A 71,628-nucleotide genomic window follows, 5' to 3' on the forward strand; every position below is an offset into this window, starting at 1 on the left:
CCAACTGTTCTTGGGAGCTTGAGGCCCATGTCTTCAGGCAGGAGATGTGGTGCTACTTGGCCCAAAGGTGCTGGGGTCACCAAGATCACAATGGAATGAAGACTGGGGGGGTTGTTACCAGAACTACATCCAGGCTTTTGTATATGCAAGGCATGCATTCCAGGTCTTTAAACTACCTCTTTGTCCCTTTATTCTGCCTTTTGATAACAGGGTCCTTGTAGAACTCAGAAAGAGCTCCCTGGGGAAGCCCCACAGAGTTCTCTGTCAGAAAGGCTATTCACATTGAACATCTTTCCATGTATTTGTTGGCCACTTGTTTCTCTTTACAAAGGTAAATCCATTCACCTTCTTCACGTGTTTAAAATTAAGTTGACAAGTACCTGCTGTTGAATTTTAAAAATTTAGAAATATATTCTGGATATCAATCTCATATCAGATTTGTGATAAACAAATATTTTCTCCCTTTCCATGGGTTGTCTTTTCACTGTAATATTTGAAATTAGAAAATGTAAGCCTTTCAACTTAATTTTATTTTATTTCAAGATTGTTTTGGTTATTCAGGATTGCCTGATACAATCTTTGTAACTTTTAGATGGATTTTTTCCTGCAAAAAATATTTTTGAGATTTTGTAGATTGAATGCAGTATAAATCACTTTAAATAGTACTAAATTCATTTTTTCTTCCCAATTGAAATCAAATTGAAAGCTCAGAGAGAGATTCTCAGGTATATAGTTAGTTAATTTTGTTGTTGTTGTCTTGTTTTTTTGCTTTTTGGGTCACACCTGGCAATGCACAAGGGTTACTTTTGGCTCTGCACTCAGGAATTACTCCTGGGGGTGCTCAGGGGACCATATATATGAAGTGCTGAGATTTGAACCTGGGTCAGCTGTGTGCAAGGCAAATGCCCTACCCCATATGCTATCACTCCAGCTCCTATATAGTTAATTTTTAACAAAGGAGCTAAGGGCATAAAGTAGAGCAAGCAAAGTCTCTTCAACAAATGATGCTGGGAAAACTGGTCAATCACATGTTTAAAAAATGAACCTAGATCTCTATCTCAAAGTCAATTCAAAATTGGTTAAAAGCCTTGATATTAGGGGCTGGAGTGATAGCACAGCGGGTAGGGCGCTTGCCTTGCACGCAGCCAACCCGGGTTCAATTCCCAGCATCCCATATGGTCCCCTGAGCACGGCCAGGGGTAATTCCTGAGTGCATGAGCCAGGTGTGACCCCTGTGCATCGCCAGGTGTGACCCAAAAAAAACAAAAAAAAAAACCCTTGATGTTAAAACTGAATCCATAATTTATATAGAGGGAAACATAGGCAGCATCCTTCATACCACTAAATATAGAGGCATCTTCAGTGGTTTGATGCCTAAAACAAATGGAAGCAAAGATAAATAAATGGAACTACATCAAATTAAGAAGCATCTGCACTACAAAAGAAATGGTGACAAATAAAAAGACAGACTGGAAGGAAGTAAACTGAAAGAAAATATTGCATGATTTCTTTTTTTCTTATAGCAGAGTAGTCTACTCTACATGTACACCACAGCTTCTTTATTCAGTCATCTGTCCTTGGACACTTGGGTGGTTTCCAGACTTTGGCTATTGTGAATAGTGATGCAGTGAACACAGGAGTACAATCAACATGCAGAAATTCGTGGCATTTCTATACTCAAACAATGAAACAGAAAAGAGAGGGAAAAAATCTCATTCACAACTGCACCTCAAAAAAATCAAGTATTTGAGAGTCAGCTTAACAGAAGAGGTGAAAGATATATGAAAAGAAACTATAAATCACTCAACTACCAAGAGAAATAGAAGAAGACACAAGGAAATGGAAACACATCCCTGTTCATGAATTGGAAGGATTAATGTCATCAAAATGACAGCCCTACCCAAAGCATGTGCAGAGTCAATGCAGTTCCTATAAAAATATTCATGACTTTTTCACAGATGATTTTATTATGTTGAGACAGTTTCCTTCTATTTCTAGGTTTTTCTTTTAGTGACTTTTTTGATCACAAAAGGGTATTGAAGTTTGTCAAATGCTTTTCCCCTTCATTCTCTTAAGATGGTATATTATACTGATTGATTTTTGTATGTTGAACCATTTTTGATGTGTGTATTTAAGGAATAAATTCTGTTTGATGTGTAATCCTTTAATAGTATGATACTTAATTTATTTTGCTGATATTCTATTGATGAATTCTGCATCAATGTTTATAAGGGATGCTGGTTCTGTGAAGTTTTTGTGGGGGTGTGAAGCACTCAACTTTGATAGTAGTACAGCAACAGTGGCCTTATATGATGAATTAGCAAGTGTTCCCTTCTCTTCAATTTTAGTGAGAATGATAGAGAGATGTATCCAATTATTATTGAAATGTTTGGCAAAATCAACAGGAAAGTCATCAGGCTCAGGCTCAGACTTTTTCTTGATTGAGGAATTTTTGGTTATTAATTCAACCACCTTTTTAGTAAGGCTCTTTTCAGGTAGGTCTTTCTTCCTGGTTCAGTCTTGGCAAGCTTTGTGCCTTTATGAATCTGTCCATTTCACATAGGCTATTCAATTTGATGGTGTACAATGATTTATCAGACCTTATTACCCTTTTCTACTTTCGTAGAATCAGTGGTAATATTATCACTTCTGATTTTAGTCATTTGAGCATACAGTGATAGAGTCAAGCTAGGTAAGTTTGTCAATATTGTGACTTTCAAGGAACCAATATTTTGTTTATATATTTTTTTCTAGTCTTTGTTTCATTTATCTCTGCTTTAATTTTCAGTTTGATAATGTATTTTTTGGATCACAACAGTGGTTGTCCTTTCTCTGTGCAAGGAAGTTGCTCAGGCTACCGTATAGTTCCAGGGACTACCAGGGGACAACCCAGTGATGCTACGAGGCCCCCAGTACTGCTACCCCCAGAGGACTCTGGCGGGACATATAGTACTGAGATTTTAACTTAGGTCCTTATAGGTCCCTGACCATTGAGCTGAGCTGTCTTCTCTGTCCCAAACGTTTTCATTTTCTTCAGATAAATACCCAGAAATAGAACTGCTGTTTTCTATAGAAGTTTATATTTAGGTTGTTTTATTTGGGGTCCATACCTTGTTGTACTCAAGATTTACTCCTGGCTCTGCACGCAGGGATTACTCTTGTGATGCTTAGAGGACCATATATAGTGCCACAGATTGAATGAAGGTCAGTTATGTGCAAGGCAAGTGCCTTAACCACTGCACTAACTCTCTGGCAATATATTTAACTTTTGAGGAAGCTCTATACTGTTTTCTACAGTTGTTATACCAATTTATATTTCTCCTAAGAGTGCACAAAGGTTCCCATTTCTCCCATCCTCACCAGCACTTGCTATTTGTGTTTTAAAAATGTCAGGTGTGAGGTTATATCTTACTCTATTACCTGTATGTATTGTGATGCCAAATATTTTTTATGTGCCTGCCTACCACCTTTATATACTCTTAGAGCAAATGTCTTTATTTTTTTAAGAAAATTCATTATTATTATTATTATTATCATTATTATTATTGTTACTTTTGGCTTTTTGGCGATGCTCAGGGGTTACTCCTGGCTCTGTACTCAGGACTTACTCCTGGTGGTGATCAGAAGATCATATGAGATGCTGGAGATCAAACCCGGGTCTACATGTGCAAGGCAAATGCCCTACCCTCTATCCTACTGTCCTGGCCTCAAAAATGTCTTTCTATTGCCTCTCTTCACCCTTTCCCCATTGAATTATTTGCTTTAATGCTACTGTATCACTTCCTTATATAATTGGATATTACCCATTTATAAGATCCAGGATCAACCAACTTTTTCTCCCATTCAGTACACTATCCTTTAATTTTGTCGATGATTTCTTTTCCTGTGCAGAAACTTTTCAGTTTGATATGCTTCTACTTCCTTATTTTCTTTTTCATTGCCTTTGCTTTTGCAGTCAGATCCAAAATACCACTGCCAAAACCAACATCAAGTAGTTTTCCATTTGTCTTCTTCTAGGCATTCTATGGTTTTAGTGTCTTACACTCGTTTTGTTTTCTGTTTTTATTCTGTTTCCCTTTTCTTTTTGTTATTGTGATCACTGGAGATCACACACACTTGATTGCAGTGCTCACACACTGGCAGTGATGCTAGCACACATGCTTACTAGGGATCATTTACTTTGGGGACTTGCACACACTACATTGCGGCACAAGAAATCCTAAACAGCCATGCTGCCTGAATGTTCTTTGGTGAAGTCAGACAGGTCCAGAGTTTGATCTCATGTTGAACTCCATCCCTCTCGGAGAGCCCGGCAAGCTACTGAGAGTATCTCACCCACACTGCATAGCCTGTCAAGCTACCCATGGCGTATTCAGTATGCCCAAAACAGTAACAAGTCTCATGATGGAGATGTCACTGGTGCCAGCTCGAGCAAATCGATGAGCAACAGGTTAACAGTGACAGTGATATTTTGATTCATTAATAATAATGTAATCAAAATTTACTATTTTGACTACGAAGTCACTGCCTTCACCACCCCAAAAAATTGTCTGAGATGCTCATCACTGTATTTGTATTGTCTCCACTTTTTTGTTTGTCTCTGAAGGGGGCCATTCAGTACCATGGGGATAGAATCCACAGCAGTCACATACAAAGCATGTGTTCCAGCCCTCTGAACCATCTCCCCTGCCACTCCACTTTATTTTAAACATTCCTGATAGCTTTATATATATATATTTTGTGTGTGTGGGGGGGGGTCTCTCTATCCCTCATGAGACACTTTTTTTGTATTTAGCTGATTATTAATAGGGAATTGTTTCAATTCCTTCATTTCTTTGGGTGTATATTCTATAAATATATTCTTTATGGTTTATCATAGGAATCACACTTGGCACCTTAATTTAATTTCTAATTTGAATTTATAACCATCTAATTACAAAAATATACAAAACGCTTGGTCCTTTGTATTCTGTTTGCAGCCAATCTTCACCATTAAAAGCATAATCTCCACTTATTTTTGAGGTTATGCAGCTGAGCATCTTCCTTCCTGCCTCCCTCCTTTAGTGACATTTCTAAATTATTATTATTATCATTATTTTTTGCTTTTTGGGTCATACCCGGTGATGCACAGGGGTTACTCCTGGCTCACACACTCAGGAATTACTCTTGGCGGTGCTTGGGGGATCATATGGGATGCTGGGAATCGAAGGGTCGGCCGCATACAAGGCAAACGCACTACCTGTTGTGCTATCGCTCCAGTCCCTTTAGTGACATTTCATGCATCCGCAATACTCAGATTCTCTTGTCACTTTAATTTTCAAGGACACTTTACTTTCTGAGATCCCCCAACTTCCAAAGTGTCCTTGAAAATTTTCTATATATTAAGGACTTCTCTTTTTTTTTTTGCTTTTTGGGTCACACCCAGCAATGCACAGGGGTCACTCCTGGCTCATGCACTCAGGAATCACCCCTGGCGGTGCTCAGGGGACCATATGGGATGCTGGGATTTGAACTCAGGTCGGCCGCGTGCAAGGCAAACGCCCTACCCACTGTGCTATCACTCCAGCCCAAGGACTTCTCTTTGTGTCATAAAGTTCCATGAGTTCTGATCAACCCCTATTATAAATCACTACTACAGTAACATGGAGAAATTCACCACCTAAAACTTCTCTGTGCCTCACCTATTCTTTCACCTTTCCTCCGAATTCCTGACAATTGCAGATGTTTTTACTGTTTTTTGACTTTGTTTTTCCTAGAATGACTTCTAATCAGAATCATATAGTATGCCGCCCTTTGATACTGGTCTTTCATTTAGCGATACATGTTTAAGTTTTCTTCTTGTCTTATCGTGGCTTATTAGCTTACTTTTCTTTACCATTGAGCAATATTCCATTGTATGAATTGACCACTGTTTAGTTAAACTTACATTTTCAAGTTTAGGGTAAATACCTATGGTACGATTGCGGATCCTATAGTAAGACCCTGGCTAGCTCTCTAAGAAACTTCTACACTGAGTCCCAAAGTGTTTGCACAATTTTATATTCCCACCAGCAATGAATGAGTACTGCACATCTTTGACAGCATTTGGCATTTGCAATTTGGAGATTTTAGCAATTCAAATAGATACCTTGCCGTTTTAATTTGTAACTCTAATGACAAATAATATTTAACATCTTAAGTTTTGTTTTGTATTTTTTGTTTTGGGGTCACAGCAAGCAATACTTAGGACTTAGTCTTAGCTCTGTGCCCAGGAATTACTCCTGGCAGGCTTGGGAGACATATGCGGTGCAAGGGATCAAATATGGGTTGGCTGCATGCAAGGCAAGTGCTCTACCCACTGTGCCTTTGTCTGGCCCCAACCTTCAGCATCTTTTAATAGACTTCCCATTTATATAGCTTTGTGAGGTACTAGTTTTATTTCCTTCCTTCCTTCCTTCCTTCCTTCCTTCCTTCCTCTCTTTCTTTCTTTCTTTCTTTCTTTCTTTCTTTCTTTCTTTCTTTCTTTCTTTCTTTCTTTCTTTCTCTCTTTCTTTCTCTCTTTCTTTCTCTCTCTTTCTCTCCTTCCTTCCTCTCTTTCTCTCTTTCTCTCTTTCTCTCTTTCTCTCTTTCTTTCTTTCTTTCTTTCTTTCTTTCTTTCTTTCTTTCTTTCTTTCTTTCTTTCTTTCTTTCTTTCTTTCTTTCTTTCTCTCTTTCTCTCTTTCTCTCTTTCTCTCTCTTTCTTTCTTTCTTTCTTTCTTTCTTTCTTTCTTTCTTTCTTTCTTTCTTTCTTTCTTTCTTTCTTTCTTTCTTTCTTTCTCTTTTTCTCTTTCTTTCTTTCTTTCTCTCTTTCTCTCTCTCTTTCTCTCTCTTTCTCTCTCTTTCTTTCTCTCTTTCTCTCTTTCTTTCTCCCTTTTTCTCCTTCCTTCCTCTTCTCTTTCTCTCTTTCTTTCTCTCTTTCTCTCTTTCTTTCTCTCTTTCTCTCTCTTTCTCTTTCTCTCTCTCTTTCTCTCTCTTCTCTCTTTCTTTCTCCCTTTCTCTCCTTCCTTCCTTCCTCTCTTTCTCTCTTTCCTTCTCTCTTTCTCTCTTTCTCTCTCTTTCTCTTTCTTTCTTTCTTTCTTTCTTTCTTTCTTTCTTTCTTTCTTTCTTTCTTTCTTTCTTTCTTTCTTTCTTTCTTTCTTTCATCTTTTTTTGATTAAGGAGGACATACCTGGCACTGTTCAAAGCTTACTCCAGGCTCTGCACTCAGGAATCTCTCCTGACAGTTCTCAGGGGATCATATGTGATGCCAAGTATTGAACCTGGGTAGATTACATGCAAGGCAAGCACCTTACCCACTGTACTATAGCTCCTGTTCTTATTTTGTTAATATCTGAGCTGAGTTGTTGTTTTCTTATTGTTAAATTTTAAGGATTCTTTATAAATTTTGGATACATTTATCAAATATAAGTTGCAAGTACTTTCTCCATGTTCCTAGTCTTTTTGTTCTCTTAACAGTATCTTTTACAGGGCACACATTTTATTTTTTTTTAATTTAACACATTGTAAATTTAAATAAATTTTAACATCTTTTTTTTTCTTTCATTTATTTTGTTGTAGTCATGCTGTAAAAATCTCATAGAAATTCCGAGGTCATGTAGATTTACTCCTTCCCTGCTCCCCTCAGGTTTTATCATATTGCATTTATATTTACATCTATGATCAATTTTGAGCTTTTTAAAATACATTTGACTACTTTTAAAGAAAAAGGTGTTTTTTTTTTATTATTTTGGGTGACACATGGTAATGTTCAGGGTTACTCGTGGCCTGCACTCAGGAATCACTCCTGGCAGTGCTCAGAGAACCATATGGATGACAGGAATCGAATCTGGATTACCCACATACAAAGCAAGCACTTACTTCTGTACTAGCTCTCCATCCCCTGAGTTCATTTTTGAGAAAAACATAAAGAGCCTTAATTAATTTGTTTTTTATATATATATATTTAACATCTAATTATTTCAGCATTATTTGTTGGAACAATCATTCTTTCACTTTGAATTTACCTTTTGATCCTTTGTCAAAGATCAGTTGCTTTTACTTGTGTGGATCTATTTATAAGTTCTCCACTCTATTTCACTGATCTGTGTTTCAATTCTTCTTCTAATTTCACAGTCTTGATTATTTGTGGTTTTATAGAAACAGTCTTGATTTTTTGATTATTTGTAGCTTTATTAAAAGTTTTTTTTCTCTCCCCCCTCTCCGTTTTATAAAAAGTTTCGAGGACAGGTAACATAAGTTTTTCATTTTTGTTCTTTGGCAGTGTGATGTTGGTCACACTGGGTCTTTGCCTTCAGATTGTGCTTAAACTATCTTTGCTTCAAAGTTTTGATTTAAAACATTTTATAATCATTTTTCTAATTTATTTTTTTGCAATTTTTTATTGCTAAATACATCTGAGGTCACTTAATATTGTTTAAAATGAACTTTTTCTATTGAAAGTTTTTCCTTCACTAAAAATTTTATATTCAATACAAATTAACTGTTGTTGCCACTTTCCACAGCTTTATCATCAGACTAGGAGAAAATACAATTGTTTGAAAAAATATCTTCATTAAATACTTGAGAAGAAAATAGATACATGAGGGCATAAGTCAAGGCAAAAAAAATGGTGGTAACATGTCCTGGTTGGAACATGAAGAGGCTCTTTAAGGGGGAGGATCCCAAGAGGGGACAAAAGATGAAAGGAATTCTTAGACAAAATAAGACTGAGGTTCACCTTTGACAGTGAAAAACAGGCAGTAGAAATTTCACAATTTAAGAGTAGGGACTTCCAATGTCTAATTGGAAATTTTTCCCATTTTTGGAGTAGAACACTCAATTGTGTGCATTGTCACAATTCATTTTCAGTAAAATCTACACACTTAAAAGTGCTTTGTGTGAAAGTTTAGTTTTGCTTTAGGAATTCAAGAACTTGAGTTTCACTTTTGTCGAAAAGAGCAGATAGCACCTGGGGAGACTAAGAGCAAAGTGAGCCCAATAGGGATTAACAATCATCTTGTTCAGGTTTATATCTTGACAGGACATAAATGGGGGTTTGAATTAAGCTTACTGTGTTCTCAAGGGGCCAAGAGACCCCAGCTAAGCTAACATGAGCATTATACAGATTCCGGTAAGGACTCATCCATAGTTCTCACCTTACTCTGATAGCATTATTTACTTTGAATTTATTAAGTAAATCTCTTTAGATTGTGCAAATTTCTCTCAACCAATTATATATTGTTACAAAATACAGGAAAAATTCTTGTACGGGATATTAATGCAAACCTAATTAATTTTTTTTCAAATTTATATAGCAATTTTGACAGCTCCAAGATAGAAGAAAAATTATTGCACACAGACTAATAGACCTGGAATAAAATTATGTATGTGAGGAGCTAATGTACAGGGAAATGGATAACTTTGCTAAAGTGGAATCGGTGATTTGCTGAGTAATTTTCCCTGCTAGAGGAATTTCTTTCTTCTCTTCTTCTCATTTTCTCTCTCTCTTTCCCTTTATCTCTTCTTTCTCTTTCTTCCTTCCTTCCTTTCTTTCTTTCTTTCTTTCTTTCTTTCTTTCTTTCTTTTTTCTTTCTTTCTTTCTCTCTTTCTTTCTCTCTTTCTTTCTCTCTTTCTCTCTTTCTTTCTCTCTTTCTTTCTTTCTTTCTTTCTTTCTTTCTTTCTTTCTTTCTTTCTTTCTTTCTTTCTTTCTTTCTTTCTTTCTTTCTTTCCTTCTTTCTTTCCTTCTTTCTTTCCTTCTTTCTTTCCTTCTTTCTTTCCTTCTTTCTTTCCTTCTTTCTTTCTTTCTTTCTTTCTTTCTTTCTTTCTTTCTTTCTTTCTTTCTTTCTTTCTTTCTTTCTTTCTTTCTCTCTCTCTTTCTTTCTTTCTTTCCTTCTTTCATTCTTTCTTTCTCTCTCCTTTCTTCCTTTCTCTCTCCTTTCTCTCTTTCTCTCTCCTTTCTCTTTCTTTCTTTCTTTCTTTCTTTCTTTCTTTCTTTCTTTCTTTCTTTCTTTCTTTCTTTCTTTCTTTCTTTCTTTCTTTCTTTCTTCCTTCCTTCCTTCCTTCCTTCCTTCCTTCCTTCCTTCCTTCCTTCCTTCCTCACACCTAGCACACCTAGCAATGTTCGTGGCTTACTCTTGACTTTCTGCTCAGAAATCAATTCTGGCATTTTTCAGGAGACTATATATAATGCCAGGGATCAAACCTGGATCAGCTGGGTGCATAGCAATACCTTGCCTGCTCTACCATCTCTCTCTTCCTTTTAATTTTTGTTTCCTTCTTTTGTTTTGAACCACACCCAGTGATGTTTGGAGCTTACATATGATTCTGTGCTCAGGGGAACTCCCAGTAGGGATCACGGAACCATATGCAAGTGGGATTCAAGTCAGAGTTAGAAAGAAAGAAGGAAAGAAGGAAAGAAGGAAGGAAAGAAGGAAGGGAAGGAAGGAAGGAAGGAAGGAAGGAAGGAAGGAAGGAAGGAAGGAAGGAAGGAAGGAAGGAAGGAAGGAAGGAAGGAAGGAGAAAAATGAGAGAAGGAAAGGAAAGAAAAATAAGAAAGGAAAAAATGAGAGAAGAAGAGAGGAGAGACGAACCTGACCAACTCACGAATGACTATGTCTTTAGATCATTCCTCTTTTTATAAGAGAGGAATGCTGGTGACATAGTACAGAGGTTAACAGCTGCAGTAATGAGAACTTTTAGGTGTGGTCAGAGAGCCAGGAGTGTCTCCCCACCATCCCCACCCCCACCCCCATTCTCAAAAAAAAAAAAGAGAAGAAGAAAGAAGCTGACTATGGAGAAAATACCTATGTGGTTGGAAAGCATTGGAATTCAGCTTACTCTGACTCTTTCCCTCTACAAACCAAGCTTTGCTAACTTCAGTGGTGATTAAGTGTGCTTATTCCCACTTAAGGCTTCTCCCAGGGCTGGAGCTAGTCAAATACAAATCAATCAATACATGTTTCATTTTTGTTTTCTGTATAAATAGTTGTCTTATCTGAAATGACCTTTTTCCAAGAGCTAATAGTCATAAATTTTTTCATCTGGGCATGTTTAGAAATGCCTCCTAGCTATTTTTGTTGATTTATTTTCTTTGTCTGTATTTATGCAATCCAGTTTTGGGCATGGAAGCAAGCAGCCCTTGTCACTAGTCCTCCACCTCCAGTGATTTAAACTCAGAAGACACAGTCCTTCTACTGTGGGAAAGACCCCACATCTGAATCTGTTCTAAAAATCTGTGAGTCTACGTATATATGTATGTCTATATGCACAACTCCAATTCCAATAATACCATGGCTATATGTGTACAGAGGATTAACTTTATGGTTTATCAAAAGACCACAAAATGCAAGTGCCAAGGCCATTTGTTATATAGCTTCATGGAAAAGTACATATGAATTATGTAAAGTAACCTTTGCATATGTTTAATTATAGTATGCTAATTTTATGCATACCCTCAAGTAAGGTTTAGATATTTTCTCAAAAAGAGGAAAAGGAACTGAGAATTCCTGACAACCTAATATATGCTGGATTTTTTTTCACATAATTCTTAGAACAACACTATAAATAAGGCATTATTCTATTTAAAGAAGAATTTCATAGAGCTACTGTGAAGGTGAAGCCAAGGATACTGGTCGCCCATAGAACTAAACTCCCTGCTAATTTTATTTTACCATGATGCGTTTAGAGTAAATGAAGCAATTGTCAATTTAGGTAAAAGTCTTAGAGCTACAAGTTAAAATTAAATGAATATTTTTGGAGAGGGCCACCCCTGGTTTTGCTCAGGGTTTACTCCTGGCTCTGTGTTCAGGAATAATTCCTGGAGGGCTCAGGGGAGCATATGGAGTGTCGGGGATCAAACCTGGGTATTGGGGCTGGACTGAGCTACCAGGATGAGTCCATGTGAACTGCTCCACACAAGGGCAGGAACATAAGGGACCCACGAATATGGGTGAGAGTTCTCATGTGTCCTGACTGGTTTGGATGAGACGGAACATCTTCTTCTTTTGGCTTCCTTAGTAAAACTTCTAAATTATACCGAAATTGCCCATCTTCCTTTTCTCACAGATCCCTGGTTCTGTTTAGCTTGTTTGTCGTCAGTATGCAGATCCTAGGTACTTAGCCTGTTTGTCGTCAGTATGCAGATCCTACATTGTTTTCAGTTTGCAGGAGAACTTTGCATGATCTTCCTGTCACTCCTTTGTTGGTGACCTCACTGTATTGAGCCCTATGAACTGTAGGATGATAATAAAAGGAGATTTCTATTTCTGTCACAGAGTCAGAGAGAACCTGGACCCTCCATGACATAAATTTCTTTCACATTCCTTGTCTCAGCGCCTCCGACTGCACAAATATTCACTCAACACATGGGTTGGCTTCATGCAACGCAGGTGCCCTACCCACTATACTATCTCTCTGGCCCCAGATAGAATTTTCCATAGTCATGTACTATGAATTAAAGAGAAAGTACAATAGAAGGAACTATCAGTGTTTTGATTCTCTGTCCATTTGATTCTAGGACAATGTTGTTATCTCTCTCTGAATACTTGCTTTCCAGGAAACAACATATATGTCAAGGGTTCTGTTAAAAGAATGTGCAAGGGGCTAGAGCGATAGCACAGCAGGTGGGGCATTTGCCTTGAACACGGCCGACCCGGGTTTGATTCCCAGCATCCCATATGGCCCCCTGAGCACCGCCAGGGGTAATTCCTGAGTGCAGAGCCAGGAATAACCCCTGTGCATCGCTGAGTGTGACCCAAAAAGAAAAAAAATGCAATACTTAAAAAATTTTTTTAGGGGCCGGAGTGATAGCACAGCGGGTAGGGCGTTTGCCTTGCACGTGGCCGACCCGGGTTCGATCCCCGGCATCCCATATGGTCCCCCAAGCACTGCCAGGAGTAATTCCTGAGTGCAAAGCCAGGAGTAACTCCTGAGCATCGCTGGGTGTGACTCAAAAAGCCAAAAAAAAAAATTTTTTTTTAAATGTTAATCTATGCCACAGGGCTGGAGAGGTAGGTAGGTAGAACATAGGTAGGATGTTTGCCTTGTATGTGACTGACCAGGTTTGATCCCCAGAACACCATATGGTCCCCTGAGCCTGCCAGGAGTGACCCTGAGCATAGAGCCAGGAATAAGGCCTGCACACCACTAGGTATTACCCCCAACCCCCACCCCCCACAAAGCTGCTAATTTAATGTTGAATAAATGTTGATGTTTAATACATAATAATTAAACATAGACATATTCCATACTCAATAGAATGTGATAGCTAACATGCAGAATAGAATACAAAGCATGGGGTTGGAGAAATAAAACAATGGGTATAGTGCTTGCCTTGCATGAGGCCATCTTGGGTGTCATCCCTGGCATCCCGTATGATGGCCTGATGCCTTTCCAGGAGTGATCACAGAGCACAGAGGCAGGAGTAAGCCCCTCCCACCGCCGCCCGCAGTGTGGTCCAAATACTCCCCCATCCCCCAAAGAACAAAAGGCAAAGTAGTAAAGTATTGATTCAAGCAAAGTTAAACTTAGGAGGTGAAATTTAGAAGTAGAAGTCAATTTTTTTTCCTTTTAGCCCCCAGCAGTATTCCTGTGTTATTTTCTCCCTTATTTCAATGACCACTTTTTAGCATTGCGTGCTGTCTCTGTTAAAATTTAATAAACATTCATGAACAAAATTTAATTAAATAAATGTATTTATATATGTATATTTTGCTTTTTTTGGGTCACACCTGGCGATGCACAGGGGTTACTCCTGGTTCATGCACTCAGGAACCACTCCTGGCGGTGCTCAGGGGGGGACCATATGGGATGCTGGAAATCGAACCTGGGTCGGCCGCATGCAAGGCAAACTCCCTACCCGCTGTGCTATTGCTCCAGCCCCAATAAATTTATTTATATTTTGACATTAATACTTTATCCCTTTAAATTCACTTATTTTCCCAAGAATTAATTTTTTTGAAAAAAAATTTTTTTGGTGAGGATTTGAGCTACACATGCTAGTGTTTGTGGGTTACTCCTGGCTCTGTGCTCAGGAGATCTTATGCAGTGCTGGGATTGAATCAGGGTCAGCCACATGCAAGGCAAGCATCATACTTCCTGTCCTATCTCAAGTCCCTGAGGATAGATTCTTTTGGGGGACATCTTAAGCAATGTTTATGGGGTCTGGGGGCCCCACTGGTAGCTCTAGATGAACCTGACCAATGATTTAGGGTAAAGGCTGGAGAATGCAGTGCTGTTCCACCTCTGTGTTGCTGGGGGCCTCCAGTTCTGCAACCAACAATGTTTGGGGGACCGTGTGGCACTGGAAATTCAGCTCCAGCTCATGAAAGAAGTCTGCACCCTAATCACTGTGGTAACTCGTAGCCCCAGGGGCAGATTCTTCAGGTCCCAAAATGCATGTCAGAGGCCCTGGGATAGCTCAGTGATAGAGATCCTGCCTAGAAGGCATGGAGCTATGAATTCAACCCCTGGCAACACCCCACATGCCAAATGCAAGCCTGGAGACTGCTGTTTGTGATCCAGGCACTGCAATGAAGTGTAGGGTCCCTGATGAGGCACAACCAAATGTGTGTCAGCACCCTAAGCAAGTTTGTGTCCTCCTGCGAACACTGCAGTCAAAGTGTGCTTTGAACACAAACCACAAACCCAACAAAAGGAGTGGAATAGGGAACACAAAAACTGAAATTTGAGTTAGTCGATGGAAAAGCTCACGAGATGTAAAAAGGAACAACTCTCTAAGGGTGGGAATCATCTTTGAAGTTGCGTGATCATTTCATTCTTGTATGGGAACTGGGGCCTGTGGGGCTGATGCGATTCAACCTCCACCATAGGGCTTAATTCTGGCGTCTAAGAGAAGAAGAACTGAAACCAGAGGAGATGACATTTGTCTTTCTTCTCAGTCAGCTGATGTTAGATAGTATTTCTCACTGGAATCAGAACCAGAAGGACTGTCAAGAACTTAAGAGTTACCGACTGTGTCATCACTTTTCTGACCTCACCACCGAAAAAGCAATCGGCTCTCCAGTGACAGAATTCTCCACCAGTAAAACTGTGTTGAAAATTGCTAATCTGTACTCGATAGTGCATTGACAACAACTACATGTAAAATCTAATTCTTCTCTACCTCCTTTACTCTTCTCTTTTTCAGATAAATATCCTTTGTTTCACTAATTCTTTTTTTTTTTTTTTTTTTTTTTTGCTTTTTGGGTCACCCCTGGCAATGCACAGGGGTTACTCCTGGCTCTGCACTCAGGAATTACTCCTGGCATTGCTCAGGGGACCATATGGGATGCTGGGAATCGAACCCGGGTCATCCTCGTGCAAGACAAACGCCCTACCTGCTGTGCAATTGCTCCAGCCCCTTGTTTAACTTCTTTTTATTCTTTTTTTTTCTTTTTGCACCACAAGGGTTACTCGTGGCTCATGCACTCAGGAATAACTCCTGGCGGTGCTTGGGGAACCATATGGGATGCAGAGGGTCAAGCCCTCTGCATGCAAGGCAAACGCCCTACTCACTGTACTGTCACTCCAGCCCTCATTAATTTTTCTTCATGTGGCTATTTAAAACCTTTGCATTTATCCCAATTATTATTTTTCAAATTTATAACAGTTTTTTTTTTATCAGAGTGTGGTGCACATAACCAAACTCAGTTCTCCAGACAAGGTCGTAGACTTTCATTTTTATCTTTCACTCATTCACTTACAGGCATAAATATAACAAGTGTCCAACTTTGATTCATGCAGTGTAGAGGAGGAATGTACTAGCTCTGTATTCAGAACACAATACGTTTTCAAGCTTCCCAACATGAAGTTAATATTTTGGTATTTAGGGGCTTATAGTCAACTAGTTCTCCCTTTTGGAAAAAGAAGGTTTTAAATCTGCCATTTTCCTAGCAGGATACCTGGGGGTCTGAGTAGCGATTTTCAACTTCTCTGGCTCTAGGGTGCTGGGATTTATCCTTGAGGGTACATAGGAACCTCTTGGGCTTACCCAGTGATACCTGGGGGGGGCCAAGTAGAACTGAGTCGCCTCCTGCCAGGAATGCACTTTAGCCCTGGTACTAGCTCTCTGGCCTCCTAGTTCTCTTAAGGTCTTTCCCTTGGGACGGAATGATAACTCTAAGAGCTAACTGCATGTTTTGCATGAAAAGTCCTGGGTTTGATCCATAGCACCCTGAGCTCTGTTGAAGTTGATCCCTAAGCATAGAGCTGGGAGTAGCCCTATAGCAAAAACAAAAATAAAAACAAAAAAGGTAGGTGGAGAGGGATACAGAGGTTAAGCTGCTTGTCATTCACTCATTCAGCCCTGATTTGATCCCAAGCAATGTCATGAGCAACTGCTTTGCACAGACCCAGGCAGAGTCCCTAAGCATGGACAAGGTCTGCCAAATACCAGCCCCAGCCACCCCCACCACCCCCCTACCCCCATCCAGGGCTTTCCAATGGCCTCCTGTTATAGCTGTGCTTCATTCTCTCCCAAACTGTTCTTCTAGGTGGGAAGCTGACCCTCTGTTTGAGAAAACACTCTGGCCTTCTGAAAATGTGTATCTACTCTATGCAGGCTTTTATAAACTTCAGGGGTGGGCATCGTAATACGAACACCTTTCCTTAGATCCACTTCCGGCCTTTGTTCCTCCCTATGCCAAAGTTGACATGCCCACAGTAAGTCTCTGTCATAAAATCTGATGTTTGTGAGATGGAGCCATCTCTCCACTCAGGGGTTGATCAGGAGCCATCCAGATGGGTGGAGGCTCCACCCCCTCCACCCCCTGAGATGCTCCCTCAGGTGTGAGCAACTACCCAGCCGGCTTTTGCCATGCTCTGCACTCTTTGTTGTCTTTCCTTCCTCAGCTTGGCTTTCCACATGTAGCTGAATTGACTCAGAGGAAACAAAAGCAACCAGGAATAGGGTCCACCATTCAAATAACATCAACGTCTATGAGCCGTTCCATGAGGGGCCTCTGGAAAAAGAAGACTTCAGGACTTTAGTCTTCCTGCATTTTCCCTCATCGGTTCCCTTTCTTTTGTCCACTGGAATAACTCCTTCCAGTGGAATTTCTTAATCTACTTGGCACATTTATGGAGAGTCTCACTGACTCCTTTAAAAAAGGAAGGAAAAAATTTTAAATGCGGAGAAGTAGTCTGTGTGAGTCACAGAAAACTCTGGAAAACTTTGTCTAAAACTTTCAGAAACCTTTGTCTAAAACTTACATCATCAAATCACCCTGCCAATGGGTACGGGGAAGTCTGCAGCCTCTGTGAATTCTCAGGCCCAGCTCACATGCTTCTCATGCTGATAGCTTCATGGCATCGTTTTCTGTCACAGAGGAGATGTGCACCTGCGAGTTAGGGCTCTGTAGAACTCAGCAAAGCATCTCTTGGGTGTCTTTTACCCACACAATCCATGGAACCCCCACTCCACACTTAGTTTGCTCCGCACAGAAGCTGCATGTATCGGTCTTTGATGAGTCAGATCTTCCGTGTAAGAGAGGTAAGTGTGGAAAGCATCGAGGAGCTAAGAATCAATGAACTCACAGCATGAAGTCAGGGAGAGATTCTGAACTTCTCCATGAGAGAAGCTCCTCCCCTCCGCAACCCTCAAAGTTCACGCTGCGAGTATTCCCTGCCTTCTTCATAAAGAAACTGGACAGGTCTAGGTCATTTCTGTCATCATCTTCAGAGGCAGTTTAGGTCATATCTAAACTTTTCTGGCTTTTTGCTAGAGTTCTGATGCCAGCTTCGTATTTATTGCATGAAAATTTTGTTTGAAAACCATGTTGCCACAGGTACTTTCTTCCCTCATCCTGGGAACCATCTACCTTACCCATCTCTATACACACATTTGTTAAAAAGTTTAGGGGCTGGAGCAATAGCACAGTGGGTAGGGCATTTGCCTTGCACGCGGCTGACCTGGGTTCGATTCCCAGCATTCCATATGGTCCCAGCAATGCCAGGAGTAATTCCTGAGTGCAGAGCCAGGAGTAACCCCTGTGCATTGCCAGGGGTGACCCAAAAAGTAAAAAAAAAAAAAAAAAAGTTTGATATTACTGATTTGGTAGAAGGAAGTGCCAATGTTATGCCAGTGTTAAGACTACTTAATCCTGATAGATGAGTTGCCGGGGAAGCATGACGCTAATTGACAAATGTTAAATGACTCCTGCAGTTCAGTGCCACTGTTGTGCATAAAAATGATTCCGCAGTGCCAGGGAACTCCTGGGTAAGAGCAAGTATGGGAAGCTTCTTTTCTGCCATTTCCTGACCAAAGTGTGTGGGGCCTATATGGATGTGTCTGTATTGGAAATAGGCAAGAGAAGATTCAAGTTAGTCAAACATCCAGAAAGGCTGGTCCCTTTCTCACTAAGGGAGGGGTGAAATGGACTGAGCAGGGGTTTCCCAGAGAACAGAGGGCATTTGATGGTGTCAGAAATTCCAAGAGGAGGCTTAAGAAGTAAGAAAAGCTGAACATCTGTTCTCTTAAAAAAAAAAAAAAAAAAAAGCAACTAAACCAAACCAATTGATCCCCTCACTCTGCCCTGGCCAGTCTCTCCAGGTCATGCTGTTATTCTGGTCCCTGTGGGTTGACAAGGGAAACCAGTTGAAAAGAGGTTGAGCAGGAGGTTCTCAACCTTGGTTATTAGGATCTAAAAATAAAACAAAACAAAACAAAACAAAAAAACAAAACAGAACTACTTATGGCTGAGCCTTACTTCCAGAGCTATTAACAATTAATGTTAACAATTGGTGTGATTAGAACTAGGTCTTTCTGTGTTTGTTTTAAAGACTCCTGGGATACTGTTCAGTGGGACATTCTTTAACTGCCACTCAGAATGTGAGGGTGACCAGCTTTTGACATTGAATGCTACTGGATTTCCATCTTCAAGAGAGCACAATTAGTTCCATGTTCCCTTACATCATGGGTTTGTAGGCCTTTAAAAAATGTTTTGTGGGGCTGGAGCAATAGTACAGCAGGTAGGTCATTTGCCTTGCACACGGCCAACCCAGGTTCAATTCCCAACATCACATATGGTCCCCTAAGCATCTCCAGGAGTAATTCCTGCATGCAAAGCCAGGAGTAACCCCTGGGCATCCCCAGGTGTGACCCCAAAAAATAATAATAAAAAAAATGTTTTGTGGAGTTCATGCCTGTTTCAGTCAGCTTAATCAGTGGCTGAATAAATAGCAGTATTCCTACATTTAAAAAAATGTTTTATCAGGATCCAGAGAGAAAGTGCAGTAGTTAAGTCTTAAGGCATTTGCCTTGAACACATCTGACCCTAGTTTGATTCCTGGCCCCATATACAATTCTGTGAGCAGCACCAGGAGAGATCTCTGAGCACCACCAACTGTGCCCCCCCCCAAAAAAAATCTTTAAGTAGGCTGGGGAGGAAGTTCAAAGGTCTGGAGCACATGCTTCATACACAGAGTCTCCAGGTTCAATCCATGGAGCTTTAATGGTTTCAAGCAATGGAATGGTTCCCCAAGCACCGCCCGTAGCCGCCCCTGAGCACTGAGCTGGGAGTAGACCCTAATCACCACCTGAGCCCCACGTGAGTACCACAAAAGCCAAACAAACAGAATTACATGTAAAAAAACTGAGGAGGCAGCAGTGGTCGAGTACATGTTTTGGTGTAAGAGACGCTGGGCTGGACCCCAGGCATCCAGGCCTTTCCCACCCCCAAACCCAAACCCAAAAGCTGTAAGCTTCCTCAAGTTAAGCCAATGAGAAAAAAAAGGGACTTTCTCTGTGTGCCACCATCCCTCTCTACCATTGCCACCCTGACCGGTTTGGGGTCATGATCCCATTGCTTGTCCATCACTGGGCTGGTGGGGACATGGAGTCTTCCCACTTGGAGAGGCCCAGGGGAACGTATCCTGAACCTCCATCGGAATCTCTCCGAAACCTGCCAGGACATAAGTCCAGTTCACATCTGGAGCGCCTGCATAGAGAAGGGGCAGACAGACCCTGGAAGCTGAGAGTCTTCATTCCCTGCAGATTTTGGGTAATGTTCCCTCATCCCTTTTTTTAATGGGGCAGCCTGTCTGGGGAAAGTTGGCAGCAAGGCCCAGCCTATGGCTAAACTAGGAGCACTTCATGTCCCAAGACTGTGGTTCCTGCCCCTTTCCTGGGGCAGTAAATAACTCTGCTTTGAAAAACAAGGCCCAGTGACAAGTTCCTGATGGTTGTGGGAGACGCCGTCTGAATGTCTGAGCGCAGAACTCAGGGCGACCAGTCGGCTCACACTCTCAACTCAGGTCTCTCTGCAGACTTGGGTGCTACCCATGGGTTTTGGGAGAGGAGACATCATAGTGAATTTCCTGTGCCTCACTGAGTCCCCTCTGGAAGGGTGACATCCCCTGTTACTGTTGAGCTCTGAGTCCCAGCAGTGTTCTCCAGTGGCCAGCGCCGTGTCCAGAAGGACACTGCATTGCCCAAGGCTGCTCCCACTTTCAGGTGACTGATGGGGGGATGGAGCAACAGTGCAGTGTGTAGGGCATCCGCCTTGCACGCAGTCGACCGATGTTTGATTCCTCCATCCCTCTCAGAGAGCCCGGCAAACTACCAAGAGTATCTCGCCCACATGGCAGAGCCTGGCAAGCTACTCATGGTGTATTCAATATGACAAAAACAGTAACAAGTCTCACAATGGAGATGTTACTGGTGCCCACTCAAGCAAATCGATGAGCAACGGGATGACAGTGACAGTGACAGTGATGCTGGGACTCAAGCTGCTACCCTTTTTCCTCAGTCTGAGCTTCACTGGAGTTGGCTTTGGATTTCTTCAGGTATTGTGTGAAGCATCAGATGCAACTGTCCAGTACAGGTGTAGGGGTCACAGTCCTGCTCCTCACCACTGTCCTCACTTCCTCCCAGACACATCTCAGGAAACCAGCACACCCTCTGTCACCAGGTGCTTGAGTGGAGTGGCTTTCTCTTCGTGGCGCCCTTTAATAGTTGGGAGGAAACACTTTTGTCATCAGTGAATTCCAAATGGTCTGCTGGCAGCTCTGGCGTTCTTTTTTGGGGTGTGGGGGGGTCACACCTGGCGCTGCACAGGGGTTACTCTTGGCTTTGCACTCAGGAATTACTCCTGGCAGTGCCCAGGGGACCATATGCGATGCTGGGAATCGAACCCGGGTCGGCCGCGTGCAAGGCAAACACCTTACTTGCTGTGCTATCATTCCAGCCTCCAACTCTGGCATTCTTAAGGAGGTCTGGGAAATACCCATTGGGCCACCAGGACAAAAATACAGTGGCTGGGGCAGATAGTTCAGTGGGCAAGGCTCTTGCCTTGCATGCGGCTGACCTGGGTTTGATCCCTGGCACCTCATATGGGGTCTTCTGACTGCTGCCAGTGTTGATTCCTGAGCACAGACCTAGGAGTAAGCTCTGAGGGCCTCTGGGTGTGACCCCCAAACAAACCACATACAGTGACTTTGAACTTGCAGCAAAAGTAATTTTTGTTTGTTTTTGAGCCACACCTGGAGATGCTTAGGGTTTACTCCTGGCTCTGCACTTAGGAACTACTCCTAGTGGTGCTGAGGGGACCATATGGGATGCCAGGAATCAAACCTGGGTCAGTTGCATGCAAGGCAAGCACACTACCCACTGTGCTATCACACCCACCCTTGCACCAGAAGTAATTTAAGAGACAAACTGAAAGGATATCCAAATACCACCATGTGCTGTGCCAAGGATAGCTCTGGGGGTGGGGGAGGGTGTCGGAGAGGCAGGGAGTGGGGGAGGGAAATTAGAATCCACATTGAAGAAATGTTGGAAAAGGGACAAAGAAGAGACAGAGATTACGCTTTATAGAGAGAGCTTTGTTTTGGTGGTTTTCTTTTTTTTTGGTTTGTTTCATTTCCTGGATTAGTTACTTTTAATGGTTAAAAAGAAATCCACATCTGTTAATTTGCTGCCAGGGCCTTTGTAATTTGAGAGCTCACAGCCTTCCAGAGGAGGAGAGGGTGGCTATAGAGTTGTGCAAAGAGTTAAATCTCATGATGTGAACACGCTACAAGAGGCCCCACCTGTGTGTACAATGTACTTAAAGGATTAGAGTCAACTTTGAAATGATTTTGTGTTTTCCCTCGAGTAAGCACCTTCCCCTTTAAGCCTCTATTTCCTTGAGTGAGGGGGAAGCATCAACTCTCTCAGGTAATCGGGGCCATGAGACACTCCACTGCGGGCATCTCAGGAAGATTCAGGCGCAGGCAGGGCAAGGATGTGTTACTTCTAGCTCTTATTTTAAACCTATTTTCAATACTTGTGATTCCAATTGAAAGGTGTTGCTTGCCAGAGGTCTCTCTGCCCTGGGTGAAGGTGACATTTTTGGAGAAGCAGGTGTCAAGGGGAGCAGTGGTCCTGTGAGGTGGGGGCCAAGGAGGTCCCGAGAGCTGGTGTGCCCCCTTCAGACTCCGCAAGGAGCCTACACAACAGTCTGGGGATCTGTTTAAACAGAAGGCATGCTGGCGCCGAAGCACGTGATCACTGGAGACAGAAGGCCATTTCCCTCCACGTGATTCATCCAGAAGACAGGCCAGCGCGTTTGTTTGTAAGAGAATCACCACCATCCACTATGGGTGAAGCCACCACTTAATGATCATCTCCCTAGATTGGCCAGTCTAAAAAGGTGAGAGGACATGATGACATGATGAGCAGAAATGTCAGCTGGAATCCTGCCATCTTTAGGAAAAAAGAAAGTCACACACACGTCATGTCTAATAAAGACACAGCGCTTTATTTTAAAAACACTCAGATGTTGCAAAAAATACATAGAAAAATAAAGTTTGGCTGGGGTGCTTTTACTAAAACTTCAAGTCATGGGCTTTTATGCAGAGCAGAGCCAATTATGGTGCACACAGAGAACCCAGATTAATTGATCAAAATAGGATCAAAACAGCTATCTAGAGGAAGTAATCCTGGGCACCTCCCATCCGTGAGGTACAATACACTTCTTCAGATATTGTCCTACAGTTCAGATATGGGTGAGTGACTCCTTCCAGTGGGGGATGGAGGGGGAGCAAGATGGTTTCTAAAACCAAATGATTTTTACCAAAGATTTTGTTTTTGCAACACAATATCCATACCAGTAAAATATTTCTTACTTGCAGAATTGCAAATTGGAAGAATTAAATTCACAGAGTGTGCAGAGAAGGGCAGCAAGAAGGAAGACACAAAATGTTTATCTTGAAAGACATGTGAGGGGGAGAAAGCCAGTTAGCGTCCTCTGCCTCCCGTGGTTGAATCCACAAGTGGCATTTACCACTTCCACGTGGAGTCCAAACGAGAGAATATGAGGCGAAATGAGTTTTGTCACTGGCAATAAATTGACCCTTTTACTAGGTAGACATGGAAAAGTTTCCTAAGAGGTTTCCAGTCCTCAGGGTACTTCATTAAGAACTTGATTTTGTGTGAGTTTTATTCTGAGCTCTCAGCCCTAGCAGGTCACCCAGAGGTCTGGCTAATTCTCTCTAAGGTCATTAGGGGCCTTGTTCTGGGGGCCCAGTTTTATAGACATTGAACATAGCTCCCCAAGTATTTGAGCAATATTTGTTTGCTGATGGAATCCATAAGCATTTAGTTTGAGAACAGTTTCCACTCTCAGAGGTGCTTCCTGTAAAGTGCTGGCAGCCCCTTAGCCTTGTCAGGGAACTAGGCTCTGAGGCCAACCCTCCAACACTGGACAGGCACCCCTGGTGTCACATGATCAGACTATCTCCCTGTGGGGTAGGCTCATGTGTGCCCACCAGATGCCTCCTGCAGGGATCAAAGGGGGGTGGGGGGGCTTCAGAGCCGATCGGGAGAGCGAACAAGCCTAAGAGGCAGCAGCGGCCTTTCAGAGCGGTCACATTTCGAACCAGGATTTGGAACTGAATGCTGTATATTTTTAAAGGGAAGAATTAGGAATTTGTTGTTTTAATGCCTGTCTTTTGGCCAGCTCAAAAGCTGCCACACCGCCCTCCTCTCCGCTTCCACCCCTACACCCCCAACATACACATTTGTTTTTTAACTGCTAGAGATAAATCTTTGGGGGAAAAAATAGACCAGATCTCGGGCTAAATAAGGAAGGCATATTAGGTGCGGCCAGCCTAAAAGTCTAGACTGAAAAAGAAGCCCTCTGGGCATGGGGGGGTAAGTTGGGGGGGGGTTGCTGGAGAAAAGGAACACACATTTTAAAAAAGAAGGGAACTTGAAGTAAAAATTATGCCAACAGCCATAACGCGGCATTATAGAGTGCAAAACTCTATTCTCGAATTCTACATTCTCTGACCTGGGGTGGAGGGGTCGGGGGCAATGGTGCAAATGGCCCTGAAGACATTCTAATGAAAAATGAGAAATGGCTAATGAAAAATACAGCGCTTCTCTCCCGCCGCCACGTCTCTAAAAGCTCCTGTCTTAGACATGGGGAAAGCCCCGTGGCAGGGGCCCACCCCTTTGGTGAATGTCTGTTTATTCAGCTTGTCTTAAAATCACAGTGAGAGCATCTTGGGCCACCCTGTAAATACTTACACTTGCGCTCATTTAAAATGTAACAGGAAGCTTCTTTTTCATCTCTTTCTACTCTTCTATTAGTGCTACGCACAATGGGTTTCTCTGTAATACCCCAATGCCCCTCTTTCTCCTAGGGTCAGGGAGAAACATTAGTCGCATTTCCAGGCACCAAGAGGCTTAGGTTGAATTCCATAGATGATCTCCTCCTCTTGGCTGTCTGTAAACCCCTTCTGGTTTGCTCTTCCTGACTCCCTGACTAAAGTTACACAGGAGGATGGATTGCGGGGACCTTCGGAAGTGACATGGACAGCGCACACAAAATCACACAAAGTGCTGGCAACAGCTCTTGACTTTATCCCTTTGCACATTAAGCAGGTCCCCAAGGCCAAAATGACCAGCCCTGTCTCTTTGGGGGAACCATTCAGGGATCACCTCATCACCAAACAGATTGGTTGGTGGGCCACAGGCGAAACTCCAAGCTCTCTCTGCAAACCTCAAGTTCTCTTTTGTTTTGTTTGGGGGGCCACACCTGGAAATGCTCAGTGGTTACTCCTGACTCTGCACTCAGGAATCACTCCTGGCAGTGCTTGGGCAACCCTATGGGATGCTGGGGATCAAATATGGGTCAGCTGCAAGGCAAACACCTTAGCCCTGGTACTATCTCTCCAGCCCTGCACAAACCTCAAGTTTTGGTCTCCATGCCTAAGGCTGCCCATCTTCCCTGACCATGACCCCTTCGGCCTGTCAGAGACAGAAGCTGGGGAAGGCAGTTGTGATGCCACGCGTCGTCTATCATCAAGCACTACCAAAGAGCTGGGCTCCAGCTCCCCAGGTAGTACAGGTAGGGGTAGTAAGGGTAGCGGCTGTAGGTGGTGAGGACGGAGGCGTGTGAGAAGCCATCCTCCTTCAGAACAGGCAGCGGGGCGTGCTTCTCCAGGTCTCCCAGGTCTGTGGCCAGCTGCTTCCGCTTGGTCTTATAGCGTCTGTTCTGGAACCAGATTTTCACTTGCGTCTCGGTGAGTTTGAGGTTCTTGGCCAGATGAGCCCTCTCGGGCGCTGACAGGTACTTCTGGTGGCTGAACTTCCTCTCTAACTCAATGACCTGCGTGTGGGAGAAGGCGGCTCGGGAGCGCTTCTGGGGCTGCTTGGCAGTGGAAGGGAAGCTGGGGAGGGCCTCTGAAGTGTGTTCACAGTCCAGCACGTAAGTCTCCAAGGGGGTGGCTGGAAAGGAGGGAGGAGGGGAAGGAGGAGGTGGAGGAGGAGGAGGGATGGAAAGCAAACGTTACATGTTAGCGAGGAAGAGAACAGAATTCAAGCCTCCCTTCCTTATCACTCAAGGGAGGGAACAAACAGCCCACTGTCACCTTGGATACATTTGGATACATTTCCCTCTTTTCACACGACTAAGGAACTCTCTAAGGCAGCCGAGGAGGGAATCAGTACCTGTATGATGCATTCGTTTTCTAATTGTCACGGAGAATGGAGACAGAAATGGCTATGGGAGGACTTCCTGGCATGTGTCAAGAGGAACTAGGGCTTGTGGAGATGTGTAGGGCAGGGAAATGTATCCAATTTGTATGCATGGAAGACGGTGAGGAGAATACTATTCCCGGTGGGACAAGACCCAAAGACATCCCGTGTTCACATCCGTCAGCCAGAGTAGCTCAGTGTCCAGAGAGCAGCAAGGACTAAGGGCAAACTCATCTCTGGACTTTAAATACTCCCTCTCCCTTTCTCCTCTAAAATCAGACGTTAGTTAGGATGTCTCAGCAGTCCCGTCACACCGCTATTAGACTTTCTGAAAACCACAAGGGAAATCTTATTGCCTGTGGGATTGGGAAGCGAATGGGGAGATTTTGCTGGACGGAGCTTAATTTATGAATATAAGTAAGTCATTGCCCATGATTTGTCGGTAGCTGTTGCCACGTGAGCGTAGGCTGGTGCGGGGGGCGCGGTATCTGGGCGTGGGGCGGGGGGCAGTCGCTGAGCAGCGCTCGCTTTGGGTGGCGGGGCGGTGGAGCTTGGGCGTCAAGCTCGGGTTTAAATCCGGCGCCCCCAGACGCTGCAGCTCGGGGTTCCTCTCGGAGGGAGGCGCTAATGGCCTGCGCCCAAGGCGCCCCGCATCTCTGCAGCCCGAGCTCTGCGGGATGACCGCAGGGCAGCCCCGCAGCCGGCCGCCCCCCTCCAGTGGCGGGACCTCCCGCTTACCTTGCTCTGTCCTCGCGGGCGCCTCGGCCAGCTCATTGTCGGGCGCCCCGCAGCGGCCTCCTCCTCCTCCTCCTCCTCCTTCTGATCCTCCTCTTGATCCCCCTCCTCCTCCTTGCTCCGGCTCGGGCTGGGGCTCCGGGTCTCGCCTCGGGTCGGGCTGGCTCGAGGGCTGCAGGCTGGCTGCGTGGCCGCTGCGCCGCCCCGCGCCGTCCCGCAGGATGTCCTGAATGAGGAAGGAGGTGAGCGGCTTGGACGGAGGCGGCGGCGCGGCCGCTGGGCTCCGGCCGGCCGCCCCCGCCTCCCCGGGCCGCGGCTCGGGGACTCGGAGCATCTGGCTGCCTCTGCCCGGGCTGCTCCCGCCGCGCCGCACCACTTTCGCTTTCAGCCGCCCCCGCGCACTTATAGCCCCGGGGCGCGGCGCGCCGCCTTCCAATTGGCCGCCGCGGCCCCCAGCGCGCCGCCCATTGGCCGCCAGCGCTTCCAGGTGTGAGGGGCGGCGCCGCCTCCCGCCCGCCGCGCCGCGGGATTCTTTGCTGCACTCCATCCTCCGATCGCCCCTATTCCGGCTCCCGCACCTCTTGGTCTTCCTTCCAAGCTCGGAAGCGACCGCCGAAGCCGCTCTTCCGTGTCCCCAGACCCACGACAAACCCACGACAGACGATCGGGTGCTTCTAGCGAAGACGGACTTTGAGGAGAGACCCCCGGCTCAGCCCCTGTTGACTGTCGCAGCGCCTGGCTCGCGGGCAGGTGGGTGGCGCAGTCGCTCCGACAGAGCCCACTTTGCGCGTGGGACTTCTGGGTGCCGTGAGCATTAACACGGTGGCCAAGAGGGATCCTCCTGAGCCCATCAAAGAAGCGTGACGGCTGCTCTGATCGATCTCGGGCTGAACTGGTACTCGACGCTGCTGGGGCAACTGGTGTTTTGTTTGTTTGTTTGTTTTTTAATTAAATCACTGTGATGAAGGTGGGTGGGGGCAACTGTTTTTGGAAATGGAATAAGAAGGATCGATTCAGGCTGTCGAGTCCGTGTGGCTCGCCGTTCTGTGGTTGACAGGCAAAGTGTTAACATATGCAGGGGCACAGAGCCACGCTGTCTGCAACCTTTATGGCTTTTTCTTAAGTATGGTGCATCAGATCCCACGTGATAACGTGAATGGGTTAAATTCTTAACATTCGAGAATCTGGAAAAATAGGTTATGCATCTCAAAACATCGTTTGAGATGTTTCCATGTATGCAGCCCTTCTGTGCAATTTGGCCTAAGGCACCTACATTGCATTAGAAACTTTAAACGGTTGGTTGGGTTGGTTGGTCGATTGTGTCAGGGAGGAGGGACAGGGAGGAGCTTACTGTGAAATAAGCAGCACTGAATGTGTGCAAAGGATGAAGTGTGCAAAGTCACAGGTTTTCTTTGCTTCTTTTCCCATTCTCTAAAAGGTGAATTCTCATATTTCATTTTGTTATAATGCAGTCATATTGCGTTTTTAATTTATTTATAAATTCACAGAAAGTTACAAAGTTAGTAAACCCACTTCCCACTGTAACAGTATATTATATAACTGTAGTGCAATGTGAAAGGAAACTAGTGTTGGTATGTTACTACCGACTAGATAGACTAAGAGATTTAATTTAATCTTTTTTTGGGGGGGAATTACTGGGGGATTCACACTGTCTCTGCACTCAGAAATCACTTTGGTGGTGTCCAGGGGGCCATGTGGGATGTTGGGGAGCAAACTGTAGTCAGCTGCGTGAAAGGCAAGTGCCTTATCTGCTGTATTCTTTCTCTTGTCCCTAATTTCATTATTTTAAGTCTGCATTCATTTGTGTGCCTGTCTGTGTGTCTGTATGTGTATGGTTCTCCACAAGTCTATCACACACACACACACACACACACACACACACAGATTCTTGTCATATCTCTTATCAAGATGCAGGATATTCCATGGCTACTAAAACCTACCTGTGCTCTCTCTCTTTGTATTTGTTTACCCAAGTTCCTTCTCTCTATCCCTGACTCCCCTGGTAACTAATAATCTGTTCCCCATCTCTGCCCTCTTACCATTTTCAGGATATTAGAAATGAATCAAATAGCATGCATACCATGTACAACCTTTTGGAAATTGTTTTTCCCACTAAGTGTAAAGTCTCTGAGGATCCTTCAAGTTGTTTCATGTTTTACAACAAGTAAAACAGCTAGTCTACTTTTGTTGTTTTTGTTATTGTTGCTGCTGAGTACTATTACATTGTATAATTCTACCCAAGCTATTTAATTATCTAACCACTGAAGGACAACTTAGTGGCTTCCAGCTCTTTGTTACTTTGAAAGAAAGTGGTATGAACATTGTGTACAGATTTTTCTGTGAACAAGTTTTCATTTATCTGTTGAAAATATCCAGCATGCAATTGCTGGACAAAATTGTACCTGATACTCAGTTTTGTAAGAAACTGCCAAAAGAATTTCTAATTTTAGGTTTTCATTTCAAAGCAATTCAGATGTTCATCAGTAATGTAGAAAATTTCTAGTTTCTGCATATCCTGATCACTTGAAGTTATTATATTTTATTTAATAATCCCTATATATAATATGATCTTATTATAGTTTTGATTTTGATTTGCATTTCCTAAATGGCTAATATAGTGCAATGTACAAAAAATTGATGCTGGTAATAGAATATCTTCTCACATATTCCTGTATTACTCCTCTTTAGTGAAATATCTGTTCCAACTATTTTTTTCATGTTATAAATGAATTATTTGGACTTTTGGAATTAAGCTCTGATTGTTTCTTAAATATTCTATGCATAAGCCTTTGGTGAATATGTGGTTTGCAAATATTTTCTTTTGGTCTGTAGCAAATGGTGCCTTCTTGTTAAAAGGATATTTCTTGGCACAAATAAGTTTTATTTTGAAGTCTAATTATTATTTTTATTTTATATCTTTTTTTCTGATACTATGCCATGAGAACTTTTTGCTTTGCTAAAAAAGAAAAAGCTATCTTCTAAAAGTTGTTTATTTGGGGGGACTGGAGCAATAGTACAGCGGGTAGGGCGTTTGCCTTGCACGCGGCCAACCTGGGTTCGATTCCCAGCATCCCATATGGTCCCCTGAGCACTGCCAGGGGTGATTCCTGAGTTCAGAGCCAGGAGTAACCCCTGTGCATAGCTGGGTGTGACCCAAAAAGAAAAAAAAAATTTACCTTTATATCTATTAATGTTAGATACTTATACCTTTAATAGAAAATATTATATTTTTAACTTTAGATTTAATAAAATCTGTATTTTATTAAGCTATTAATTTTTTAATTTAACCTTTATGTCTATTTTGACTTAATATTTGTACATGGTGTGATGTTTATGCTGATGTGACCTCATTTCATTTTTAAAATTTGGAGCTGGATGACATTTTAAATCAGTGGGGAAATGTAAATTATTTAATAACTAGTACTGCCATTTGGAAAAAATAAAGTTCTATTCTTATAACAGAATAAATCCCAGATGACTCAAAGATTTAAAACATAAGCAGGCACATAAAAATGTTTAACCACACTCACCATTAGAGAAATGCAAATTAAAACCACATTGAGATATCCTTTTTCCACCTATCTGAATGGCAGAGGTTAAAAAGATGGATAATGTCCAAGTAGGTGGGGGTGTGAAGGAACAGTCCTTCCCACGCTGTTAGAAAGCGTGCATTTGAGCTTTGGAAATTTGGATGATGACCTGGCAAAATTTGTCAAAATTTAAACCGAGGTATTCTCTGACACAGACATTCCACTCTTAGAGACTTATTCTAAAAATATACAAATACACAATGTAGGAACATATTCTCCCTTTGTAAGTGACATTTGGCTATATAAGATAGCCAAATGGGAGAGAAGGAAAGAAGGGTGGAGAAAAGAACATTTTGACATACATAGTTTGGGGGCCACACCTTGCAGTGCTCATGGCTTACTCCTGGCTCCGTACTCCGCATCACACCTGGAAATGCCTGTGGGGACCCTATGTGTGTCAAGGATTGAACCCCAGTTACTGTGTGCAAGGCAAGTCACTACCTGTTGCACTCTCCCCTTGGACCTCAATTTATATTTTTAATTAAAAATTTAGAACAAGAGTTGAGCCTGGACTCCTCTCATTCTTTCTCATCTCCTCAGACTTCAGATACCCTTCAGAGTAGAGACGGTCATGGCGCTTTCTGTTCTTCGCTCCCCATGTCTTCTATTATACTTTGTATTGGGGTGATTCGTGTGGGTAAGTGGTCTCCCCGAGCTAGGACTGTACCATCCTCATGTGCATGTCATCCCTAACACCTGGTTGAAGTCTTGGTACACGGAAGGTGCACCATCAATGTTTGATGACTGCACAACTTTAGGAATCTCAGTGGTGGGCAGCATTATCCCCTCAGGCCAATCACAGTGTAAGATCTATTCTTTTCCCTTGACTTGTTTGTGCAGATTAAATTGGGTTAAAGTAATTAAGGCCCAGGCTGGAGACACAGTACAATGAGTAGGGCGATTTGCCTTGCATGCAGATAACCTGGGTTTGGTCCCCAGTACCACATATGGTCCCCTGCACTCTGTGATCCCTGAATGCAGTGCCAAAAATAAGCCCTGAGCACTGCCATAAGTACCCCCTAAACTAAACATTAATGATCAAACGCTATCAGAAGACATAAAGGGACGGTGGTAAGACCCTATAGATGAAATAAAAGAGAATTCAAATAAATAGTGCCCCACCCCACCCCACCATGCAAAGATGTTCACCTCCTAATCTCTGGAATTTGTGAAGATGGTACTCAGATGCAAAGGCAAGTTCAGTGCGCAGAAGGAATTAAAATTGTCAATCAACCGACTGACCTTGAGATGGGAAGACAATTCCGAACAATCTAGGTAGCCCAATGTAATCAGAAGGGTCAGAGGAAATGTCAACAAGAGCCACAGAGGGCTGGGACACATGCCTGGCATACTCAGCACTCCAGATTTGCTCCTCAGTGCCACATGACCTTTCTACCAATGCTGGGTAAAACCATGGTGGTCCTCAGCATAGTTTGGGAAGCATTGCTCCCCACCCTCCCACAGAAGAAGGGGATTTAAGCTGAGGATGATATTGCTCAGTGATAGAGCACATGCTTTATATGTTTGAGGCCCTGGGTCATATTCTTGGCACCACAAAAGTGAATAAATGAAATAAGTAGTAATAGTTTATTTTGCCCAGGGGTGTAACTCAGTGGTAGAGCTCTTGTGTGTGTGTGATACCCTGGGTTTGACTCTCAGCATTGCAAGAAAACAAGAGGTAGATGAGGCAAATGCCTAGAGTGATGGAGGGGACACAAACCCAACTGCCCTTTGCTGACATTAAAGATGGACTGAGGGGATGGAGCAGGTGAGCTCTCCCTGCCTACTCCAGGTGGAATCCTGACCAAGAGCTTCCAAAAGCAAGACTCCCCCTCCCCCACATTCTGGTTCCAGGACTGAATCTCTAGACCGCACAGTGGCAGAGGACCCAGGCTGCCCCTTCCCAGGTCCCCGCCTGCCCAATAGACTGGCTGTCACACCCACAATTTGCCTCTGGGTGCCATCTTAGAGCACCAACAGCCCTGGTGCAGAGACTTCCAAGTGAATCTCAAAATGGGTTAGTGCCATACAGAGATGTCTCTGGAACTCAATCATTTACAATCTAGAAATTGACATTCACAGTCGTGGTCATGCAAGCTCTCATGATATTGAAAATGAGCAATGGAAAATAAATGATCTAGTGTCTGCCCCTGGTAGGTAGGCTTAAGGTGGTGGGAAATTTCAAGCAAAAAATTATGCCCAAAATTAGAGAGAGAGTATTGGGGAAATTGTCTGCCATAGAGGCAAGGTTAGGACTGGGATGTGGGTGGTGGAAAATGTGCACTCGTGGAGAGATGGGTGTTCCATCATTGTATGGCTGAGTCTCAAACATGAAAGCTTCGTAACTCTATCTCACGGTGATACAATTAAACAAATTAAGATAGAGTTCATGCCCAATTCAGTCAGCTTAATCAATGCTGAACAAATAGCAGTACTCCTACATCATTAAAAAAAGTGGACCGAGGGAAGGTCATGGGGCAGGGAATATGGGTGGCTTCTAGAATCTGGAAAAGTCAACAAGTGGATTCCCGTAGAATCTCTAGAAGTAACATAGCCCTTGGGCTTAGCCCAACAAGACCCATTTGGGGTTTCTGACTTCTCAAATTTAAAATAATGCATTTGTGTTATTTTAAGTCACTAACTTTGTATATTTGTCACAACGATAGCAATAAGAAATGAATATGACAAACTGTGGAGAGCTCAATGGTGAAGCACCTACCTTGCAAGGGTGAGGTCACAAGCTCAAAGCAGGTCTGTCCCAAATTGAGTGTGACCTCAATGACACAATGAGTAGTGCACTATCCAGGACATCACAACAAAGTGTGTGTGAGCGTTGCCAGTACAAACTATGCAATACCCTGTAAGTGCTGAAACCAAAGTGCATAAAAGCACCACAGCTAACAGGTGTGATACCCAGTAAGTTCATAACCAAGTGTGTGGAGACTCTCATCATCAAAACAAGAAGTATAAAAAGGGATAGGAAGGGGAATAAATGATCTAAAAATAATAACATGCTAGAGCAATAGTACAGTGGGTAAGGCACTTGCCTTGCACACCAACAACCTGGGTTTGATCCCTGATATCCTGAGCACTGCCAGGAGTGATTCTAAGTACAGAGCCAGGAATAACCCCTAAGCATCACCAAGTGTGGCCCAAAAACAAAAACAAAAATTAAATTAAAATAATAACAATGAAGAGGATGAAAAGGGAAAATGAATTAAATAAACAAATTTAGGGACATTTGTACAAAGGGTGCAGAGATGCATGAGAACAAGCTCCCAGCTCAACTTAATAGGGTGAATATACACTCTGGTTCTTTTCTTTATGTAGTTGAAATACTTAGCCTCTGCATCCTTCACTAAGGTCTTAGTCATCAAAAGCTTATTTGTCTTTGGCCATATTTGACTGTATAATAAATGTAAATTTAGTCTCCTGTTTCTCTCTCCCAACTTCATATCATATTGTATGTGTAACATATATGTATGTTCCAGATATGTCTTATTTCTGTATTGCTCCATTGCATAACTTATTTATTTTTTGGTGTTGACTCACACCTGGGAGTGGCCAGCAGCTACCTTGAGCTCAATGCATGGGGGTTACTCCCGACGTTGTTAAGGGGCATGCAGTGCCACGGATACGACCTGGGACTTTTGGGGGGCGGTTGACCAGTGATGCTCAGAAAGGTTTCCTGGCTCCGCACTCAGGAATTACGCCTGGTGGTGCTTTGGGGACAACATGCGGTGCCAGGTTGGGTGCGTGCAAGGTAAGTGCCCTATTTCTCCAGCCCAGGACCTGGGGCCTTTGCATGCAGAGCACGTGTTTCAGCCCAATGAACCATCTCCCACGCCCCACCATCACATTTTAGAAGCCACCTAAATCCAAAGACATTTAGAACTAGAGAATATCTTTGAATCAACTGATGAAATGACTTGCCTTCCTCGGAAAGAACTTGAAGTTTACACTCTGAAGCCTCAGAACTATAATTGGAAGTCAAGTCTTATGAATTCCTTAACCCAAATCAGTTCCCGTTGGATCACTTTCCAACCTGCCTCCAATCTCACCTGCCTCTAGTACTGCCCTCCAGTGTGGAAATTAGGAGCTACGCTATGGAATTATCCTTTATAATGTTCTCGGAAATGTATTTGGGGGTAGGGCCAGAGACAGCTCAATGGGCTGAGTACATGCTTTGCATGCAGCTGCCCCAAGCTTTTTTCCAGCACTGAATGATCCTCTAAGCATTACCAGGACTAGCCCCTAAGCACTGATCCTGGAGTAGCCCCTGAGCATTGCCAGGTGTGGCTCCCAAGCCGATAATAATACTTTAAGAAATAAAACAAAATATACCTGGTATTTGTTTCAGTAACTATGCTAAAACAGAGACATAGATATGACTATTGAAGGAAAAGGTTTTGATGCTCCTGGGTATCAAAGAAAGCATGGAGCCCCACACTATATAGGAGGCCGAAGGGGCAGGGGGCAGTGTGGATGCAACCTTTATTGTGGGTTTAGAGGGAAGGCGTGGGCAAGGCTGGCAGGTGGAAGGTTGGTATGTTTGAATAGTATGGGCAGGCTCTGGGCTGTGGGGATAGCCTCAGGTTGTGTGGCCCCCATGGTAATTTGGGGCAGAAGAATAAAGAGGATGCTAAACAGAAGTGAGTGAAGGTTTGGATTGGAATTTAGTGAATTCACATAGCTGCATGCACAAGGGCAAGTTGGTTTGTAATCTCTAGAAATTAGGCAACTCTGAAATTGGGTAGTCCTCAGAATCTCAAGTTTCCCGTGCGTTAGAAAATACACAAGGCAGTAACAATTAAATGCAGAGATGACATCGAGACAGTGGTGGATGGTCTTAGGTGAAGGTGGGTATAATAACTTTGGTACTTTTTTAAGTTTTGGGGCCACATCCAGCAATGCTCAGGCTCTACACTCAGGGATTATGACTGACAGTGCTCAGGGAACCATATGGGATGCCAGAGATTGAACCCAGGTCGGCCGTGTGCAAGGCAAGCGCCCTGCCTGCTGTGCTATTTCTTTTGCCCATGAGATGAAATAGCTTTGTACAGAAATACCATAAATGTCAGCATCATTGAAACCATGTTGCCTAAACTACAGTGAAGAAGAAATTATTTCTTTAAAATGCACAGATGAGGGGGCTGGAGTGATAGCACAGTGGGTAGGGCGTTTGCCTTGCACGCGGCCGACCCGGGTTCAAATCCCAGCATCCCATATAGTCCCCTGAGCACCGCCAGGGGTGATTCCTGAGTGCATGAGCCAGGAGTGACCCCTGTGCATTGCTGGGTGTGACCCAAAAAACAAACAAACAAAAAAAACCAACAAAAAACCAAAAAAAATAAAATGCACAGATGAGGGGCCAAAGAGCTAGTATGGTGGGTAAGCTACTTACCTTGCCTACAATCAACCTGAGTTCAATCCCCTGCCACCACATATGGCCCCCCAGCCCTGCCAGAAGTGATCCCTGAGCACAGACCCAGACACAAGCTCTGATCATGCCCAGGTATGGCCCCCAAGCCTAGATGAGAAGTAGAACCATTTACAGAGGCTAGATGATCCATAGTTGTTGTTATTGTTTGTTCTCCTCCTCCTCCTCCTCCTCCTCCTCCTCCTCCTCCTCCTCCTCCTCCTCCTCCTCCTCCTCCTCCTCCTCCTTCTTCTTCTTCTTCTTCTTCTTCTTCTTCTTCTTCTTCTTCTTCTTCTTCTTCTTCTTCTTCTTCTTCTTCTTCTTCTCCTTCTTCTTCTTCTTCTTCCCCTTCCTCCTCCTCCTCTTCTTCTCTATTAATAACTTTGGTACTTTTTTAGGTTTGAGGGCCACATCCAGCAATACTCAGGCTCTACACTTGGGAATCATATCTGGCAGTGCTCAGGGAACCATATGGGATGCTGGAGTTTGAACCCAGGTCAGCCATGTGCAGTGAAGCGCATCTTCCCACCCCACCCCCAAGTAGCTTAAAAGATTTACTGATTCTGCTCCAGGCCCCGCATCTTCCCGGGTGTCTTTGAGATTAAGATCACTGCCATGTGTGGGGCTAAAGAGAGTACAGTGGGTAAGGCGCTTGCCTTGCATGTGGCCGACGTGGGTTTGATACCTGGTACTCCATATAGTCCCCCGAGCCCGCTAGGAGTGATCCCTGAACCAGAGCCAGAAGTAAGCTCTGAGCACAACTAGGTGTGACCCTAAAACCAAAACAAACAAATAAAAAGATAACAGGAAGTTGCTGAGTGAGTTTGGGGACTCATGGAGTTATGTTGTGTCATTTGCATAATAGTGTGAGTTGATTGGGCTTTTGCTTTCCCTACAGGATAGGAGAGATGTTCCCTGAAAGTGGAGGTTTAGAGACCAAAACCACCTTCCTGTCCAGGGTGGGGGGAAGTGGGAGCAGCTAGCACAGTTCCTCTCAGAGTCTGAGCTGCTTACAAACCACTTGTAGTTGTCTCCATGCTCGTTGTGCCCCGCAGGTCAGAGCAGACACCATGGATTTACACTTCTAGCAAGTGCACCCGTGTTGCTGGTGCCGCCTCCCTTCTGCTTCCTTGGGGAGCTCTCAGAGATCTGGGTTCCAGGCAGCTCCCAAGGACAGCAGAATGCAGGTGCCATCTAGTCCTATGCACACCATTGTGTGCATTCATTGTGAGCAAGGGGATGCTCTATTGCTCCTAGGAGGAGCCAGTGAAAGGAAAGTTATAGAAGGTGGCAAATTTCACAAAGGTGCAGTTGATATGAAGGCATTTCATGGGTTTGGGGTGCCAAGAAGCCAAATTAAAACCTGGCTCATTACTTTTATTTCTTTAATTTTATTTTGTTTTAGATACTATCATTTATAGGACTTAATGTATGATTAAACTGGAGCAATAGCACAGCCAGGTAGGGTGTTTGCCCTACATGTGGCTGATTCGGGTTCAATTCCTCCATCCCTCTCAGAGAACTCAGCAAGCTACCGAGAGTATCCTGCCCACACAGCAGAGCCTGGCAAGCTACCTGTGGCTTATTCGATATGCCAAAAACAGTAACAAGTCTCACAACGGAGACGTTACTGGTGCCCACTCGAGCAAATCGATTAATGTAAGATTTTATGTAGTACAAAAAAACATCTATGGGGGCTGGAGTGATAGCACAGCGAGTAGGGCGTTTGCCTTGCATTCGGCCGACCCGAGTTCGAATCCCGGCATCCCATATGGTCCCCTGAGCACTGCCAAGGATAATTCCTGAGTGCATGAGCCAGGAGTGACCCCTGTGCATCACCAGGTGTGACCCAAAAAGAAAAAAAAATGTCTGTACTACAGTTTTTACCTGTGTGTCCATTTCTCTCCACCATTGTCCCAGAGTCTTCCTCATCCACCCAGTTCTGCCACTTTTGAAATATGTTTTGCAGCATTTGCTGGACTAAGTGGCCTCTTCTGATGAATGGGAATGATTCCAGCTGTCTGCTGTGAAGAAATGTGATGTGGGTGAAATGAGGTAGTGCATAGAACGTAAGCAGGGGTGCCGGAGAGGTAGTGCAAGCAGTAAGGTGCTTGCCTTCCCACTTTCGGACCCAGTTGAAATCCACAACACCACATATGCTCCCTGAGTACCACCAGAGGTCACTCCTGAGCACTAATCCAGGAATGAGCCCAGGCATGCATTTCCAACCCTCCCTTAGTCCCCTCCAACCCTCCTCCCAAAAGTAGGTGAGTGACTAGATCATGAAGGGTTCCATCCAATATCATCTGCAGTGTCTCATCTCATGGTGCCTCAGAGACACTTAGAAGAGAAGCAGAGATCCCAGGAGCAGAGCCTCTGTGAGGTGGGTAGAAGCCAGCAGGCCACTTGTGTTGCTGCCCGCTCCTTGCCAGTATAAGCAGAGGGCAGTCAGACCAGAGCAAAGGCTGAGGCCATCTGCAGAGACCTATAAGTTGGGGCTTGTGGCATAAGTTTGTATCAAGATGCCCCAAGAGCAGTGTGTGTGTTGTGTGTGTGTTGGGTAGGTCTGGGAGGGGCTGATTTTTATGCAAACCAACCTCTGATGATTTTAGTTTTCCCTGGTGGAATCTTGTCCCCTTATCATCCCTCTGTGTCTCTGCGCCCTTGTTACTGCTTGCAGACTCCTGTCAGCCTCCAGCTGAGTCACAGCTGCCCCCAGACCCACCTTCAGGAGACTTTGCCTTGCTGCTCTGTCTGTGGATGCTATTTTAAGGCCTTGAGGATAGTGCTCTAAGGCTTAGGACTGTACAATGACCCAAGAATTGCGTGGCTCATGTCTTCACCTTGAGGATGAAAGACGTGGCTGTTGAAGGGTCATGATTAATGAGATTTGCCCAGAGAATGACAGGTTATATGTTCTATAGTCCACTGATGTACCAGTAACATAATGATGTGGGCCTTCTGCCACAGGTGGTCTACACCACACCTCTTTCCATTTGTTACCTCTGAGATGATAATACGATCCTCAGAGAAGGAATAAAATGATGCATAGTGACATATGTCTCTGAGGGAATCAGTCTCTGGGTCACTTTCCTTAGATTTATGGACTGTTGGACACATGGGAATTTCTTCCTATATCACAAACTGAGGCCCAGGAAGGGCGATTGTCGACATGTTGTTCTGTAGTACCCTGCCCGCACCTTCTCGAAGCACTACCCTTATAAGGAACTATCGAGATGTTGCATTTCAGGATCACCAGCAAATGAGCTGCCCTGGGGTGGGATAACCCTCAAGAAAAAGATTCTCAGTAGCTGAGATTGGGTTTTTAATCGCTCCTGGTTATCTGGCCTGATGCTAGCTAGCCAGACCCCAGGAGGAAGAGGCACTGACTTAGTTTTTCATCCTGGACTTGGCCAGAGAATGCCATTTCTTTACTGATGGAGCTCTGAGGTGATTCTGAGTTCTCAGCTGTAAACTTGACCATAGTTGCAGCCAGCCAGAGTTAATGAAGCTGGCTGTTCAGAGGGAAGTAGAGAGAAGAGATGGGGAGCTCAAGGAGTTCAAGGCTCTGGTTTTGGTCAACTCCTATTTAAATTTGCCTTCCACTTGGCTACATGGATCAAGAAATTGCCTTGATTATTTGATTCATGCTGGTATGAGTTGGGTTTGCATCACTTACAACCCAGAATCTCACTGCTAATCACAACTTTGACTAACTTCTTTTCACTCAAGATAAAGTTGAAACCCAGAGAGATGACCTGACTTATTCTCTATCAGTCAGTGAGAGACCATATTAGAATGCAATAGACTAAGATTCAATGCTCAAAACAGTCCGAACTTGGGAACAGTCAATACCTCTGCATTTCATCGAGACCGTTAAATGTGCAGGTGCCAACCTGATCACTTCCTTTTCAGCATTTTGAGTTAGAGAGGGATGAAATAAAAGCAGATTGCAGGCCAGTGTGCTAGAAATACTTGTTTTCTAGTCCTTTATGTGAGTACTTTAGACCAAGTCAGTTGTATTTCAGATGTCACGGTCACTGTCACTGTCATCCCGTTGCTCATTGATTTGCTCAAGCGGGCACCACTATTGTGAGAATTGTTAGTGTTTTTGGCATATTGAATACACCACAGATAGCTTGCCAGGCTCTGCTGTGCAGGCGAGATACTCTCGGTAGCTTGCCGGGTTCTCCGAGAGGGGTGGAGGAATCGAACCCGGGTCGGCCGTGTACAAGGCAAATGACCTACCCACTGTGCTATTGCTCCAGCCCTATTTTAGATATACAAGCTTTAATCCTGAGAAAATATCTAAACAGTGTTTGCAGATTATTTTAAAATCCTAATTTACTGGTTGTGTAACCTTAGGCAATAAGTCCCTCAGGTTCCCTAGTTGCTGTAGCTTTTTGACAAGAATACATTCATAAGTGGTGATAAAATGAAACTGAATTAATATTAGGAACTTGGGGCTGGAGCAATAGCACAGCGGGTAGGGCGTTTGCCTTGCACACGGCCGACCCGGGTTTGATTCCCAGCATCCCATATGGTCCCCCAAGCACTGCCAGGAGTAATTCCTGAGTGCATGAGCCAGGAGTAACCCCTGTGCATCGCCGGGTGTGACCCAAAAACAAACAAACAAAAATATTAGGAACTTATGCACTGGGAAGCACCCTATGAGTCTTGTAGTCATGAGCATCACTCATTATTATCACTCATGTTATCACACTGAAATCATAGCCACCAGCTACAGTCAGTGAGCTCTTTAACCTATGGATTCCCTGTGTTCATTTGATCACTTCCAACTGCCAAAAGCTAAAGGGTTTGACATGAAAAAGAAATCAGAAACATCCTTCAAAGTCAGATGTGAACACCTTGGGTATAGTTGCAGGGAATATGGGGGAATTCCCTGTCCCCGTAGTGGGACACTGGAGGCAGTGGTGTCCTCTAGTGGGAAATTTAAGTTCTGCAAGCAATGGCTGTACATTATTCCGTTAGTGTTACCCAAGTGTTACATTTGTTCTCGGGTCATATGTAATGCATTTATAGGACTGTTTCTAAACTCACGTGTCCCTGCGGGAGACAAAGCCCCTTGGGAATCTCTGTGAGCACTTAGAACTCAAGCAACTGAAGGTGTTCATTAGACCAGACCTTCCCCTGAGCACCGCCAGGGGTGATTCCTGAGTGCAGAGCCAGGAGTGACCCCTGTGCATCGCCGGGTGTGACCCAAAAAGCAAAAAAAAAAAACAAAAAACAAAAAAAACATTAGACCAGACCTTTTCCCTCTGATGACAGGATCAGAAAGACATCACAGACAGAGAGCATGCATGTGTCAGCTGCTAAGCTAGATCAGCAAACACAGAGGTAGGGACTTGTTTCTAAATGCAGAGACAATAGCAATGAGCAGCACCTGCAATGTTTATGAAACAACCACAGAACAGAGAGTATGTTAAAAGATATGTAATATATGGGGCTGGAAAGATAGTAGATAAAGGTTCAATCTCCAGCAATGCAACCAAAAAAAATAATAATTAGTAAACCCAGTATTTAGAGTACTTAATAAACATTGTTTTTCTTTACCCACTGACTAGGCACCTGTTTGACTTCCATTCTGAGGTTCCTCCAACAATTCCACTCAACTCTGCCATTTTACAAATACCCACAGATCACTACTCAGCTGCTTGTCCTGCCATATTCTGGGCAAGAAAATGGAAGAAGGGCGAGATTGAAAGAAAGCTAACAATGAGAAAATGAAGTAACCAGAACATTCAACTGCTCCTAGTGGGCATACAAATGAGGACTACTCCTTTGAATAACTCATAAATTCTGCCAAATCTGATGATGTATATACTCTATGTGTAACCTAGGATTCCAATATTGTACATATCTATCATACATGGGTTCATATATTCATAAAAAGACACGCAAACAACTAGAAGGGATAGTACAGGACACTTGCCTTGCATGCAGCCGGCCAGAGTTTGATCCCTGGCACTGTATGTGGTCCCTTGAGCACTGGACAGAAAGAGAAGCATAATGAAAACCAAAAAAAAAAAAAGGCATGCAGAATATGCTCATTGGAAACACTAATTGTAATTACCCAGATGGAAATAGTCCAAATATCTATACACAGTCTAACAGATCAATGCATGCATTGTGTTATAGTCATACATGGAAAACCGAATAGTAGTAGGAATGAATGAATTGCAGTTACCCACAGCAATACAAACACATCTCACAAACATTGTGTTGAGTAAAAGGAAGGAAAAGAACATATACCTTGGGATGGAGAGGTAGTACAGTGGGAAAAGCACTGCATATGGTTCCCAGAGAAATCCCTAACCACAGAGCCAGGTGTAAGCCCTGAACACAGTTGGGTTTACCCCTCACCTCCCTCAATAAAAGAAAATATACCAAACAGTTATACTTATATAAAGTTCAAAAACAGGCTAAATCAATCACTGGTGGTTTGGGGGGCTTGGGTGGCAGAAGGGGTGCAAGATAGCTTCTGAGTGAATGTGGGTGCTCTGTTTCATGATCTGGGTGCAATTTACAGAGAAATTTACTTTGTGAGACTTAATTTAGCTGTTCATGTTCTGTTCTTATACTTTTCTCTAGACATGTCCACTTCCATTCAATTTATAAAAGTTGGGTAAAATTGATTTCTTCTGTTAACAGTCCTATACTTGTACTGGGTTCATTTTAGTGAATAACTACAATGCAAGAGTCAATCTGGTGATAACAGGGACTAACTCATGAGCTGTGAGAGTCCAGAAAATCCTGACCCAAGGCCTTGAATGGGAAACTCTGGGAAATCTTTTAGGAAGTGACTTCTGATCTGGCATTTGAGGAAGCAAAGGGAAGCCAGACCAATGTGTGTTTGGGAAAATGAGAGTCGTTTGCTAACTGCAACAGAGACTGGTGGAAGAGATTCACAGGAGATCAAGCTGGGATGTAGGTAAGAGTCAAATTATGGGGGCTGGAGCGATAGCACAGCGGGTAGGGTGTTTGCCTTGCACGCAGTCAACCTGGGTTCGATTCCCAGCATCTCACATGGTCCCCCGAGCACCGCCAGGAGTTATTCCTGAGTGCAGAGCCAGGAGTTAACCCCTGTGCATTGCTGGGTGTGACCCAAAAAAGGAAAAAAAAAGAGTCAAATTATGGAGGCTCTTGTGTGCCAGGGTAAAGAATGTGAGCTCTGAAAGTGATTCACTAAGGAATCTACCTCATATTTGTTTTAATTCTAGAGCAGAATGAAATGATCGGGAAGGAGAAGTGAAGGCAGGGAAACCAGTTAGAAGCTGATTACACACAGTCCAGTGAGTGGTTTGACAACAGCAGAGGGAACTTAAAATAGACCAGGGTGGGTATGAAAAGAGGGAAAAGATTAAAAAGAATATTAAACTAGAGAGTACAGGGGTACTTACTTACCTTGCATGTGGCCACTTCTGGCTCAGTACCCAGCACTGCATATGGTCCTCAGAGCACTGTCAGGAGGGATCCCTAAGCACTGAGCACTGCTGGGTGTACCACCCCAAAGGTGTACCGTCAATCCAGGGTGCCAGCAGAATGGAGAAGCACGCACAAGAAAGGGAATATAGAAAATGAGCAGGCTCGTCAGGTGCCGAGAGATGGGCTCAATTTTAGGTTGAGGCATCTGAGAAACATGAAAATGGAAACATCTAGGAAGTAGAGACAATTCCCTCTGAAATTTAGGGTGGAGGGGAGATCGGGAATTGTGGGTATTGAATTTGAGGCTGACTTGCAATAGTTTAAGTAGCTGCCATAGCTTACGTAGTTGACTTGCAATAGCTTCAGGATAGCTGCCATCAGCTGGGGACAGGGCAGACAAGCTACCATGGGGTACCCTCAATGTGCCTCCCACACAGCCCCTGTCCATTGTACCTCATACTTCTCACGCCACTGCACACTCTGCTGTGAATTCTTGCTCTTCCCCCACCTCCCCTGCCCTGCCCACACGCATCGAGCCTTCACAGGGACTTTCCTCCCCAACCCTTCTTTAAAAAAAATGATATTTAAGTATGTTATGATATGTAATAGTGGACATGAATATATTAGTTTCAGGTAGCACTGTTGTAGCACTGTCATCCCGTTGTTTATCGATTTGCTTGAGTGGGCACCAGTAATGTCTCCATTGTGAGACTTGTTGTTACTGTTTTTGGCATATCGAATACGCCACGGGTAGCTTGCCAGGCTCTGCTGTGCGGGCGGGATACTCTCGGCACCTTGCCGGGCTCTCCGAGAGAGACAGAGGAATCGAACCTGGGTTGGCTGCATGTGCCCTACCCGCTGTGCTATATTCAAAACATATTTTGAATGTGTACCAGTTGATCTTTTACCCTCCTGTCTTTCTCCTGTATTATTTGAGGTACAGTTCCAGCTGCTATAGCAAAGGCTAAGATAACAGTAACTTAAAGAAGACAGAGTTGTTTTTTTCCCCCTCTCCCATAGTAGAGTGTAAGCAGAATGGAACTGATATGATGTGTAAGGATCCAGGCTTCTTCCATTGTGTGTTCTGTCATAATCTAGATTCCTGCGACTGCTCCTGCCATTGCATCTGGATCCCAGTTGCAACTGGGAAAGGAGGGAGTTGGAAGGAAGGCTCCTTCCATATATTACTGCATTCCAGAGGTTGCATGCATTCTTCTGCTTACATCCCTCGGTCAGAACTTACTACCTGGCCATCTGTCACAGCAAAAAGTTTCTAGAAAATATAGTCTTAAGCTGGAAGCTCAGGACCTGCTTAAACTCTGGGGTGCTACACTGGTAGAGTGAAGTTGACACTGATGGTGGGATTTGGTACTGGAATATTGTATCCCGGAAACTCGACTATGAATGACTATAAATCATGTGCCTTAATATAAAATTTCAAATAATAAAGTAAAATAAAATATTTTTTAAATCAGGGATTTTATTACTGAAAAAGAAAAAGAGAAATGGAGAATGAATTATAGAAGTCTGTGCTGAATCTCCTAAGCATGAGTATATTCTGGGAAGAAACAATAAGTGTTGATGTTCAATTCATTGAATGAATAATTAATCTGGTTTTAATGAGCATTTTCTAGGTTTTTTCTGTGGCATAGTTTACTGTGTAGGTGCTTTTTATATCCATGGTTTTAAAAATTCAAAGATAAGGATTATTTTGTTTGCATTCTTATGTGTCACTATTCCCATAAACGGTTTTAAAATGACACTGTTCTCATATTGTCCCGTAATGTTCAAATTAATTGTCACTATTACTTGCAAATTAATGATGTGTTGGTCTTGAAGGGAATAGTTGGGAGGACAAAAATAGAGGAATTCTTCTCCTCCCCCCAGCCCACAGTTGTTATGCTTGGTTAATAGAAACTCCACACATGTGGGTAGTTTACTCCTGAGAATATTGAGTTCCGTGAGGCCAGATCATACCTGCATCTTTTTACGGAACCACAGGAGGGTTCCATACAGCAACCACCCAGCCTGTTCGATTAACCGGCAAATAACACTGAGTTCCCACTCTCTGTCCTGCATGGAGAATGCTGGGGGTACTAAGTGCAAGAGGGGCAGAGACATGACTGCTGGGAAGAGGCACCAGACATAGAGAGTGTGAGTGCGTTAGCAAGGGGGCAACCCTAGGGGATCCAGGCACAGATACGGGGTGGGGGGGTGTCTGACCCCTAGGGAATTCCCAGGGGTGGGGCACTAAGGGGCTTAGAATCCTAGCCTGGGATTCTAATTTCCTGGGCTCCTGGATTTCAGGTTTGGGCTGGTGACAGAAAGAAACAGGAGTCAACAGACTGGGTGGGAAGGAAGCAGGTTTGATGGAAACCGCTTAAGAAGGAGCCCGAAGGGACTAAGAAAGCACTCTGAGGTGTGTGGGCAGTGCTGCTGGCCAGGTCTTTGCTTTCCGTCCTCTGGAATCTGGACTGTGTCAGCAAGAGCAAAGCCCTCCCTCGCTTTGAGGGTGGGGGTTCTTGCTGCAGTCTAAACAGAGTTGGGTAGGGGAGGGACTTCCCACGAAGCTCTCCCGCGCTGGGGGAGGTGGAACTGAGGAGAAACAGCCCGGGCAGAATTCTCTCCACTCACAAGAAAACATGAATCAGCATCTCCGAGGGTTCTGATTGGAGGAAAATGTCGACAAAACTGGGCCAGGAGAAACAAAAACCAGAGCCTTTAAGTACTACTTGCTTCAAAATGTTTGAAAAGGCAGTTTGTGATGCTGTATCTTGTATTGCCCCTGTCCCAGGCATCTTGCTCCATAGTTATCTCCAATTTTCAAATCTGTTGATGCTTTTTCCCACTTACAACATAAAAAGAGTCACTTGGTTCACAAGCGGTCAGGTTGTGCATCTGTGGATACTGCCTATTATTGACCTGCTGTGTATCATGGGATGTTGCTTGTTATATACGTATTTTGTATCAGTGGAAGTAACCCTGGGCCAAAGGTCTGGCACTAATTCACGCTAGGATTTCACTTTTCTTATTATCTGGTGCTTCTTCCATGAATGGGAACAGTTATAGACTCTTGCTTCCGATGGAAGTTTGAACACAAATTGGAAATCATAGAAAAGTTAAAGAGTGGGCATTTGCCTTGCACGAGGCCGACCTGGGTTTGATTCCCAGCATCCCATATGGTCCCCTGAGCACAGCCAGGGGTGATTCCTGAGTGCAGAGCCAGGAGTAACCCCTGTGCATAACCAGGTGTGACCCCCCCACCAAAAAAAGAAAAGTTAAAGAGGTGTCCTAGTGTATAGTTGTCAATTGTGCTATAAATAGAAATCTGTCTCAGAGGATGAAGCCTTACCCTGCAAGTCCTAGCAGTCCTTAGAGGTTGAGACAACCTGTTCCCCAGAAGCTGACCTTCCCCAGAGGTTGTCCTGACTTCTAAAGCAGCATTTTTTGTGGTATCCCCCAGCTGTGAATAGCTCCACTTCCACTAATGCATGCAGGGAGACATATTAGATATATTCGTGTACCTAATGCAATTAGGGAAGCCACACAAATGAGCAAACAGCCAGCTACACACAACATCATGGATAAATCTCACAGACATCAAGCTAAATAAAAAGAAGTCAAGTCACAGATGAAGACAGGCAGAATGGTTCTATTTATGTAATGTTCAAAATCAGGCAAAAATCAAACCATATTGTTTAAGGATATGTCCATATGGGAAATCCACCAAGAGATGCCTGCAAATTATTATCACAAAAATGAGACTAGCTGGTATCTCCTGAGGGGAAGGAGAGAAGTGAGCATCTTGGGAGAGACGTGGAAGGCAGGGCTGCTGGGGTTGGCATCGTGTTTCTTGGAGAGGAGCTTACATCTGTGTTTGCTTTGCACTTACTCTTTAAATGGCTCGTACATATTTTGTGTAGTCTTCTGGTATCATGGTCTTACCCACAATTTAAAAAATGGGATCTGAAATCAACAGGGAGTCACCTCAAATGAGAAGAGTAACCTCAGAGATCTACCGTCTCAAATTAACATATAAGGGCTAGAGCAATAGCACAGCAGGTAGGGCGTTTGCCTTGCTTGGGGCCAACCCCGGTTCCATTCCTCTGCCTCTCTCAGAGAATGCTAGAGAATGCGGCAAGCTACCAAAAGTATCTCGCTCAGCAGGGCAGAGCCTGGCAAGCTCCCCGTGGTGTGTTTGATATGCCAAAAACAGTAACAACAAGTCTCACAATGGAGATGTTATTGGTGCCCACTCGAGCAAATCAATGAGCAACAGGGTGACAGTGATACAGTGAACCCCAGAGCTTCCCCTACCTCCGTATTCCTCTTCCCTCTTCCCTCTCTCTGAAGGAGTCTCTTCATGGGGAGGTTTTGAAGCACAGCCTTTAAGCCTGGAGTTCCCAGGTTTTATGAAAAAGAAAAAAGGTGATTAACAGGCTGCAAATCATAAAAAAAAATTGTATAAACTAGAATGACTGCAAACACTTTTCTGAAAGAAATTTTAAAAGATTCTTGAATATCCTTCCAAAGTTTTATCATCATAATGAAAAAAAAAAAGAAGAAGAAATGGAAGAAATACCAGAAACCTCTGACAACTCTGAAATCTAGAGTTAGACTTCCACACCATCTGATCTGCAGATGGTATCTGCCAAAACTGGCTCCAAGGGGCTGGGCTGGGCTGGGGGTGGGGGTGGGGAGAGGAAGGCTGGGGAGCCAGGAAGTCTGCAATTATATTGACTTACCCACCTGGCCTAGGTGAGCCCCCTCGCCCCAGACAGTCGGGGAAGGAACTGCTGCTATCTCTCTGAGAGCTTTTTTGTTTTGTTTAGAGGTCAATTACTTCCCATTTGGGGAACTTGTGAACATTAAGAGGTGACTGGAGTGACGGGCCTGAACCATGCAGATAAGAGGCAGATCGCTTACAGAACAGCTCCCTGGTAGAAGCCTGACTGATAAACTGTGCTTGGCGACACACACAGAAGGAAGGGCTTTCAGTGCCGAGGAGAGATTACAGGAGGGCGGTTGGGCAGCCCGGGGTGGGCGTGTGGTGTGCTTGGGGAGCTGGGAGAGGGATTCTGACAGGCAGATGGGGAGAGAGAAGAGTTTTTCTTCCTTCTCCTCGCCTTTCGAAAAGATTCTTTAGTGTCTGGTGGTTCTCAAACTGGGTGCTGTCTGTTGCCTGCAGAAACAAAGCCACTTGGGTTATGCAGCGGCAAGGGTTTTGTTTGTTTTCTCAGCAACTATGGATGCCACAGCAATCTGAGGGCAAAACAAAGTGCTGCAGGTCAATGGGAGAACATGGAAAAGGGTCTTGGGTGTCTCTGAAAGCTATGCACTCCTCGCTGGCTGCCGCCCTGGAGACAGCTGAATGCACTTTGCACATTCCCAGAAGCAAGCCCTAAATTGGACCTCACACTAGAAAATGTGCCTCTGACTTCAGCATGTGCCCATTTATTTTTCTCCATTAAGTCCTAGACCTTTCCTGGCCCCTCTCCCAGCAAGCAGTGTCATTCCCACGCTAATCACCAGGCTTAATCCGCCTCCTCTAGCAGCCAGCTCCCATGAGCTTTGCTTTCTGGAGGGCGAGCTTGTTGTCTGTCCTATTTGACATGCGGCATATACCACCTCTTATTTTTAGATGCCTTTGTCCTGTTAGTCTCTGGTATCCAATTAGATAATACATTCTTTAAGGGAGGCAGCTGATCGTATTCTTTCGAGTATCTGTACCAGGAGCAATCTGCAGTGAAGAAACTATTGGTGGGTAAACTGAGCCCCTTCCCCATTCCCTTTCTGCATAGACCATGACTACTCTTCTGCTTTCCATGTGGTGAAAAGTGTGTGTGTGTGTGTGTGTGTGTGTGTGTGTGTGTGTGTGTAGGGGGAGGTGAGTGTGCACAACACCTGGTGGCAATTACTTCTTTGCTTCCTTTTCAATGTTTGAAGACTCAGCAAGGGTAAGAGAAATAGCAGGTCAACTTCCTAGTTGGTGTCAAATAGAGTTCGATGATGATGATGATGATGATGATGATGATGATGATGATGTTACTTCTCTAGGTTTAGAAACTTTATCCAAAGGACAACTAGCAAGGACTTTGAAATTAACATCAAGCATTTTTGAGCCTGATCTTGAAAAAATTCAATGCAAATAATAGCTTAGGATCAGGACCAGAGAGATTGCTGGTGGGCAGGAGCAGGGAGCGAGGGAGTACAGGGAGCTGACCTGCCTGAGTTCAATCTCAGGCACCCCAGAGGGTCCCCTGAGACCTACCAGAAGTGATCCCTGAGTACAGAGCCAGGACTTAGCCCTGAGCACCACTGGATGTGTCAAACAAACAAACAAACAAACAAAAAACAGAGAGCCCAGGATGAGTGCATGAACATGCTTTGTTTGTAGGAGTCCTGGTTCTATACCAGGCACTGCAGGGTCCCCCAAGCACCACTGAGAGTAATTCCCCAATGCCAGCACAGAGACCGGACTAGCCCCCACCACTGTCAAGTGTGACCCAGGAACAAAGCAAGCAAGCAAAACAAAACAAAACAACAAAAAACAAAACAAAACAAGAGCACACAAAAACTGGAGGATCAGACTGATGGGACCCTCAGCAGTGGCCCTGAACCTAAGTTCAACTCCCAGGAACCTGTTGAGATCCTCGAACTGAGATCACTATCCACAGAGGATTCCATAGCTTCTTGTTAGGAATATTCCCCACAGGGAAAGAATGACAGCACTTTAGGATAGTTTTTTTCATGATGGGGGGTTTTAACTGTTATGTAGTTTCATATATTGGTTGAAAGGAACAGGGATTATTACTGATGGTTTCAAATTGAAAGTAAAGCAAAAGTAATTCAACTCTCATGTCACAACACTATTACTAAAAGCCACCTAGGGGGTTTCTAAATGTACTTTTATCAACTATGAACATGGAGAAATTAAGGAGAAAAATGAAAATAAAAAGGAAAGAAAATAGAGGGGATTGGTAGCTAGGAGAATAGGTACATGTGTTGCTGCTTTTAAACTCTAACATAAACTTTAAGAAGAAGAAGGTCTCAGCCGTCTGGAGCAGTTTGCACAGAACCAGCTCTGTTCCACAACGTCAAAACAAGCAGGGAGTATTCAGAAGTAAGAAAACACAGGGCCAGCATATCTTTATTAAATATTAGGACTTACTAAACAAGTTAATTCCACAGTAGTTATTAGGCAAGAAATTAACAAGCTGACAAAGTAGCACGGAGGATGAAGTAAGTCTGTTGTCTTAAACTGTGATCCAAGAATTTAAAAAGGACCCTGACTTTTTAAAGGTTTCCTATCTGATCTCAATTCCCTAAAATTAGTTTTGATCTTTAATTTGCATAACTTTGGGTATGTTTGGAGAGGGAAATCAGTTTCCCCTAAAGTTCAGGCTCTGTTGAATCATTTTAGGATTTATCAGCCCCATTTTCTGATGTGGAAATTTGGAAACTGCTTTCTGAAAAAAAAAAAATCTTGCAGGCATGGGAGAAGGTAGGTTACCTACCAACAGGCGTCTCTCTAGGGAATCCTGTGTATTTTGAGGTTTCAGAGCTCTGGGCGCCTGAGTTTTATATTTTACTTAAAGCTGTTGAGAGGAGCCCAAAGGTGGATGGATCCTAAAGGCATTTGGGTAATACAAGTATTTAGTGTGTGTACTGGAGCGAGATGCTGAGCTGTATACAAGAGTTAACATGCAACCGTGCAGTAGTGAAGGGGAGAGCCAGGATGCTGGGGATACTTCCTGAAGAACAATTGAGCACACCAATTGCTATTGGGAGCACCTATGGGAGTGAAGCTCAGAGCTCTCTCTCTCTCTCTCTCTCTCTCTGTCTCTCTCTCTCTGTCTCTCTCTGTCTCTCTGTCTCTGTCTCTCTCTCTCTCTCTCTCACACACACACACACACACACACACACACACACAGCAGGGCTTGGCTCACCCAGCAGTGCTCCTTCCTTCCTGACCCCTGGTTCCCCCAACTCCCTTCACTTTCCTTCCTTACTCCGCTCCTCCTTCGTATCTCCCAGCCCGCTGCCGTCTGTTGGAGAGTTCCTTCCTTTCACCCCGTCTTTGGCCGCCCAGGTCGGGGGGCTGCCGCCCGCGGCACAGAGCGCCCGCAGACTCCTACATCTGAGACCTGCAACGTCGCCGGCTCGCAGTCTGCTCCGACACCGAAACTGCCGGCCACCCCGGCCACCCGGCCACCCCTGCCACCCCGGCCTTTCCTCCCGCGCGCTTCTTCGTGGGCGGCTGGCGACGGCGCTGGGACGACGACGGGGAGAACGTCCCGGGATGGGGGCAGGGGGAAAGCGGGGGGAGCTTTCCACGACACTGCTCGTCCCGAGCAGTGCGCAGTCTTAGAGCGAGCCGGGAGACGCGCATTTCCTCGGAGACCGTCGGTGATGGGCAGCGGGCACGGAGCACCTGGCCGGGTGGCCCCAGCCCCGCCGGCGCCTCACCAGGCCCTGACCCCCTGCAGCGCAGCGGGGAGAGGGCCCTGGGGTCCGGCGTTCGCGCCGTCTCCCGGGAAACCCAGGGCGGCCAGGGGCGCGGGCGGCGCCGAGCCGGGGGGCGCCCCCGCGTAGCCGCCGCCGTAGCCCGCGCCGCAGGGAGCGGTCGCGTAGCCGCCGCCGTAGCAGGGGAAGGGCGCGGGGGGCGGGCCGTAGGGCCCGGGGAAGGCGGCGGCGCCCGCGCCCAGGCAGGGCCTGCCGTCCCGCACCAGCACCGGCACCGCCACCCGGCGAGGCGCTAGCGGGTGGCCCGCCAGTTCCAGGGACTTGTCCTGCCGCTGGCGCTTGCACTTGTAGCGCCGGTTCTGGAACCAGATCTTGACCTGCGTGGACGTGAGCTGCAGCGCGCTGGCCAGGTGCTCGCGCTCGGGCGCCGACAGGTAGCGCTGCTGCTTGAAGCGCCGCTCCAGCGCCAGCACCTGCGCCTGCGAGAAGAGCACGCGGGGCTTTCGCCGCGGCCGCGCCGGGGGCTGCTGGGGGCCGTCGCCGCCGTCGCCAGCGCCGCCGGTTGGCACCGGGGTCCCGCCGCCGAGGGCCAGGGCCGCGCCGAGGCCGGGCTCTGAAAGCACAGGAAGAACACCGTCAGCAGCGCCCACCCCAGGGCACCCCAGCAGGGTTCTCCTGGCTCCAAGGCCTCTCCCTGGGAACCCCCCACGCACCCCCACTGCGCGCGCCTTTCCTTGAGTCTGTGGACCCCTAATCCAGTCCTCGGTGCGTCTGAATGTCCCCTGCCCCGCAAGCGCGGGCGGTGTTGGACCTGCCTGAGCCCGGGTGACACTCTGGGCCTCTGGGGATGGCTGACTCTAGTCAAGAGTCTAGTCAAGACAGCTTCGTTTTCTTCTTAGATGACAACGCGCGTCTAACGGGTTGGAGGGCAGGGCGCTGTGCGGTAATACTGATTCCAAAGCGCGATGCAGTTTGGAGGAGTTCCTGTTGTTAGAATCCAGTGTGCGGCCGGGGGCTTATCAGAAGCCGACGTTACCTTTGGACTGTGTGTGCAGGAGTGAGAGGGGTGTGGGGACACTTGGTAGGTGACTTTCTGTGGCTCTTGTCTGCTAGGTTATCCGTCGTGGCCCCATCTTGAGGTACCACGGTCCAGGCCCAGGGTCAGGAGTCTCCAGTGCCTCCCAGAGTCACCCCACCTTTGCACATACCCTTTCATTTTGGCCATCGGTGCTCTACTGGCATAAGGGTTTTGTTGCTCTTTCCTGGACTAAAGGCGCTGTCTCCCAAACACATGTAAATACAACCATGCAAAGTATTTCCCTATTCCTGACTCTTGGCTCAGAGGCCGAAGTTGGGGAGGAGTGTGTGTGGGGGGTATATAAAACGGCCTCATCCTTCCTTCACTGGTGTTTCTTTGACATGTGGTGGCATTGGCTTGGCCCTAACTTCCACTTTCTTCGGGGACCTTAGGATGTAGTGACCTTACCCATAGCCCCAAGTGGGTGCCCTTGGAACAGGCTAAAAACTAGGCTCTAAAGGCCAGCTGTTTCCGCTGTCCTCAGAGTCTACAGAAATTCAGCGTCTCCTTCGTTCTTCTTGCCTAGGCTGTTTTAACCCAAGGACAGTAGAGGAGAGACGCAGAGTTTCTATGGAAACGCAAGAGCAAATAACCCAGCGAGCTGACGGCGCACAAAGAGCCGGTTGGAAGCTGATTGCAAAGTCCCACCCTCGCTGCAGGATCCTGGGAATGGGAGGCGGGGGTGTCTGTTTAGCAGTTCCGTGCGGATTAACTTAAACCTCCTTTAGCAAAGCGTGTGCTCAGAGAAACCAAGGCCATCTTTCCTTGCAAGGAGGAGAAATATTGATGACTGGTTTGAAAAAAATAAAACAAAACAAAACAAACGTTTATAGCAAAGCGGAAAGTAACCACTGACCAGGAGGGACGCTGTAGAAGGAGCAGGACCCGAATTCAAGTCGCCAAAGCAGGCCGAGAATTGGCCCTCATCCCCCCCCCTCAACACACACACACACACACACACACACACACACACACACACACACACACACACACACACACCCGTGCAATCCTGGCCACAGTCGCAACTCCCTTTCATCCTAGTAGGCCCTGAAAGCGAGGTGGGTGGCTGGGGACAGAGCAGAGCCAGTAGGAATAGCTCTGTGCTGAGCACTGCAGTGAGCGGGCCTTAGTTCTTGCACGGGATCCGGGTCTTCTCGGCGACCCCAGCAGCCTCATCAGGGCGCCGCCCCGGCTTGGTCTCGAGGAGGAATCTCCGTGAGGGACCCCTCTCTGCTAAGTCAATAGTGAGCTCCTCGCAGCGCCCAGGTTAGCGACACTGCCACTGCGCAGCGCCCAGGTTAGCGACACTGCCACTGCTCAGCGAGCCGAATCTGCTTCGGGCTGCGAAGCACCAGGAGGCTAGAGCGCCGAGCGCGGCTCGGAAGGAACATTCTGGTCCTCGGCGCCTGAACGGACGCGTTGTGGGCTGCATAGCAGAGGAGGTCCCCCACGGGACGCGGCTGGAGCCTAGAGCCCAAAGCCTGGGTTCCAGCAAGGGTGGCAGGAAGGCAGGGCCGCCCCCGCAGAGGCTTCGAGAGTGGCAGGAGCTGCCCAGTAAGGCCCGCGTCCACCCTGTCCATCCCGAGACCCCGTCGCCAGCGTCCAGGACCCTCATGTGCTCCCCACCTCTTCTTTTCGAAAGGACGTTCCGGGCTCAGAACGGCGGCGCTGTTGTAGACACTGAGCAAACCCCAAGAAAAGGCCGGCCTGGGGTGGACGTTCCACCCCCTAGAACGCAACGTCCCGGCCTAAAGCGCGCGGCTGCACTGACGGAGCCCCTGGGGGCGGGCGGGGGCGGGTGGAGGCAGGGATGCCCAGGGGGGCGCCACTTCTGTCGGGTTTCTCTGGAAGAAAGAGAAGTTGGAGCTCTAGGAACTGTGTGCGCGGAGTGGGTGCGTTGCTGGAGAATAGGGATCCCCCACTTTTAGGGCACTGGGGCGCGTGGAGCACAATGGGAAAGGGGGGTCGAAGGGCTGGCAAGGCCTGTCGATTTCTCAGATGGGGGGATGGGGGGAGTCCAGCCAGAAGAAAGGGAGGTATCACGCTCGGATGGCACCCCAACCTCAGAGAAATGCTAAAAGCCCGCGCACGTACTCACCGGAGTTCCCTTTCCGCTCCTCGTCCACGTCGGGGATCGTCTCACAGGGACCCCTGGAGGGCTCCGCCTCGTCCTGGCTCCTGTGGCCATCGTGGCCACTGTGACCCGCGCTCTGAACTTCCGACTCCGCCAGACCGGGGTTCAGGGGCAGATACTGCGAACTCTCCAGGTTTCCTCGCGCGCCCCGGAGTGGCCAGGCCTCGGCGCCAAACGGTTCGCGCTCGCGTCTCAGTATGTCACTGACCGAGAAGGGGGTGGAGGTGACGGGGCTCAGAAGCATCCCGAAGGCGGAGGGAGCCGGCGCACGGACAGTCCAGGGCCCCGCCGCACCCAGAGTTCGGGACCCGCTCGCTGCAGGCGCCACAGCCCCGTGCTCTGGGGCCGACGCTCAGCGTCCAGGGCTGCACCCCCAACTCATCCCGGCCACCCCTGGCGGCCGGGTGACCAGCTCCGAGTGACGAGACCGCCCACAGCCATTGGTCCCCACAGAAACCACGTGCTAACCCAGCACCTTCCACCCCGAGCGTTTTGTTTCTTTGCCTGTCTCATGCCTCTCCAACTCCCAGTCTCTTCTGGAGTAGGTTGGTCAGCAAAGGCGTGTGTGTGTGTGTGTGTGTGTGTGTGTGTGTGTGTGTGTGTGTGTTGAGGGGGGCGCGTGTAGCTGGGGAATCCGGTATGGGCAGGAGGTCGGAAGCTAGTTCACCCTAACAAGTCACCGAGGGGTTGGGGTCCTAATTTTTCAATCTGAGCCACGGCTTCCCGCCTGGTCTTGCTCACATCACCCCTTAAAATCAGGCAGAAGAAAACTCCGGTGGAGACAGATGACCACCTGCGTGGTTTGAGTGGGTGGTCATAGAGCAGGGATCTGGAGCAGCTGCACCTCCTTCTTCCTTTCTGTGATGAAATCGCGCAGAATGGGCGAGCTTGAGTTGCAAGTATACCATTTAGAAGTAAGTCTGGGTCTGAGAATCTTGGATCTGCCTTTTCCCTGGAAAAGGTCTTGGCTTGGAGATCACTGGTTTGGGGATGCAATTGGAGCTCCAGTCTCTGAGCTGACTCCAAGAGTGGCTGGTGCAGATGGCGACTCCCCTATCCCTTTATGTTCCCAAGATCTTTCTCTTCTTCCCCTTCATCCTTCCTATAGTTATTTCAGACCATTTGTGCAAGTGAACATCTTGCGTCTACCAAAGAGTAAGAAGTTGTGATCAGGGGCTGGAGCAATAGTGCAGCAGGTAGGGCGTTTTCCTTGCATGTGACTGACCCGGGTTCGATTCCCAGCATCTCATATGGTCCTCTGAGCACTGCCAGGGGTGAATCCTGAGTGCAGAACCAGGAGTAACTCCTGTGCATTGCCAGGTGTGACCCAAAAAGAAAAAAAAAACATAAAAAAACAAAAAAAAGAAGTTGTGATCAAAGCAGCAGGAGCACTTAAAATAAAGCTCCAGATTCACCACAGAACCCATCAAAGGAGACAAAGTGCAGTGATTACAGACAGTAAAATCATTCTTGCTCTAGAATGTATCAGCCAGGGGTGCTGGCAAAGCGAACACCTCTGCAAACTTTGACTTGATCACAATGGATGAATGTATTCCACTGTAGATGATGAGAAGTTAGAGAATATGTATAACATCATCTTACTATTATGATGCATGCTACATGGGTCAAGGAAAGTTCACTCAGCAGCCCCAGAACAGGAATTTTGGGGTGTTTATTGTTCGTTGATTGTTTTGTCTGTTTTGTTTTGGGCCACAGCTGTGCTCAGGGGTTATTTCTGGCTCTGCTCTCAGGAATTATGCCTGGCAGTGGTCAGGGAAACATATGGGATGCCAGGGCTTGAATCCAGGTCTGCTACATGCAGGGCAAACTCCCTGCCATTGTGACTGTATCTCCTGCCATAGGAATTTAGAAATAGACTTATTTGTTTTGTCTTGGGGGACCAGCTGTGCTCAGGGTTTACTCCTGGATCTACTCTCAAGGATCACTCCTGGTGGGGCTCTGGGGACTATATGGGATGCCAGAGATCTATCAGGGACATTGTGCAAGGCAAGTACCCTACCACTGTAATATCTCTCCAGCCCCTAGAAATATTTTTTAAAATGAAACATGATATCATTAGATTAAAAAAAATTACATAAGTTCAGTATTGCAAGAATTGTCTAGACATTCACAGCTCCCCAAATTCTCATAACCTGAATTTATTACCCCTTGGTACCGGGAACTCATCTTGAGAAATTTGTGCAAATCAAATGGTTTAACAAGACATGTTTTCTTATATATTGGATTATAGAATTTTTATATTTTTACTGTATATACTGGATATTTTCAGTTTCTCTCTACCCCCCTGCTCAAGTGCTAACAAAGTATTGGAGTGTGTGTGTTTATGTGTGTGTACACATATATATGCAAAAAATCGTAAGGAATTACATATTTAGTATTCAAAGGCTTATTATCCCATAACTTGCTAGGAAATTGTAGAATGTGTTTCTGTTCTTAGAAGAACAGAAGGATGTCTGCTGGGAAGTAATTACAACCACCCAAAAACCACCCAACTGAAAAAGCTACCCACAATCAGAATATTTAGATTATTTCTAAATATTAGATTATTTCCATTTATAGGACACAGAGCAGGCAGTCAGCTCACTGGGCTCCAGTCATCCAGGGACCCTGAAAATATGAAGAAGCTGCAAACCTGCCAGAGATCTCTCCTCCTCCTCCTCCTCCTCCTCCTCCTCCTCCTCCTCCTCCTCCCTCCTCCTCCTCCTCCTCCTCCTCCTCCTCCTCCTCCTCCTCCTCCTCCTCCTCCTCCTCCTCCTCCTCCTCCTCCTCCTCCTCCTCCTCCTCCTCTCTTCTTCTTCTTCTTCTTCTTCTTCTTCTTCTTCTTCTTCTTCTTCTTCTTCTTCTTCTTCTTCTTCTTCTTCTTCTCCTCCTCCTCCCCTTCTTTTCTCCTCTTTCTCCTCCTCTTCTTTCTCCTTTCCCTCCTCCTCCTCCTATTTTATTTTTAAAATTAGACACTGATTTACAAACTTGCTCAGTAATGCAATGTTCCCACCTTCAATCTCACACCCCGGAGATCACATCGCTTCACTTTGGTGGAGACAGCCGAGTGGCGAAGTGGCGGGAGACAGAACCCCTGGGAGAGATGTGGTGTCAGAGCTTGGCTTCAGGCCCCCAGCTTTGCTTTCATTCCCTGCTTTGCTCCAAGTATCGCCTGGAATTGGGGCCATGAAAAGGCATCTAACCCGAGAGGTGCGGTCGAGATAGACGTACAGGCTCCCTTGCAACGCTGGGGAAGAGGCGTCCCTGTGGCGAAAAAGGAGGCCGTTGGCGGCGGCGGGACCGTGCAGCGCGGAGCTCGAGGCAGCCCTCTAGAGTGGGTTCGCTGCCTGCGTTCACCTCCTCTCCAGTCCCTGGGAGCTGTGAGACGCGCCGGCAGCAGAAGAGTGGAAAACACAGCGCTCATCCCTCTCCATCCGATTTGCCACTTAGAGAGAGCGAAGCAGAGAGCGCCTGGCCCCTGAGCTGATGGGCAGCGGCACCAGGTAAGCGGGGCTGAGGCTCCCAAAGAAACGTCCGACTCTGGGCACCAGGGCTGTGGGGTAGGGACAGGTGAGAGGGGTGGAGGTAGGAGAAGGAGGAGGAGGAGGAGGAGGAGGAGGAGGAGGAGGAGGAGGAAGGGGAGGAGAGGAGGGACAGGAAGAGGAGAAGAAGAAGAAGAAGAAGAAGAAGAAGAAGAAGAAGAAGAAGAAGAAGAAGAAGAGAAGAAGAAGAAGAAGAAGAAGAAGAAGAAGAAGAAGAAGAAGAAGAAGAAGGAGGAGGAGGAGGAGGAGGAGGAGGAGGAGGAAGAGAAGGAGGAGGAGGAGGAGGAGGAGGAAGAAGAGGGGAGGGGAGATGAGAAGGAGTGGAAAGGAGAAGAGAGGAGTGCAGAAGGGTGGAGAAAAGAGAGAAGGGCAGGGGAGAGAAGGGGAGGGAAGGAGGGAAGGATCACAAAATAAATCATCAGTAGGCTCACACATAGATCTTTAACCCCTAAACTCTGAAAGATACAGAGGGAATGAGAAGTCTAGACACTTTTTGTCTTGGTGTGTTCTAGCATTAAAGATATTTGTTTTCATGCAGTGTGTACCTTGCACAATATCAATGGGATATTCTTTCTATTCCTAATAAACAAACCTTTTTCTCAGGCTGTCTTTCAGACTTTGCCTAAAGAAGCGAAGGATCTTTTTAGCGTCTTAGCACACAATAGGTAAGTCTTAGCAAAGTCCAGCTCCTGGCCCTTCGGGACTGAGAGGGTGGGAACTGCGTGCTTGCTGGGGTCTCCTCTCCAGCAGCACGCCCACTGCAAGGTTAGCTCAGGGGCTGGGCTCGGATCTGCGGTCGAAGCTTCATAGTCAGGTCGGTAGGATCCACCAACAGGGAACTCTGCAGTAAATGCTGTGCGGGGTAAATGAATCCACTTTGATGGCCCCAGGTTAGTCTCAGGTGTGAAGAGAGGAGGGACTTCTGCTTTACCACGGTCTCTTTTGTTGTTGTTGTTAGGGATTTATTGAGATATTATAGTTAATCATATTTAAGCATGTGATGTACTACATAATTCTAAGTCAAATTGTACCAGAAGGGGCTGGATGTAGAGTACCCGAGAGATAGATTCCCAGCCTTCCATATGGTTCCCCAAGAGACCCTCCAGGAGTGATCCCTGAGCACAGAGCCATGAGTAAGGCCTGAGCACCACTGGGTGTGCCCCCCCCCAAAAAAAACTGCACAAAACAATTCAAAGAAGTAACCTTATTTTCACTGCCACTTTCCACTCTTCCCAGGCTCCAGCTCCTGCTTTTCTTAACTAATCCCGGCTGTATTTTTGCGTTTGCACAAGAATGGATAAGTGCATACTTTTTTCTGCTTCCCTTTATATGACAAAGTAAGCCAAACATGAGTACTATTTCTTTCTTTTTTTTCTTTTTGGGTCACACCTGGCTATGCTCAGGGGTTACTCCTGGCTTTTGCACTCAGGAATTACTCCTGGTGGTGCTCTGGGGACCATATGGGATACTGGGAATCGAACCCAGGTCTGCCGCTTGCAAGGCAAACGCCCTACCTGCTGTGCTACCACTCCAGCCCCAACATGAGTACTATTTCTTGTTGCAAAGTAACTTATTGCGGCCTTTTGGTATCTGTTTTGCTTTTGACTGCTCTCTGTGGTGGCTGCTGCTTTAAAACACAGAACAGATGCACCAATGTCTAAATTCCTCCTACTATCCTTGGCTCAAAATAAGTGATTCTGTGTAAACAGACCGTGGAGAACTCTGAAAATCTCCTTTCATGCAAGATGCATCATTATAACCTAATTTTCAGAATGCCTGATTACAGTTTTAAACTGAATTCTCCAGAAAAATATCAGCGAATACGTATTTTTTTGGAAGTGGTGTTTCATTTTCTCTAGTTGTCTCTATTTCCCAGAAAACAACCCCAGAATTTTACTTATCATCTCAAACCAAAAAACTACTGAATATCATAGGAAAGTAAGAATTTAGGTTTTCTCACTAAGATTTGGTATATTTTAGTATATTGGGATATTAAGATTTGGTACATGACTGTACCATGTACACAGACCCCTGTCCTCCACCTGTGCTGTTTTTATCTCCAGTTTAACTCTCTTAAGAGGAGGAAAGAAAATTGGAAAAATAAGCAGAAAGAAATGAACAAAACTAACTGGTCAGTTTTAAGTGGAGTTAGTTTCCTTTTCTATTTTAAACGTACACATATCTCATATCAGATCCTCAAAATAATTCTGAGTCATATAAAGCAGTTATTATTTCCAACTTAAAAATGATAAAACCCAGGAAACCTATTTGGGAGTTATAGAAGTCATCTCAGTTTTCAGTACAATACCCTTTTCTTTATATTTATTGAGAGAGGGGGGGTTGACAATTGATATATGGTGTCAGGGATTGAATCAGAGTTTGCCATGTGCAAAGAAGCACTTTACACCCTCAATTTCTCTTGACCAAAAGTTCTTTTCTTTAGAGCACTAAGATTAGTTAATAAAGTGCCTCTTCTTTTATTTTCTCTCTGGTTCTTTGATTAATACTTATTCATAACCTTGTTTCTAAAAAATTCGTTATAGCATTCAATTTAATAGATGTTTTCTGAGTGCCCATTGCCTAAGGAAAAGATAATCATATAATCTATCATCGAAATCAGGACACTTTTAAAAGAAAAGAAACATTCCTGGATGAGATATCAGCATAAACCACAATTATTCCAGGTAAGCCAGGACACGGGGTCATCTTACACATATAAAACTTTACAAAGCATTCAGAATGCAAAAATAAAACAGCATCCATTTTAGAACTATTCAAGGGTATTCAATCCTCTAGGGAAAAGACAGGTGAACTTTTTACTGCATACATTTTCCAGCTTGAAAAGGAGAAATTTTGTTTAGAATATTTCAGCATCATAATCTATTATGTGGATCTGATGATCATATTTTAGAGACTGGTGGTGGTCATTTGTTTGTTTTTTGCTATCATGAGTCCCCATCCACACAGGTCACCCCACTCTCAAAAAGGGCTGCTCCTAACAAACATTTAGTCTATAACATCCCTTGTATAATTTGCTGTAGTATGTTTAGCACTACATACTGGAAGTCACACCCAGTTGGTTCAAAAAGATCTTTCCCCTCCTTTCCACAATATTTCATTGTGTGACTATACCACAGTGTTCGTTCAATTACTTTCCAATGGATATATCACTCATTTATGATTCTACCATGAATTTCACTCCTTCTCTGGGAATGAGACTAGTCCAGTATTTTGCAATTACAAAATCCAGTGCAAACAAGCAAACAAAACAAAAACAATGGTGCTTTGTTCTTTGGTATCCTTTGATATGTGTCTTTTGTACTTCTACAGGTGGAATTGTGGGTCAGAAGCAAATGCACTCATGCTTTATTTATGCATAGTCAAGTTCCCCTTCAGAATTGTTGTGCAGGATTGTATTTTATCAACAAAGAGGGAGAGTGCCCCATACCCTGAACAATTTTATATATATATATATATATATATATACACACACACACAAATACACATATATTTATATACATATGTATATAAATGCATATATGTATTTATGTATATATATAATAAATGGGGGGTCTCCCCAGCTGTATTCAAGGACCCTAGACCAATCTCTATGACTAGACTATCAGCTGACTGTGAGATCTTGACAGTTTAAACTATCTCCTCTGCTCCAAGTATTTTTAATTATCACTTATCTGATAGGTGAGAATTGGTTTTTCAGTGTTATTTTAACTTGCTTTTTTAAATTATGAGCAAAACAAAAAAAATTTTCATGTTTAAGAAAAATTTACATGTGTGTAAATAATATAATATATTTAATATCATTATTTAATATAAATATGATATTCAATATAATTATTTAATATAATTATTAAAACTATATAAAATCAGAAATACATAAGCAGTGAAATTACTTATCCTTCTTTTCTCTAATTTTTGAACTTTTTCTTTCGTTCAGTGGTTTGAGTCCCTCATACTTGTTGCAAATATTTCCTGCCCTGGAGTTTTCCCCTTGTGCTTCTTTAAATGTGACTGCATATGTTCATCTTCTCTTTTATTGGCTTTGGATTTTAGTCGGCAAGGAAACCTTTTCCTACTCTGGGTTAATCGCCCACATTTTCTCTGTTTACATATTTATGGTTTTTTTGTTTATATGTAAATCTATTTGGAGCATATGGTGTGAGTTAAGATGTAACAGAATCTGTTCCGAAAAGGGCACTCTTGAGGCCATTTAAAGGTTTGTCTGCGAAGGTTTTCAAGGGCTTCTCAGGAAATTGAAAATCAATGCAAAACCCCCCGGGGTGTGGGAGAAGCGTAGGGAGTGGCAATGGACGTGGGTCGAAGATTTCTTGCATTAGTTGTTTGAAAGACAACTGTTCCTCAGTATCTCCCTGCCCCCACGTCCCTCCCACCCCCCTCCCGCCCCCTCGAACCCCAAGGCCCTTTTTGTCTTTAGTTGGCGGGGAGAGGTTGGAGCTTCCCCGCGTGCCCGCTGCGCGTGGGTCCCCTGGGTTGCTTGTCGCTTCCACGCCACACACACACTCATCTGAGCCCGCGGGCCCCGGGATCCTCGGGGTGGCGGTGGCAGGCTCGGGCGGGGGCCCTGGGGCGCAGCTCGGAGACGCTTATCTGCGCCACGCACCCCGCTCCTGTCAATTAACATTCCAGCGCCCGCCGCCGGCGCTCCGACCGCCCTGCGGGCTGATAGCGCCCGGCCACCTCGCCGCCGCCGGAGCTGAGCCCCCAGCCCTGGAAAAATAAACTCTTGGCCCCAGCGGCCGGCCGAGTGTATGTGAGTCTAAGGGTAGGGGGCGGGTTCCCCTGGAGCCCGTGTCCCTCTGGCCCAAGCGCTCAGGGCTGCACTCCCCGTCGCGATCCACCCCAAGCTCCCGAGCCGAGACCGCTGAGCAATGGCTCTTGGAATAACCTGGCCGCTGGCGGCCGGTTTGCTAAACCCCCTTAATGTCCCCCACAGCCCTGGAAGTGCACAACCGCTGCGCTGCGCAGCGCCAGAGGCTTCCAAGCCCACTCTTGCCGTGGGGGCCCTGGCAGTTTGCTGGTGTCTGGTGTCGTGCTCAGCCTGAGCATCCATGATCTCACTGATGTCCATGTGAGATAGCAGGGCAGCCGTCATTATCTCAGAGATGGGATTGTGAGGCTCACCGGGGTTCCTTAATCTGTTTATAGCCATTCTCCCAGGGAGGGACAAGCATAGGGTTAGGGTGCTAATTGAAGTTTTGGAGGCCAAGTCCATAGTTCTACCTTGGACATTCCTACAACCACTATTGTAATTCTCTACAGAGGTAAGAGATGGCATCACTTCCTGGTGCTTAGACTAACAAGGCCAACTCTTTTTTTCCTTTTTTTTTTTAATTGAATCACTGTGAGCTACAGTTATAAAGCTTTCATGTTTGAGTTTCAGTCGTTCAAAGGTCCAGCACTCATCCCTCCACCTGTGTACACGTTCCACCACCAGTATCTCCAGTATTCCTCCCCCCCACTCCCATCCCACCCCTCTCCCTGCATATATGGCAGACGGTTTTCCTCTTTCTTTCTACTTTTGGGCATTATACAAGGCTAGCTCTTAATAGGTCTCTGTGTAGGGGTGTCCGCAGTAGAAAACATTCTCCATGGGTTCTTTTTGCCAAGAACCGTATCTTAACAAAACGATTTGTGTGTGTGTGTGTGTGTTTGTGTGTGTGTGGCTTTTGGGGTCACACCCAGCGATACTCAGGGTTTACTCCTGGTTCTACACTCAGGAATTACTCCTGGCATTACTCGGGGGACCATATGGGATGCTGGGGATCGAACCTGGGTTGGCTGCGTGCAAGGCAAATGCCCTACCCGCTGTGCTATCCCTCCGCCCCCTGAAAGATTTTTTTTGTTTTGTTTTTGCTTTTTGGGTCACACCCAGCAATGCACAGGGGTTACTCCTGGCTCTGCACTCAGGAATTACCCCTGGCAGTGCTCAGGGGACCATATGGGATGTTGGGATTTGAACTGGGGTTGGCCACGTGCAAGGCAAATGCCCTACCCACTGTGCTATCACTCCAGCCCCTGGGTTGCTTCTTTTATTAATATTATTATTATTATTATTTTATTTGGGGGAAGGCTGCTGGCTTTATCAGGGTTACACCTGATAGTGCAGGGGAGGTCATGCGGCAAGGGGGGTCAGTTCCAGGGCTCTGTGCATGCCAGACATCATCCTCAGCCCTTTGAACATTTCCCTGGAGAGTAATTTTAAAAATAATTTAAAAACATATAATACAGAAAAATGAATTGTGTTTTAAACCTTGGGGATGGGGGGCGTTGGCCACATCCATGGTCCTTGGGAGAGCTTTGGTGTCAACGAATTGGTTGCATGCATGCAGGGCAAGCACATTAACCATCTCTAGTCCTTGAGTTTAACTTAAAACAATTACTTGTTTTTACATTGAAAAATTTGAATATTAAAGCACCATGATTTATACAGTTATTCATAGTCAAATTTCAGGTATATAATGTTCCAACACCAATCTCACCACTACTGTCAACTTCCTTTCACTAATGTCCCAGGTTTCCTCTCAACCTCAAGCCTGCCTTCTCGACAGGCCCTTATTTTTTGGACCTGTACACTGCAATGGTCAGGGTTTACTCCTGATGCTTCATTTAGGAATGATCACCCCTGACAGGGCTTGGCAGACCATATAAGGTGCCTGGGATTGAACCCAGGTTCTCTGTGTGTAAGGCACAGAGAACTGCCTACTCTACTATCCTTCCAGCTCCTGTTGACAAACATATTTTAACTCTGTTATAGTTTGAATCTCAAGCTTATGGTGCTGTTAGCTCTGTAGTTCAGATATATTTCTATTTCACAACTCTATACCACTGATGTGGACTGGAGTGATAGCACAGCAGGTAGGACGTTTGCCTTGCACATGGCCGATCCGGGTTCGATTCCTCCACCCCTCTCGGAGAGCAGGGCAAGCTACCGAGAGTATTCTGCCCGCACAGCGGAGCCTGGCAAGCTACCCATGGCATATTCGATATGCCAAAAACAGTAATAACAAGTCTCACAATGGGGACATTACTGGTACCCACTTGAGCAAATGGATGAACAATGGGACTACAGTGCTACTATACCACTGATATGCCTAAGATCATTGACCCCTATGCCTACTACCTCCATTTATCTCTTCTTAACCACCCCCCTTGGTTTCTTTATTTCCCTATCTTTCTCATTTCTGTAATCTAGGGTCTAGGGTGTAGGGTCAAGGGTAATTTGCTCATCCCCCCCATTTGCATTCCCTCTTCTTGGTATTCTTCCTGTTATACTACAGATAAGTGAGATCATCTAGTATTTGTTCTTCTGACTCACTTCACTTAACACAATATCCAGTTTCATCTGAGTTGCAGGGAATTGTATGATTTCATCATTCCTTGCAGCTGCATAGTATTCCATTGTCTGTTTACAATACACCATTGTTATCCATTCATCTATTATTTGACCTCTAGATTGATTCTATATCTTAGTTAATTGTGCTGCATGCTGCAATGAATAACAGTGTGCACCTGTCTTTTCTAATGAATGTTTTTGTGACCAGGTGGTGGTGCGGGAGGGGGTGGTAAATACCAAAAAGCCGGGTCATATGGAAGCTCCAATTTTACTTTTCTAAGAACCCCCCATACTTTTATTCATAGGGATTGAACCAGGCAACATTCCCACCAGCAGTGAATGAGAGCTAACAATTTTCACAATCTCAGCACATGTTAGGAGAACGAGAAACCTGCTAAAGAGTGGTGAGCAGATGGAAGGGATTAAATGCCAAGTGAGCTCCTGTCCCAGACTCCAGCCCCTGCCCGAGTGTGAGTGTAAATGGGCTTTCAGGCCCCCATAAGAAGGTTTTTTTTTTTTTTTGCTTTTTTGGGTCACACCTGGTGATACACGGGGTTACTCCTGGCTTTGCACTCAGGAATCACCCCTGGCGTTGCTCAGGGGACCATATGGGATGCTGGGAATCGAACCTGGGTCAACCGCGTGCAAGGCAAATGCCCTACCTGCTGTGCTATCACTCCAGCCCTCCCCATAAGAAGGTTTTGCTTCTTCACTGAAGCACACAATCCTGACACATTCCTTCACCGCCTGTCACCCCCTCAGTAAACATGTGGGGTAGCCCGCTCCATAGAAGGAATAGTTCTTAATTAGCCACTTATCTGCATGCATTTAACATGCATGGATGCTAAAGTAGAAACCCTTTAGTCCCAGCCCTCCCCGTTCCTGGATGCCCCGCTCAAAATGCAAAAAAAAAAAAAAAAAATAAGTTGGCTAGTGTGCTGGGGAAGAGGTCAGGCCTTGGGAGCTTCTGGTGCACAATCCATTATTCTTTCCCCCACAGGGCACTCTGCACGCATGTGTAGCAGCTAAGGGGCAAAGATAAAACAGGCAGCAACAGTCAGCAAGTTGATATTTGGTACCACATAGATAAATTTCCCTGATAACCAAGTGCATTTTCCCCTTCTACCACTTCCCCAGACAATCTGACGCTGGGCAGACATACACATCAAAGGAGGGCAGCTCATTTCAAAGTTGACCTAGGGGAGGCCTCCTGTCTCCAGTGGGCCCACTCTGCCGAGAAGAACATGCCCAGAAGCAGCTAGCCATGCCAGGCCCTTCCCCAGAGCTTCTGCTGTTCTCTGCCAGCTTTTGGGTTTCCCTCCAGGGCCTGCATTTTCTGTTGCCAACTATCCTGCCTGCTTGGAGCTGGGCTGGAGTGGATCAGAGGGGTGTTGGGCTTGGTTGGGATAGAATGGAGGACAAGTGGGAGGAAAATCATTCTCAGAGAAGCTGGTAGTGCATCCATCTTCCCCAAATCCCAGCAATTATAAGAGATCTGGAAACGGGGAAAGTAAGAAAAAGTTATGAAATATTTGATCAGCTCAGCTGTCTGTTAAATATCTGTACTTTTAAAGTTGCCTGTATTTATTTTTGAGCTCTCTGGAGATTCTGGTAGGAAACACCGAAAAACTTCTTGAAATATCCAGGAGAGGGTGACAAGCCAAGGATCAAACTGAAACTGCCAGATCTACCAATCACTGTCACTGTCACTGTCATCCCGTTGCTCGTCGATTTGCTCGAGCAAGCACCAGTAACATCTCCATCGTGAGACTTGTTGTTACTGTTTTTGGCATAGTGAATACGCCACGGGGAGCTTGCCAGGCTCTGCCGTGCGGGCAAGATACTCTCAATAGCTTGCTGGGCTTTCCAAGAGGGATGGAGGAATCGAACCTTGGTCAGCAGCGTGCAAGGCAAATGCCCTACCTCTGTGATATCTCTCTAGCCCAGATCTACCAATAGTCTTTTAAAAAAATTTTTAATGAATCACCATGAGATACATTTACAGACTTACAAACTTTCATGATTGCGTTTCAATCAAACAATGTTTAAGTACCCATCCCTCCATCAGTGCCCATTCTCCACCACCAGTGTTCCCCATATCCCTCCCCTACTCCCACCCCTTCCTACCCCCTGCCTCTGTGGCAGGCACATTCCCTCTTACTTTCTCTCTCCTTTTGGGTGTTATGGTTGCTATCAATAGTCCTAATCACTAGAGTGTACCTAATTCCCACAGGCTCCTGAATGGAACAAGAGCCAATTGTTGGCCATTGAATCACCAAAATCTAGGCATTATTTTTTCATCCATCTCTCCACAAACAGATCCGGAGAAATCAAGCAATGTGTTTAGGGGCACATCATCATTATTGCCATTAGCAAGGGACCAGAGCCTCACTGTTTCAGTCTGTTCAGTGGATCACCAAGGGGATACGCCCCTGACATTTGGCCCCCTTATCCAGAAACTCCCTGCTTAGGAGCTGTTAATAAGTAGAATAAAAAGTCATTAGTAGTAATAAACCATTACTTTATAAACCATTAATTAAAATGCTCAGTATTACCTAGCCACGTGAATGAAATGATGGGTTGATTAATATTAATTAAGCCAATATTCACTCTGTGCTTGCTAGGCACTGAGATTTATTATCTAGACTTCTAAAAATGTATTTGTACGATTTGCTGTCCTATTTTTTGTCTTCTGCAAAATGTCTACAAGGCTCCTTTGATCCTTGCTCAGATCTGATTCCTGTGCTCTAGGAGTTAACATTTGGAGAGGAATGGAAGAAAAACTGGATATAACAGAGGAAAATTGTCTAATGGGTTTGAAGAAAATGTGTGATATGGGAGAACAAATGTAACTAAATTAATAGGGCAAGAGGGATAGGAAATGAACTATGGTTACACAGGTTCATGCCGGCAGGCAATTTGTTTTTTGAAGATTTTGGGCCACAACTAGCAATGCTCAGGATTTACTCCTGGCTCTGCACTCAGAAATCATTCCTGGCAGTGCTCAGGTACTTTATGGGGTGTTGGGAATCGAACCCTGGTCAGCTGCATGTAAAGCAAGTGCCCTATCCACTGTACTATCATTCCAGCTCTTAGGCAATTTAAAAAATTAATTATTATTTTTAAAAAACTTGAATCACCATGAGCTATACAGTTACAAAGTTGTTCAAGACTGGGTTTCAGTCCTACAATGTTCCATCACCCATCCCTTCACCAGTGCGCATTACTCACCACCAGTTTCCCCTCGGTCCCCTTCCCCACAGCCTGCCTCTATGGCAGACACTTTTCTTCTTTCTGTCTTTCTCTTTCCTTTTGGGCATTATGGTTTGCAATACAAGTACTGAGAATTATTATGTTTTTTTCCTTAACTTTCAGCACTCATTTATTGTCCAGAGTGATCACTTCTAACTGTCTTTGTCATAGTGGTCCCTTCTCTATCCTAGCTGCCCTACCCCTACTACCACCTGTGGCAAGTTTCCAGCCGTGGACCACATTCCTCCTGGCTCTTGATTCTACTGTCCTTGGGTATTAGTCTCATACTATGTTTTTTTTAACGTCCCACAAATGAGTCCAGTCATTCTATGCCTTTCCCTCTCTCTGACTCATTTTACTCAGCATGATATTCTCTATGTCAATTCACTCATATGCAAAATTCATGACTACATTTTTCCTGGTGGCTGTGTAGTATTCCATTGTGTAGATGTACCATAGTTTCTTTAACCAGTCTTCTGTTCTCAGGCACTCAGGATGTTTTCAGATATGGCTATTGTGAATAGTGCTGCAATGAATATAGAAGTGCAGATGGCTTTTTTTGCAGTGTGATTTTGGGCCCCTGGGGCATATTCCCAGTAGTGGTATTGCTGTATTGCATGGAATCTCATTTCTAGCTCTTTGAGGAATGCCCACATTGTTTTCCAAAAAAGGCTGAACCAGATGGCATTCCCACCAACAGTGAAGGAGAGTCCCTTTCTTCCTGTATTCACTCTTATTCTTTTTTTTTTATTCACTCTTATTCTTGTTTTTTTTTTTGATGTGTGTCAGTCTTTGTGGTGTGAGATGATATCTCATTGTTGTTTTGATATGCATCTCCCTGATGATTAGTAACATAGAGCATTTTTTCATGTGATTCTGGCCATTTGTAGTTCTTTTTAGAGGAAGTTTCTATTCATTTCTTCTCCCTATTTTTTGATGGAGTTGGATGCTTTTTCTTGTAAAGTTCTACCAGTGCCTTATCTTGGATATTAATCTCTTATGAGATGGATATTGGGCAAATAATTTTTTGTTTATCTTTGCTTCCACTTGCTTGGCACTACTTCAACAAATAAGAGGACACCAGGGAATGAAAACATATCCCCTGTTCATGGATAGTGAGAATTAACATTGTCAAAATGACTATATTCCCCAAAGCATTATGCAGATTCAATGCATTCCCTATAAGGATAGCCATTTTTTTTTTTTTTTGCTTTTTGGGTCACACCCGGCGATGCACAGGGGTTATTCATGGCTCATGCACCCAGAAATTACTCATGGCGGTGCTCAGGGGACCATATGGGATGCTGGAAATTGAACCTGGGTGGGCTGCGCCCTACCTGCTGTGCTATTGCTCCAGCCCTCCATGACATTTTTCAAAGAAGTAGGATTAAGCATTCCTGGAATTCATATGGAACAACCCCCCACAAATTGCTGAAGCAGTCATTGGAAAAAAGAAAATTGTACTTCACCTAACCCATTTTGGCACCAGAGCGGATGCTTGAGCCATGCATTTTGAGTGTGAACTGAGCTACAACCTCGTGCAGCCCGGGGAGGGATTTTTTTCCCTCTCCACCCCATTTTTCTGAGCGAAAATGGCGGCAGCGGTAGCAGCCACGCGGTAAGAGCCACCCTCTAAGACCCCTCCACCAGGAGGTAGGACTTTCTTTAGTGACGTAGCCTGTAGGTGGTCCTGGGAGGGGGTCGTTCCCGGCGCGCCTTCCGCCCAGAGATGAACCGAGAGCCGCGGCACGAGAAACGGACCCTCCGCGCCTATTGACTGTGATCCTGAGGTCTCCTAACCCATTTTGGCACCAGAGCGGATGCTTGCAGCCATGCATTTTGACTGTGAACTGAGCTAAAATATTAGAAACCCAAAACCGCGCGGCCGCGCGGACTTAAAGTCTTCACTCTTAGCAATGAAGAGAAATTATTAGATGATGCCTATTCAGCAGGCCTGATTTTGGGGGAAAATTTCCAATCAATAATAGTGAGTTCTGTATGGAAATGTGGAATGTATTCAATATATATAGAGAATAATGGGAATATCATTAGCTACTTAGATGGGGGTGGGGTGGGAGGGGGGTGTATTGGGGTTCTTGGTGGTGGAACGGGTGCACTGGTGAAGGGATGGTGGATTAATCAGTATTTGACTGTGACTTAAACCTGAAAGCTTTGTATTTTTTTTTCTTTTTTTCACGGTGGTTCAATAAAATATTTCTTTAAAAAAAAAAGAAAATTGTACTTCAAACTGTACTACAAAGCAGTAGTAATTAAAAAATAGCATGATATTGGAATAAAGGCAGACCCGCAGATCAAAGGAACAGAGTTGAATATCCTGACACTGACCCTCAAATATATGATCACCTAACCTTTGGTAAAAGAGCAAGAAATGTGAAGTGGAGTGAGGAAATCCTTTCCAACAAGTGGGGCTGGGAAAACCGGACATGCAAAAACTGACTCAGACTTCTTTCTAACAACATGCACAAAAGTCAGATCAAAATGGATTAAAGAGACTGTGAACTGAGCTACAACCCCAGGCCGCCTGGGGAAAGAAAAATTGTTTTTTTGTTCTCTTTCCTGGCCTTTTCTTTCTATGGGAGCGGCAGCGGTGGTGCA

The 71,628-nt window shown here is 45.2% G+C and overlaps 2 protein-coding genes across 2 annotated transcripts; both read right to left on the reverse strand.

Annotated features, from left to right (window-relative positions):
• Positions 1 to 22,737: 22,737 nt before the first annotated feature.
• On the reverse strand, positions 22,738 to 27,042 carry NKX3-1 (NK3 homeobox 1). Its single transcript, XM_004610206.2, has 2 exons — positions 26,696 to 27,042; positions 22,738 to 25,708 (listed from the first exon to the last, which is right to left on the reverse strand). The coding sequence occupies exons 1-2, from the start codon at positions 27,024 to 27,026 to the stop codon at positions 25,290 to 25,292; spliced, it is 750 nt and encodes a 249-aa protein (XP_004610263.2). The 5' UTR covers positions 27,027 to 27,042; the 3' UTR covers positions 22,738 to 25,289.
• Positions 27,043 to 51,633: 24,591 nt separating this feature from the next.
• Positions 51,634 to 55,090, reverse strand: NKX2-6 (NK2 homeobox 6). The gene is made up of 2 exons (XM_004610207.2): positions 54,811 to 55,090; positions 51,634 to 52,247 (listed from the first exon to the last, which is right to left on the reverse strand). The coding sequence occupies exons 1-2, from the start codon at positions 55,088 to 55,090 to the stop codon at positions 51,634 to 51,636; spliced, it is 894 nt and encodes a 297-aa protein (XP_004610264.2).
• Positions 55,091 to 71,628: the final 16,538 nt, after the last annotated feature.

The sequence above is a fragment of the Sorex araneus genome, chromosome 7 (genome assembly GCF_027595985.1).
Source record: "Sorex araneus isolate mSorAra2 chromosome 7, mSorAra2.pri, whole genome shotgun sequence".
NCBI lineage: Eukaryota > Metazoa > Chordata > Mammalia > Eulipotyphla > Soricidae > Sorex > Sorex araneus.

Bases quoted from the DNA above. Each gene is read 5' to 3' on its own strand.
- NKX2-6 (XM_004610207.2), bottom strand. From the start codon at position 55,090: ATGCTTCTGAGCCCCGTCACCTCCACCCCCTTCTCGGTCAGTGACATA. The intron at 52,248-54,810 runs GTGAGTACGTGC...CTGTGCTTTCAG, and splicing joins GGAGCGGAAAGGGAACTCCG to AGCCCGGCCTCGGCGCGGCC.
- NKX3-1 (XM_004610206.2), bottom strand. From the start codon at position 27,026: ATGCTCCGAGTCCCCGAGCCGCGGCCCGGGGAGGCGGGGGCGGCCGGC. The intron at 25,709-26,695 runs GTAAGCGGGAGG...CCTCCTTTCCAG, and splicing joins GCCCGCGAGGACAGAGCAAG to CCACCCCCTTGGAGACTTAC.